Below are 72089 nucleotides of genomic sequence, written 5' to 3' on the forward strand. Positions count from 1 at the left end.
CACCCTGCATATTGATTCGTTTCCCATTTTCCTTGTCACGCACGCCCACACCAGCAGACAGAGCCGTAGCCAAACCTAACCTCATCTGACATTGCCTAACCCAACGTATCCCTGCCTTCCTTCCTTCCTTCCCTCCATTCCTCCTTTCTTCCTTCGTCCTTTACTTCCCTCCCTCCCTCTCTTCCTTTTCTTCCTTCCATCCTTCCATTCCTTCTTCCCTCCTTTCCTCGTACTTTTTCTATCCATCCTTCTTTCCTCCCTTTCGCATACTCTTCCTTCCTTCTTCCCTCCCTCCCTCCCTTCCTTTCCTCCTACTGTACTTACTCGCCCCATCCTTCCATCCCTCCTCCACCTTTCCCTCCCTCCTTCCTTCCTTCCTTCCTTCTAATTTCATACATTTCCCTCCTTCTCGGTCTTCCTCTCCCCCTCCTTACTCCATTATTCCTCCTCTGTATTTAATTTTCTCTCTCCAAAAATATCTCCCCTCCCTCCATTCCTCCCTCCCTAACTCCCCTCCATTCCTCCTCTCTCACTTCCATCTATCTATTACTCCCTCCCTCTCCCTGTTTCGCTTCCTCCTCTCCTCCCTCCCTCTTCATTCTGCCTCCCTTCCCCTCCTCCCTCCCTCCCTTCCTTTCTTTCCTATTTCCTTTTTTCTCTCCTTTCCCTTCCCTCCCCTCCCCTCTTCTCTCCTTCCCTCCTCTCTTCTCCCACCCTCCATTTCTTCCCTCTTCCTTTTCTCCACCTCTCTCTCTCTCTCTCTCTCTCTCTCTCTCTCTCTCTCTCTCTCTCTCTCTCTCTCTCTCACCACACCCCTCCCCCCTCCCACCACCGATAGCGTGCAGAAGACAGGTAAAAAAAGTAAGCTGGCTCACTCAGTCGCTCACCTGCCGTACACCTGGCCAGCCCTGCCTCGCTCACTCTCTCTCTCTCTCACTCACTATTCCTAAGATAAGGTTAGTAGATTGTGCAGTATAATATGGAGATAGATAGATAGATGAATAGATAGATTGGTAGATAGGGCTTTAGCTGAATAGATAGATGGTGTAGATAATAATAATAATGATAATAATAATATTTAATAATAATAATAGCAATAATAATAATAACAATAATAATAATGGTAGTAGTAATTATAGTAGTTGTAGTAGTTCCAGGTTCAACTAAAACGTGAACCCAGTGGACTGCAGGCTGAAGTTCCCCTCTCCAGCAGTCCACCATCGTCCTTTTGAGACAGAGAGATGAGTTGAAATAGGAAGGAAAATATGTATGAAGACAGAGAGAAAGAGGGAGTAAAGATAGATAGATAGGTAGATTGAGTGAGAGAGAGAGGGAGGGAGAGAGAAGGGGGGGATGTTTGTATACTAGGCAGGGAGAGAGTTGAGATAGATAGATTGATAGGTAGATAGAGAGTTTAGGTAGATAGACAGACGGATAGATAGTTAGATAGAGAGACTAACCCGGCAGCTCCTCCGGCCTGTTGTATCAGTGCCACCACGTGAAGGCGCCCCCCCCCCTCCCCACCAACACTACGTCATGCACATACTTTCGACATGAGTGAACTATGCATGTGCGTGACTGTGTGTGTGTGTAACGGTTGTTGAGTATGTGTGTGTGTGTGTGTGTGTGTGTGAGAGAGAGAGAGGCGGCAATTGTAAGGGGCATTCTCTCTCTCTCTCTCTCTCTCTCTCTCTCTCTCTCTCGCAGTAGGTCAAGGTCACGTGAAAAAATTATTCGTCGATAAAGCAGACTCCCAAACACCTCTTCCTTAGCGATTTATTTTTGGATACGGCTAATTAATATCAGTGTGTGTGTGTGTGTGTATATATATGTGTGTGTGTGTGTGTGATTTAAATAACACAGAAAAGGATAGCAAGGAGTAATAAACAAATCGCTTAGGAAGAGAATACTTGCATGAATTTTAGTTCGGTTGGGTTGGCTTTATAATACGTACATATATATACGTACACACACACACACACACACACACCTTGATTTACAACATCAATATTTCTTCCTGTCGCGTGTGTGTGTGTGTGTATGTATGGGTGGTATGTGTGTGTGTGTGTGTGTCGTATGTGTGTGTGTATGAGTGTTGTGTGTGTGTTTTATTCTTTCTCATAGGTAAATACGTAGGTAGGTAAATTGATAGGCAGGTAGGTAAGTAGATTGGCAGGTAGGTAGATAGGCAGGTAGGTAAGTAGATTGGCAGGTAGGTAAGTAGATTGGCAGGTAGGTAGATTGGCAGGTAGGTAAGTAGATTGGCAGGTAGGTATGTAGATAGGCAGGTAGGTAGGTAGATAGGCAGTAGGTAAGTAAATAGGCAGGTAGGTAGATAGATAGACGGGTAGGTAGAAAGATAGGCAGGTAGGTAGGCAGATAGATAGATAGGTAGGCAGGTAGATAGATAGGCAGGCAGTTAGGTAAGTAGGTAGGCAGATAGACAGGTAAGTAGGAAAATGGATAGACAACTCGATAGATAAAGTAGATGGATATTTAGATAGGTAGATAGATAGAAATATAGATGGGCACGATGGATAGGTAGATAGATAGATAGATAGATGGGCACGATGGATAGGTAGATAGAAATAGATAGATAGGTCAGGCAAGAACTAGCACAGACGGATCAATGAGGGTGTCTGTCTGTCTGTCTGTCTGTGTATTGACCTGTACTCTCTCTCTCTCTCTCTCTCTCTCTCTCTCTCTCTCTCTCCAGGGAATGAGGTTATTATTGTTTATCACTTGCTTTATTTCCCTGAAGATGTGTAGTAGAGAGAGAGAGAGAGAGTGGACAATTATGACATTTTAAAATCAATTGGTAAACAGATTAAGAATTATCTCCCCCTCCCCCTCCTCCTCCCTCCCTCCCCTACACCACTTCCCCCTCTCCCTTCCTCCTCTATACCTCCCCCGCCCCCATCCTCCTCTACACCTCCCCCTTCTCCCTTCCTCCTTTACACCTCCCCTTTCCCCTCCCCCTCCCTCCTCAACACTTCCCCTTCCCTCCCTCCCTCCCTCCCCTACACCTCTACTTCCCCCTCCCTCCCCTCCTCTCCTCTCCCTCATTACGATAAAGGTCAAACTACGTAACAAAGGAACAGAAATTCACCCTTAAGGTCAGCAAGCGATTTAAATGACGCAGGTATGACGTCACGTGACCTGGTTTTAAAGGTCTCTCCCGTAACGCCTTCATTTGGCGATTTATTCTGTATATTCGGTATGGACGGTGGGTGTTGACGCCCAAGTAGTGACATGTACAGGGTCTTAAAGCCGTTAAAACCCGTGTCCTGGTTACTTATTATTATTATGATTATTATTATTATTATTATTATTATTATTACTACAACTACTACTACTTCTATTTCTGCTACTACTGCTACTAATTATTATTATTATTGTTATAATTATCATCACCATTATCATCATCATCATCACCACCACCACCGTCATCATCATCACCACCACCACCACCACCACCACCATCATTATCATTATCATCACCACCACCACCATCATCATCATCACGATCATCACCACCACCACCACCATCATCATCATCACGATCATCACCACCACCACCACCACCATCATCATCACGATCATCACCATCATCATCATCACCACTAACAAACTCATCCTCTTCAGCAGGCCCACACTCCTTGGCTCATTTCCTCAAGAGAGTGGATAAGGAGGTGAAGGAAATGTGTTAAGCAAATGACCTCCCCCCCCCCCACGTGAGTCAGATGAGGAGGTGAGTCAGGGAAATGAGTGAGATGAGGCAGACGAAAAGAAATGGAATTATATATGGATGTGGACGAAGAATTATGACATGGAGGTTTGAACGATAAGAACTGACACGAGGCAAGTGAGGTGGAGATGAGGCAGGCGAAATGAACTGAAATGAGGTCCATGTGAACGAAGAATTATGAGAAAGATGAGTAAGAATAAAGAAAGCTGGAGTGGTAATAATAAATAATAAATAAATAGTTAAAATAATAATAATAAAAAATAGTTAATAATATAATAAAAAATACCGGTAATAAAAATAAGTAGAAAAATTAAGTAAAGACTAAGAATAAATAATAATAAATAAAATATAGAAATAATGCATAAATAAAAAATAATAAAAATAAATGAATAAAGTGAGGCCGTCCAGGGGTAGTCACCACCTCCTCACGACCACCACTACGACCCGCCCCCGTGCCTTGGTGTTCCTGCCAGCAAATTCAACGACCCCAGGAAATACGACCTCTAAAATTACTACCTCCAAATATACCTCTGAAATTACCTCCAAAAATACGACCTCTAAAATTACGACCCCTGAAAGTACGACCTCTAAAATTACTACCTCCAAAAATACCTCTGAAAATACGACTTCGAAAATTACGATCCCTGGAAATAAGACCTCTAAAATTACGACCTCTGAAAGTACCACCACCGAAAATACGACTTCGAGAATTACGACCCCTGAAAGTACCACCACCGAAAATACGACTTCGAAAATTACGACCTTGGAAAATACGACCCCTGAAAGTACGACCTCTAAAAATACCATAAATTACTACCCCTGAAAATACGACTTCGAGATTTACGACCCCCTAAAAATACCCCTGAAATCACCACGCCCTAATAATACGACCTCTGGCATTAACACCCCTGAAAATACTCAAAATAATACGACCTCAAAGTACGACCTCTTAAAATACTATTGAAATTACCTCAAGAAATACGACCACAAATATTACTAAAGAACAACAGTACGACCATTGAAGGTAGTGCTCCGGGTACGACCACAGGATATAGATTCTGATAGTACGACTCTCCATTTTCAGTCCGGCCTTCGAAGCATCTCTGAAGTCCCAGTACTACCTCAAGCACGACCTTCAAGTTTTAGTACGACCCTTGAAACTGATCTCTACTCTTACGACCTTCAAGGACGACCTCAGTCTACGATTCGACCTGACGACCTTGTTATTGTACGACCTCTGAAAGTACGACCATGTTTCAACGACCACCACTACCTACCAGCGTGTCTCTACCTACCTTCCTGACGAACACACCTCCCAGGTCGTACCACACTCTCACTCCTACCACACCAGGACGACCATGTATTCTGTCTACCACACCACAACGACCACCACCACCCCCCCTCTTCACGACCATACCACAGCCTCGTCACACCACCACCACCACACCACCACACCTCTCCCCCACCACACCACCACAGTCGTACCACACACTACCACACCTCTCGCCCACTACCCCACCACGACCATATCAGCTCTCACAACCGCCCTACCACAGCACGACCACACTACCACACCCCTCACCTACCTCGCCACAGCCCTACCACACCGCACCACCACCACACTTGTCGCCCACCACGCCACCACCAAACATAATAACAACCTCTCCACCACACCAACACTCCACCACCACCACCACATCACAACTACATCCCTACCACACTTCCCTCTCTCCCTCCTCCCCTCCTTCCTTCCCTACTCCCTCTCCTTCAATCATAGAGGAAGGAAAAATGAAGGATATAAATGAGCTCAGAAGCGAAGAAGGAAGTGAGAAGGAAGGACTGACTGAAGGAAAGGAGGGAGGGAGGGAAAGCGAAGGAAGGAAAGGAGAGAGAATGCGGAGAGACAAGAAGGAGGGAGAGGAAGAGGGAAGGAGAGAGAAGGAAGAGGAAAAATGTGTAAAGAAAGAGAGAGAATGGAAAGACGAAGTGGAGGAGAAGAAGAGGAAGTGGAAGGAACAGGAAGAGGAGATGTGGAGGAGAAAGATGGAGAGAGAGAAAGATGGAGCATGGTTGGAGGAACTGGAGGGAGAGGTAGAGGGAGGAAAGTGGAGAGATGAAGTGGAGGAGAAGAAGAGGAAGTGGAAGGAACAGGAGGAAGAAATGTGGAAGAGGAAGATGGAGAGAGAGAAAGATGGAACTTGGTTGGAGGAACTGGAGGGAGAGATAGAGGGAGGAAAGTGGAGAGATGGAGGGGAGGAGGAGAAAGACAAAGATGGAGGCTGGATAGATAAATTGGAGGAGGAAATAGATGGAGTTTGGAGAGAGGGAGGGAAGGGGAGGGAGAAAAATCCGTCTGACTTTTGGCGCCCTGATCTCTTCCCCCTCCCTCTCCCCCTCTCCCCTCCCCCTTTCCCTCCCTCCCCTCCCCCCTCCCCTGACTCACCACGCAGGGGGAAGGACTCGGGGCCGGACCAATTCGGGCAGGACCGGACCGAACCCGAAGTCACCAAAACGGTCTACACAAACATGCTTTACGAGGACGGTCTGGCCTTGGAAAACTCATCCCGCGAGAACCTGGTGCCGAGAGACCTAAAGGGGAGGAAGAGAGGCCGAGACCACGCCAAGAGAGGCCGAGAGAATGCTAAATACGACTCCACTAAAGCGTCGAGATATCCTAAGCGGTCCCAAAACGGTCCCACAATGACCGTTCAAAGAGGGAAGGAAGGTGACCAAAAAGGGGACCAGAAATACCCTAAAAAGTCCAAAAAACACCGAGATGGAGCCAAGAACGACCTCCTGAAGACCACTGACGACCTTGATACGACCCTGGACGACCTCGGAGCCCCGGCATCACGACCCAGAACCCGGAGGAGAAAACGGAGGAGGAGGAAAGACGACCACGACGATGATCACAAAGGTGGACACAGACGACCCCCTCCCGATCTGCTCTCCGACCCCCTCCACGACCCCCACGACCCCTCCCAGCCTCACTTCCGCCCCCTGGACCTGCCGATGATTGATGACGACCCCAAGCACGACTTCCGCTGCCCTGACTCGCCCTCCACCACCTCGTCCTCCACCTCCACCTCCTCCAGCGACTCAGACTCGTCCCTCTCCATCGACTTGGAATATTTAGGTGAGTTTCCCTCTAAAAATCCCTCCCTTTAAAACTTCATCACTTTAAATTCTTCCCTTTAAAAATCCCTCCCTTTAAATTCTTCCCTTTAAAAATCCCTCCCTTTAAATTCTTCCCTTTAAAAATCCCTCCCTTTAAATTCTTCCCTTTAAAAATCCCTCCCTTTAAATTCTTCCCTTTAAAAATCCCTCCCTTTAAATTCTTCCCTTTAAAAATCCCTCCCTTTAAATTCTTCCCTTTAAAAATCCCTCCCTTTAAAAATTCATCCCTTTAAATTCTTCACTTTAAAAATCCCTCCCTTTAAATTCTCCCGTTTAAAATTCATCCCTTTAAATTCTTCCCTTTGAATGTTCTTCCCTTTATTGACCCTTTAGCCTAAAAGTATGATGTCTGTAATTCTGCTTTAATCTACTTTATTATTAATCTGCGTTTTTTTTTTCTTTATCTATCTATAGCCAGACGCCATAAGCCCATAAGGGGTGGCCGTTTGTTTCTTAGGTGTTTTACGGGGAGGGGCACTAACCCTCCGCCAACCCACTTGTTGACACACAGGGAACACGCTATGGGTTGGTTATATGGCGGGGGATTTCTTGTGCGTGTGTGTGTGTGTGTGTGTGTGTGTGTGTGTGTGTGTGTGTGACAGAAGCACCACAATGCAGGGATATGTTCAGTTTGTTCATTGTAAGGTTTCAGTCACTTATTGAACACGCTAAGTTAATCCCAACCATATCACAACCACTTTAACCACACACCTGTACTCTCTCTCTCTCTCTCTCTCTCTCTCTCTCACACACACACACACACACACACACACACGGTCGGAGGACACTTGTAATCTGGTGTATGTTTTTTCTTCCTCTTCATCTACACACACACACACACACACACACCATCACAATAATTGGCCGTGCGTGTCGCGTGACGGATCAGCTGATGGATGTAAACAAAGGCACGTGGGCGGACGGTAATGACACGTGGCGGGGCTGGCTGTGGTAATCCTGTTATAAAAGGAATGACAGGTGGTGTGGTGGATGTGGTAATTGTGGTGGGTGTGGTAATTGTGGTAGGAAGTAATGACAGGTGTGGCACGTAAGGTAATCATGCTTTATTACCACTGTACATTTATCATTGTGTACGTAATTATCATGTGCACATTTATCATCTGTGTACATAATTATCATATGTACATTCATCATCTGTGTACATTAATCATCTTTGTACATTTATTAACTGTGTACGTTTATCATGTGTACATTATCATCTGTGTACGTTTATCATCTGTGTACATTTATCATGTGTACAATTATCAGCTGTGTGCATTTATCATGTGTACATTAATCATCTTTGTACACACGAAGCACGTTCATCCTCTTCCTAAGCGATTTATTTTTGGATATGGCTTGTTAATATTCTTTTGTACGTTTGTACGTTATTTATGCAGAGTATGGCGATGTTGGAAGGATTTATTTAACAGAGGAAGACAGTAAGGTGTAATAAGGAAGATAAATCGCTAAGGAAAAGGTGTTAGGGAGCTTCCTCACCCAACGAGACTGCCGCCCAAAAGCTCATATTCTGGTCGGTTAAGGAAGCTCCCTAACACCTGTTCGGATATGGCTGGTTCACATCCTCTTGTACGTTATTTATGCAGAGTATGGCGACGTTGGAGGTATTTGAGTAACACAGAAGATGCCAAAGTGTAATGAGCAAAATAAATCACTTGGGGAAAGATGTTAGGGAGCTTTCTCAACCTTCACTACCAGCCAAGGTTCAGTTGATGGCCAGGTGTATTTGATTGGAGGGTTGATTTGACTAGTAACCAAGGAGACTCATAAGGCTCAACCACAACTACCACCACCATCCTAACCATCAACCCCAACCCCAACTCAACCAGTTACCACCACCACTAACAACCACCACTAATAACCACCACTATCCTAATCCTTAACCACAACTGCCACCACCACAACTACCACCACTAACAACCCTAACACAACCACAACTACCATCACTAACAACCCTAACACAACCACAACTACCACCACTAACAACCCTAACATAACCACAACTACCACCACTAACAACCCTAACACAACCACAACTACCACCACTAAACCCTAACAACCACAACTACCACCACTAACAACCCTAACACAACCACAATCACCACCACTAACAACCCTAACACAACTACCACCACCACCTCCTGGAACCACCACAACCCTAACCACAATCACCACCACAACTGCCACCACCTCCACCCCCCTAATCCTTAACCACAATTACCAACACCACCCCTAACCACAATCACAACCACCAGCAACCACCACCACCACCTTAATCACCAAATTGCCCACCACACACGGGAGGGTTCCAGTAATAACCGCTTATGCTCGGCCACGTCACGCAAACTCTCGTAAAAAGTACATTGCTCCCTTCATCATATTTTCCCGCCAATTTTTAAACATGGCTGCCGTGTCAGAGGGTCATATGCCAACCCTAATTATCCCTAGGTTGTCATTTTTACCTGCGGCGATGTTGGTAGGGCTATAAAATGGTTTGAATTTGGAATATCTGGTTTTGGAGGGCTCTGAGCGACGTTTATAAAGAATTCAAAGTTCAGTTTGAAATTTTGAGTTGATTTGACGTTATCTGTTGCATTAGCTGATTTTTTTTAGCCATTTTGAATTTTGACAGGTATTTTGATAAAGTAAAAGGAGTGGGGGATTTTGAAATGGAGAGCAATCAGGTGTGTGGTAGCCCCCCCCCCTTGTCTCTCTCTCTCTCTCTCTCTCTCTCTCTCGCATATTACACATTGCAGTTCTCTTCTGTGTTACGTACGGAAGGATATAACCCCATCATATCCAAAAATAAGTCGCTAAGGAAGAGGTGTTAGGGAGCTGCCGTAAGTGCCTATAATGCTAGAATTCTCACGTCAGGCAGTAGTGCTACGTGTCTAATTATCCTGAAATAAATCGCTAAGGAAGAGGTGTTTGGGAGAATTCTGGCGCCAGGGAATAGTGTTATGTATCTAATTATCATAAATGGGGATAATTAAGGGCAATCTAGCGTTAAGTAACTGAGGAATTATTGTTTTTGGCGGTCGTTAGCAATTTTCAAAAGGTAATCATCCGCCGAGAGATTAGCGACGGTTTTAATTTTGCGATGGTAAAAGATTAGCGTCGGTTTTAATTTTGCGATGGTGAAAGATTAGCGTCGGTTTTAATTTTGCGATGGCGGAAGATTAGCGCCAGCTTTAATTTCGCGATGGAGTATATTATGGCCTTTTGAAGAAATTTGTGAGCTACATTCCAGCGAGGGGATAATGGCTAGGTGTGTGTGTGTGTGTGTGTGTGTGTGTGTGTGTGTGTTCATGGGTATGTGTGTGTGTGTTTTTATGTGCTTTTTCATGTGTCTGTTCTGTATGTGTGTGTTTTTTTATGTGCGTTTTCATGTGTCTTCTGTATGTGTGTATGTTTGTGTTCATGGGTATGTGTATGTGTTTGTGCTAATATTTGCGTTTATGGATCTATGTGTATGTATGTGTGTTTGTGTTCTAATATACATGTGTGTGTATGTATGTGTATTTATGTGCTGATGTGTGTTTATGTATTTATGTGTACTGCAGTGTGTGTGTGTGTGTGTGTGTACGTCAGTTTCGAGATGGAAGATAGGCCAAGTGTGATGTTTGATTGTTATTTTTTTTCTGTATTCAAATTCAGGTCACTTTATCGCGTAAATTAATTGAAAGTAATTATGTCCTTTGTAGTGCCGGGAGAGAGAGAGAGAGAGAGAGAGAGAGAATGTGTGGATGATTGTCATTTTTGAGATGGGTGAAGATTGGCGAAGTGTGTGTGTGCGTGTGTTTAGTGCTTTATATGACCAATTCAGTATTCGTGTGTGTGTGTGTGTGTGTGTGTGTGTGTGTGTTTGTGTGTGTTATGTTTCTGTGCTGCGGAATTACAGTATTTGCGAAAGTAATGACGAAAATGGGAGGCAGTAAAGAAAATGTGTTGGTGGTGCCATTTTGAATATCTGTAAGCGTTGTCTGCTGAGTCATTTTCCCTTTTTTATTCTATGTTATTTTTTTTTTGCTATTATCTTGATTCCCACGTGAGATAGTAATGCAGTGTGTTTGTGTGTATGTGTGTGTGTGTGTTTGTATGTTTGTGCTAATGTGCGTTTTTTTTAATGTGTACTGTGTGTGTTAGTGTTCATGGGTATATGTGTATGTGATAGTATGTGCGTTTATGGATCTGTATGTGTGTGTGTGTGTGTAATATTTAGTGAATTTTTTTGCTGCATTTCGCCGATACAGAAAATAATTGTTTTATGATTGTATATGCATGTGATTATTATTAATATTGTTATTATTATTATTATTTATTAGTATTATTATTATTGTAAGTATTTTTAGGGGTGTATTATTATTATTATTATTATTATTATTATTATTTTAAGTCTTATTAAGGAGTATTATTATTATTATTATTAGTATATTATTATTATTGTTACTAATACTACAGGTATGTTTTTGTGGAACTGATAACGGATAATTGTGGTTTATTATCTTTATCTAAGTGTGTTTGTTTATTGCGTCAGGGAGGTGTGTGTGGAGGATTACCACCCCCACTCATTGTGATGGAGCCAATAGATGTTTGTCAATTTTCCGGTGTAGTGAAAGCAGCCCATTAAATAGATAAATAAATAGATAGATAGATAGATAGTTAAGTTCGCCTCACATACATTCCCTTTCTGGTACACACTTCAATGACAAGGCTGGCGATTTAGGTCATGAAGATGTGGTATTGGATGTCCTGATGTGCCAAATACTGCTATGCTTCTGTCAAAGGTGCGATCAACTCTCTTTTATTACTAGGCAGCTGGAAGTAATGTAGATGAGGGAGAGAGAGAGAGAGGGAGAGAGAAGGTGTTATACTGCTCTGACGCTGCTGGTCACTCCTGTATTTTATGTAATTTATAACTTGTCATTTTTTAACATCTACCCTACCTAATATTTTCTAAAGGGCGTGTGGCTATCTGTCTATCTTTTGCCAGTCGCCGTAATCCCGTAAGGGGTGGCCACAAACAAATCGCCTCCATGTTTCCCAGTCCCCCGCCATTTCACTGCCCTGCTCCCAGCTCACCCCCCCCCCTCATACACCTCCCCACTCCATCCCTCCATCTCATCCTTGGCCTCCCCCTCCACCTCACACTCTCCTCGTCAGTCTTTCGCTGTCCATCCTCTCCACATGACCACCATCCCCTCATTTCATCCTTAGCCTCCCCCTCCCTCACCCACCTCCACCTCACACACTCCTCGTCAGTCTCTCACTCCATCCTCTCCACATGGCCAAACCACCTCAGTGTATTTCTCCTAATGCTTTCTGTCACATCCACATCCACGGATTTATAACCACTAACTGTACTTTGTATATGTAGACATGTGGAGAGGATGGAGAGTGTGAGACTGACGAGGAGAGTATGTGAGTGAGGTGGAAGGGGGGAGAGGAAGGGGGAGGCCAAGGATGAGATGGAGGAATGGAATGGAGAGGTATATGAGAGAGGGAAGTGTGAGCTGGGAGCAGGGCAATGAAATGGTGGGGGACAGGGCGACATGGAGGCGATTTGTTTGTGGCCACCCCTTATGGGATTAAGGCGTCTGGCAATAGATAGATAGATAGATAGTTTTTATACCTTTACAACCATATTTCATTATTAGTCAATCGGATATTTTATTATTATTATTATTATTAATTATTACTGTTGTTATTATTATTATTATTATTATTATTATTTAGGCAACAGCGCGGCAGATTTGGCAGGGCAGCTGTGTGACGTCACGGCGGAGGCGGGAAGACTGATAAAAGAGGAAGTGAAGGAGGTGAGTGGCATTTGTTTTTTTGTTTATACGTTAATTATGCCATTATTTTTATCATTATCAGGTATGTGTGTGTGTAGTATTTATTATAGCAGTGTTTATTTATACGTTAATTATGCCTTTATTTTTATCATTATCAGGTATGTGTGTGTGTAGTATTTATTATAGCAGTGTTTATTTATACGTTAATTATGCCTTTATTTTTATCATTATCAGGAAGGTGTGTGTGTGTGTGAGAGAGAGAATTTTCTAAGCCAAACTTTACTACTACTTATTCTCTCTCTCTCTCTCTCTCTCTCTCTCTCTCTCTCTCTCTAATTACCCGTGGGCCGTAACGAGCTTGTTGCATGTCACCAAACCATACTCACTTTATGGTCACTCAGATTAAGTAGGCAAGATGATGTGGTTGATGGAAAAGAGGAGAGGTAGGAGGAATCTCTCTCTCTCTCTCTCTCTCTCTCTCTCTCTGTGATTTCCTGTTTTGCATATATTCACACATTTCCTTCTCGGCATCACCTACATAACGGAACCACAGGACACGTTGGCTTTTTGAATTTTTGAATATATGTACACCTTAACGATCTGGTACCCATCGTCACTTTCACTTATTTTGTAGATAGATAAATAAATAGATACATAGATACACATTCCGCAGGGCATCACCTACATAACGGAACCTGAGGACACGCTGGCGTTTGAATTTTTGAATATTTGGACACCTTAACGATCTGGTACTCATCGCCACTTTCTACCCATTTTATATAGTTTTATAGATAGATAAATAAATAGATACATAGATACATTCTCTCCGCAGGATATCAGCTACATAACAGAACCTGAGGACACGCTGGCATTTGAATTTTTGAATGTTTTGACACTAACGATCTGGTATCCATCTTTCACTTATTTTGTAGATAGATATAGATAGATAAATAAATAGATACATATAGATACACCTTCTCTCTCTCCCCAGGGCATCATCTACATAACGGAACCTGAGGACACGTTGGCGTTTGAATGGTTTGACGCCGTAACGGTGTTGGTCTCTATAGCAACCTTCTATTTCAACCTGGTGTCGGATTCCCTCGTTCTTTACTACATGTACGACGATCCGGATTCCAGTCGCTTCTTCCTGCCTACCTTGGTGCTGAGGGGTAGGTGCATTCTCTCTCTCTCTCTCTCTCTCTCTCATAACTAAGGCTCTGAAGTTTGTGGATACGTGACGATATTCTAATATTTGAAGTATCCGATTTCGGTTGAAAAGAAAAATATAATTGACTGTGATTAATATATATGTATTTATTTATTTATTTATTCATTTTGCAGTGGTTCGCCTCTTGGTCGCTAATAGATAGATAGGTAGATAGATAAATAGATTGTTAGATAGAAAAAATATCCACTACACTCTAACCAATACTCTTTCTTTTCTTCGTAGTTGCACCGCTGCTGATCGCCAGTGTATAGACAGATAGATAGATAGACAAATATAGATAGATAAATAGACGTATATAGACAGATAGATAAATAGGTAGATAGAAAAAATACCCACTACACTCTAAGCAATACTCTTTTCATGGTAGTTGTACCGCTGGTGATCGCCAATGGGTTCAGCGTGTACTGGTATTGGTTTGATGAGAGAGGCTGTGGCGCTACTGGATGCCGTCCCCACCCCGCCGCCGCCACGAGGGTATGGGCATTACGTGTACTGGCACATGTACTGCTCCAGGCCCCCGTGTTGAGGTACATTTGTGCTGTTTGTGGTAGTACTTGAGAGAGAGAGAGAGACTAGCCCATTCCAGATTAGATCTAGTCATGACACACACACACACACACACACACACACACATTACAGTACAGATCCCTAACCTAGCGTAATCAGGCAAACATATTCCAAAGTAGCACAGAGTACATTGTATTACATTGTACAGGCAGATGGATGTAATGTACTACAGGAGAAAGAGGCAGACAATAATAATAATAATAAGTGGCACATATTACATTACATTTTTACGTTATCTGTAGTAGCACAAAGAGTACATTATATTACATTTTCTAGGCAGGCGGATATAATGTACTACGGGACGAAAAGTACAGCGGAGACAGCATTACAAGAAGCACAAGTGGATGAGGTGATGTCTGCAGCCCTACGCCCCACGCCCACGCCCACTCCCACGCCCACACACCCACCCCACCGACACCGCTCCCTCAAGTCTCTGTCAGGTATAGTCAACATCATTATTACCTTCATCACTACTACTACCACCACCACACCACCACCACTACTGTTATTACTTCTACCACCACCACCACAGCTACCACATTGCAGGGTGTGGTGGGTGGCGCTGCATGCACCGTGGGGGGTACGTGGCGCTGTGGCTGCATGCTGAGAGGGACGCTGCCAATGCTGAGTTAATTCTGGCGCTGCTGCAGGACGCGCCGCTCCTGCTGCTGCACAACTACGCCCTCGAGCTGACCCTGCCCCCACAGGCCGAGCTGGGGGACATTAGTCGCACATGTGAGTAGTATTTGGCGTACATGGGGGTAATTAGGTGTACATGTGGGTATTATTAGGCGCACATGTGAGTATCAGATGTGCTTGTTTGTTGGTGTCGCAATCTTTGTAGATTTTGTCACACCAGACCTAGCCCAACGCAGCCCAGACCTAGCCCAACCCAACCACACCACACCAAACCTAGCCCAACCCAACCACACCACACCACACCAGACCTAGCCCAACGCAGCCCAGACCTAGCCCAACCCAACCACACCACACTAAACCTAGCCCAACCCAACCCAACCACACCACACCAGACCTAGCCCAACCCAACCACACCACACCACACCAGACCTAGCCCAACCCAACCACACCACACCACACCAGACCTAGCCCAACCCAACCACACCACACCACACCAGACCTAGCCCAACCCAACCACACCACACCAGACCTAGCCCAACCCAACCACACCACACCACACCAGACCTAGCCCAACCCAACCACACCACACCAGACCTAGCCCAACCCAACCACACCACACCACACCAGACCTAGCCCAACCCAACCACACCACACCAGACCTAGCCCAACCCAACCACACCACACCAGACCTAGCCCAACCCAACCACACCACACCAGACCTAGCCCAACCCAACCACACCACACCAGACCTAGCCCAACCCAACCACACCACACCAAACCTAGCCCAACCCAACCACACCACACCAAACCTAGCCCAACCCAACCCAGCCACACCAAACCTAGCCCAACCCAACCCAACCACACCAAACCTAGCCCAACCCAACCACACCACACCAAACCTTGCCCAACCCAACCACACCACACCAAACCTTGCCCAACCCAACCACACCACACCAAACCTTGCCCAACCCAACCACACCACACCAAACCTTGCCCAACCCAACCCAACCACACCAAACCTTGCCCAACCCAACCACACCACACCAAACCTAGCCCAACCCAACCCAACCACACCAAACCTTGCCCAACCCAACCCAACCACACCACACCAAACCTAGCCCAACCCAACCACACCACACCAAACCTTGCCCAACCCAACCCAACCACACCAAACCTAGCCCAACCCAACCCAACCACACCAAACCTAGCCCAACCCAACCCAACCACACCAAACCTAGCCCAACCCAACCCAACCACACCAAACCTAGCCCAACCCAACCCAACCACACCACACCAAACCTTGCCCAACCCAACCCAACCACACCAAACCTAGCCCAACCCAACCCAACCACACCAAACCTAGCCCAACCCAACCCAACCACACCAAACCTAGCCCAACCCAACCCAACCACACCAAACCTAGCCCAACCCAACCCAACCACACCAAACCTAGCCCAACCCAACCCAGCCACACCAAACCTAGCCCAACCCAACCCAACCACACCACACCAAACCTTGCCCAACCCAACCACACCACACCAGACCTAGCCCAACCCAACCACACCACACCAAACCTTGCCCAACCCATCCACACCACACCAAACCTAGCCCAACCCAACCACACCACACCAGACCTAGCCCAACCCAACCACACCACACCAAACCTAGCCCAACCCAACCACACCACACCAAACCTTGCCCAACCCAACCCAACCACACCAAACCTTGCCCAACCCAACCCAACCACACCACACCAAACCTAGCCCAACCCAACCCAACCACACCAAACCTAGCCCAACCACACCACACCACACCAAACCTTGCCCAACCCAACCACACCACACCAAACCTAGCCCAACCCAACCCAACCACACCAAACCTAGCCCAACCCAACCACACCACACCAAACCTAGCCCAACCCAACCACACCACACCAAACCTTGCCCAACCCAACCACACCACACCAAACCTAGCCCAACCCAACCACACCACACCAAACCTAGCCCAACCCAACCACACCACACCAAACCTTGCCCAACCCAACCACACCACACCAAACCTTGCCCAACCCAACCACACCACACCAAACCTTGCCCAACCCAACCCAACCACACCAAACCTTGCCCAACCACACCACACCAAACCTTGCCCAACCCAACCCAACCACACCAAACCTTGCCCAACCTAACCACACCACACCAAACCTTGCCCAACCCAACCCAACCACACCAAACCTAGCCCAACCCAACCACACCAAACCTAGCCCAACCCAACCACACCAAACCTTGCCCAACCCAACCCAACCACACCAAACCTAGCCCAACCCAACCACACCAAACCTTGCCCAACCCAACCCAACCACACCAAACCTTGCCCAACCCAACCCAACCACACCAAACCTTGCCCAACCCAACCCAACCACACCAAACCTTGCCCAACCACACCACACCAAACCTAGCTCAACCCAACCACACCACACCAAACCTTGCCCAACCCAACCACACCACACCACACCAAACCTAGCCCAACCCAACCCAACCACACCAAACCTAGCCCAACCCAACCACACTAAACCTTGACCAACCCAACCACACCAAACCTAGCCCAACCCAACCACACCACACCAAACCTAGCCCAACCCAACCACACCAAACCTAGCCCAACCCAACCACACCAAACCTAGCCCAACCCAACCACACCAAACCTTGCCCAACCCAACCACACCAAACCTAGCCCAACCCAACCACACCAAACCTAGCCCAACCCAACCACACCAAACCTAGCCCAACCCAACCCAACCACACCAAACCTAGCCCAACCCAACCCAACCACACCACACCAAACCTAGCCCAACCCAACCACACCACACCAAACCTAGCCCAACCCAACCACACCAAACCTATCCAAACCCAACCCAACCACACCAAACCTATCCCAACCCAACCACACCAAACCTTGCCCAACCCAACCACACCAAACCTAGCCCAACCCAACCACACCAAACCTAGCCCAACCCAACCACACCAAACCTAGCCCAACCCAACCCAACCACACCAAACCTAGCCCAACCCAACCACACCACACCAAACCTAGCCCAACCCAACCACACCACACCAAACCTAGCCCAACCCAACCACACCACACCAAACCTAGCCCAACCCAACCACACCACACCAAACCTAGCCCAACCCAACCACACCACACCAAACCTAGCCCAACCCAACCACACCACACCAAACCTAGCCCAACCCAACCACACCACACCAAACCTAGCCCAACCCAACCCAACCACACCAAACCTAGCCCAACCCAACCCAACCACACCAAACCTAGCCCAACCCAACCACACCAAACCTAGCCCAACCCAACCACACCAAACCTAGCCCAACCCAACCACACCAAACCTAGCCCAACCCAACCCAACCACACCAAACCTAGCCCAACCCAACCACACCAAACCTAGCCCAACCCAACCACACCAAACCTAGCCCAACCCAACCACACCACACCAAACCTAGCCCAACCCAACCACACCACACCAAACCTAGCCCAACCCAACCACACCACACCAAACCTTGCCCAACCCAACCACAAACCACACCAAACCTAGCCCAACCCAACCACACCACACCAAACCTAGCCCAACCCAACCACACCACACCAAACCTTGCCCAACCCAACCACACCACACCAAACCTTGCCCAACCCAACCACACCACACCAAACCTAGCCCAACCCAACCCAACCACACCAAACCTTGCCCAACCCAACCCAACCACACCAAACCTAGCCCAACCCAACCACACCACACCAAACCTTGCCCAACCCAACCCAACCACACCAAACCTAGCCCAACCCAACCCAACCACACCAAACCTAGCCCAACCCAACCACACCACACCAAACCTTGCCCAACCCAACCACACCACACCAAACCTTGCCCAACCTAACCACACCACACCAAACCTTGCCCAACCCAACCCAACCACACCACACCAAACCTAGCCCAACCCAACCACACCACACCAAACCTAGCCCAACCCAACCACACCACACCAAACCTAGCCCAACCCGACCACACCACACCAAACCTTGCCCAACCCAACCACACCACACCAAACCTAGCCCAACCCAACCCAACCACACCAAACCTAGCCCAACCCAACCCAACCACACCAAACCTAGCCCAAGCCAATCTAACCTAACCTAACTTGCCGTCCCTCAGTGCTGCTACAGATTTGGTCGGTAGTTCAGACGTTCACCCAGCCTAGTATAATCTAATTCACCTAATCTCACCTCATCTAATTAATCTCACCCATCCTTCCTCCCGCCCTTCCCTCAGTGATGCTACAGATCTGGTCGGTGGTGCAGTCATTCACCCATCTCACCTAATCTCACCTAACCTAATCTAATCTCACCTCATCTCACCCATCCTTCCTCCCGTCCCTCCCTCAGTGATGCTACAGATCTGGTCGGTGGTGCAGTCGTTCATCACCCTGGCGTGGTCTGTAGCCTCCTTCATCCGCGCCTCCCGCCTCACCGAACCCTCCCTGCCTAACCTCAGCTACCTGGCACTCATCCTGCTCACCCTGGCCCACTTCTGCTCCATCGCTGGCCAGGTGGGTGTGTAGGCAGGTGAATTGGTAAGGTGGGGTGTGAGCTGGGGGGAGGGCAGCGAAATGACAAGGGACAGGGCGACGTAATCCATATATATTTTTCAGGTGAAGTACATAATCCATATATATTTTTAGGTGAAGTACATTATTCATATATATATTTTAGGTGAAGTACATTCATATATATTTTTTCAGGTGAAGTACATTATTAATATTTTTTTTTTCAGGTGAAGTACATTATTCATATATATTTTTTTCAGGTGAAGTACACTATTCATATATATTTTTTCAGGTGAAGTACATTATTCATATATATTTTTTTCAGGTGAAGTACATTATTCATATATTTTTTTTCAGGTGAAGTACAGTATTGGTATATGTTTTTCAGGTGATGTCTTTGTCGCTGTGTGCCTCTCGTGTGGTCAGTGTGTTCTTCATCGTGGCCGCCATACACTGGGTCATCATGGCTGCCTGGATATTCTTTCAGGTCAGTAAAATTCTCTCTCTCTCTCTCTCTCTCTCTCTCTCTCTGTATATGTGTGAATAGCTGTGCATGTATGTGGGTCTGCGTGTTTTATTTTTCTGTGTGTGTGTGTGTGTGTGGGTGTGTGTGTGGATGGGTGGGAGGGTGTGTGTGTGTGTGGGTGGGTGGGTGGGTGGGAGGGTGTGTGTGTGTGTGTGTGGGTAGGTGGGTGTGTTTTCCCTGTTTGAACCCCACCTCATCCCTTACCTTCGTTTGTTTGTTTCTTTCTTTCTTTCCAGCTTCTGTTTGAGCCCCACACCACCTGCACCCGCGCCCTCTTCCCACACAACCACATCCAGGGGCGGTGGCACTGGGTGGACGACGCACTGTACAGCGGGGTGATGGGCCTGGTCTTCCTCTTCACCTATGTGGACGTTGGGGGAGCGCCATCTGGTGCGCGCGCCAGGCTCTATCAAGTCTTTATCCTCCTCGAACAACTTTGTCTTCTGTCTGTATGGTGAGTTTTACATGTAGACAGTAGTAAAGTGAGAGACTAACGAGGAGAGTGTGTGTGAGTGAGGTGGATGGGGGGAGGGGGAGGCCGAGGATGAGATGAAGGGGGGAAGAGGAAGGGGGAGGATGAGATGGAGGGATGGAGAGGTATATGAGAGAGGGTGTGTGAGGTGGGGGGAGGGCAACGAAATGGCGAAGGACAGGAGTGTGTGTGTTAATGAGGTGGAGGGGGAGGCCGAGGTTGAGATGGAGGGCTGGAGTGAAGAGGTATGTGAGAGGGGTGTGTGAGTTGGGGGGATTGTAATTAATATTCTTCCTAATTGTTTATAAAGACAGGAGGTCAACTCAGGGATTGTGATGATGATTCTTAATTGTTTATAAAAGCGAGGGTCAACTCAGGGATTGTGGTAAATATTCTTCCTAATTGTTTATAAATGCATTGGTATAGATTCCTTTTTCTCGTTGTTGATAAAGACTGGAGATCAACTCAGGGATTGATATATATTTTTACTCATTGTTTATAAAGGCAGGAGGTCAACTCAGGGATTGAAACATATTCCTTTTACCCAGGTTGTTGTTGTCGTTGGAGTGGTGGTGGTACAGCTGGCTACCCCTGGCCATCTCACCGCTGCTCTTCTGCCTCAACCTGACCTTCAATGCCCTCTTTGCCTGTCACGTCCGTCCACCCCACTGCCTGCCCCTCGTCTCATCCCCTGCCTCACCCAAGCCTGTTTAGACCATCCCTGCCTCACCCAAGCCTGTTTAAACCCATTCCTGCCTCACTCAAACATGTTTAAACCCATTCCTGCCTCACCCAAGCCTGTTTAAACCCATTCCTGCCTCACCCAAGCCTGTTTAGACAATCCCTGCCTCACCCAAGCCTGCCTTACCCAAGCCTGTTTAACCCATTCCTGCCTCCTCCAAGCCTGTTTAGACCATCCCAGACTCACCCAAGCCTGTCTAGACCATCCCTGCCTCACCCAAACCTATTTAAACCATTCCTGCCTCACCCAAGCTTGTCTAGATCTCCCGACTTAATCTCTGCCTTACCCTGCCACACCTCTGCCTGTTTAAACCATCCCTGCTTCACCTAAGCTTGTCTAGATCCCCCTGCTTAATCTCTGCCTTACCACTGCCTCACCTCTGTCTGTTTAAACCACTCCTGCCTTACCCCTGCCTCACCTCTCCCTGTTTAAACCCTTCCTGCCTTACCCCTCCTCACCCTTGCCCACAATACCCTCTCTGCCTGTTGTGTCGGCCTGCTTTACCTAATCTAACTCTGCCTTTCTCTGCCTTACCCACCACACCAACAAGGCACACTACCATCTTCCTTGCCTCTCTGTCTCACCATAAAACATACCACTGCCCTCCTGCCTCACCACATCCGTCACATCTGCCTTACCTACCCTACCTTTCCTGCCTGAACTTGCCCTGCCTTACCCATACAAGGATACCACTGCCTTCCTGCCTCACCATAGCCTTCACATCTGCCTAAGCCTGCCCTGCCTCACCCAGCCAAGCATACCACTGCCTTCCTGCCTCACCACAACCTTTACACCTGCCTTACCCTGCCTGCCTACCTACCCCACACCCGCTGCCTAACCCAGCTAAGTAAATGTATGTGTATAGTATGACTAAATTCCGTCCAATATTTCAACTAATCCTTCCTTAAATCCTTCTCTGTGGTGGTTTATTTTGTATTTTATTCTTGTTACTATGAGATGGTTTTATTTATCAAGGGTTATTATTATTATTATTATTATTATTATTATTATTATTATTATTCCAACTACTGCTACTACTACTACTGTTACTATTACTATTGCTACTACTACTACTGTTACTATTACTATTGCTACTACTACTACTACTACTGCTGCTGCTACTACTACTACTATTGTATTTTTTTTACATTCATTTATAAAGGCTTCAACATTCCTGCATGCGTCAGTCTTGCTCACCTAATGGCTCCCCACGCTGCTCGATCTCTGGCAGCCTCCCTATTCCGTCCTATATCCCTGAGGTCACACTCTATGACTGAATTTACAGTATATTTGTGTCTGCAACTGGCATAAGCAGATATCTCTCATTATACACACACACACACACACACACACACACGTATAAAGAGAGATGTGTGTATGTGTAGTTGTATATGTATGTGTATTAATAGAACAATTTTTACTATTCTTGTTGTCTAGCTTATAATCTTTGAATAAACATTACTAACCAGATGGATTTTGTAACTGATATCTGATTGTGTGCGTGTTTGTGTGAGAGGGATGTTGGTAACATTTTATAACCAGGCAGAAGAACCACGAAGTTGTATCAGTGCCACCACATGAAGGCGTCCCTTTAGTAGTAATTTTGGGTAGAAGCACGGAAAAAAAAAAAAAAAAAAAAGCTGAAGGGATAGGCATATTACTCAAACTCAAGGCTTTTAACTTTATTTCCATCTCCATACAATTTAATTCAACATGAGATTTTGGGATTGGGGTGTTAAATATACCGTACATTAACTCATTCAGTATTAAAGGACTTTTAACCCAATCACTGCGATTTTTTTATTAAATGACCGACTGGGTGAAATTTGAGTCCAGCGCCATTTTTTCATGTACCCTTTGCAACTCTGGTATTGGGGTTGTTGGTAGTCACAGTTCTATATCCATTTCCCATTTCCCCCATCAGTTTTAGTTGTATTCTGGGTTTTCAGTGTATTTTGTTATTACATTTGTAGTCAGGCCGTGCTTATCGTGGCATTTAAGTACATTTTGATCAAGTTTTGTTACATTTGACGGCAGGTTTAGCGGTATCGGCTAATGTGGCTGCATGGGGAGGCGGTTCGTGAGGCTGAGGTGGTATTATTGCGGGAATTTTACCTATTTCCCTAATTTTTTGTTATTTAACGAATTGAATAGAACCCTCGGGATTTCCTTGTGAGGTCGTGTTTATAGTTATTCTGTACCATATTTTTTAGTTTGAGTTTAGCGCCTTCTGCTAACGTAGATGTAGCCACTCGGGCAGATGCTTGGTGATCGACCATATTGGTGGAATTGTACTTAATTTTCCCAAGTTTTAACAGTAACATATCTATTTCCAAACCTATTTTAGCAGTTTCTTAGTGAGACTGGTTATAATGACGTTGTAGAGTATTTTGTTTTGAGAGCAATTCAGCCATTTTCATTGGCAACTCTGACATGTGACGTCATCGTTGTCATGGCGGTGGTTTGGGACGCGCTTCTCTGCCGGTTTCTTCATTTACTTGCCGTCCTCAAGCAGTGAATATGGCGCCTCAGCTTGACCTCGAACTTGATCCTGCATCAACTCAACCCAGGGAAGAGACTGAGGTAAGTAAATAGCCGTGATCTAATTGAATTACATGTAAATCAGGCAATGTGATGTAACTGGAATTTGGATTTGCAGTCATCGTGCTTGGCGAAATATTTAAGGCATTTGTATCGCCTTTTAACTTTCTTTTTACTCTAGGCCACCCACTGATAAGTTCTGAGGCAAAGAAAGGGATTAAGCATGCAGAAGTTAGAAATTGTGTGGGATGTATGGTAATGTGTTATGTATATAGCCTATTTTTCATGTTGAACGTCTGTGAAAAGATGAAATTTTAGAATAATTGGGAATGGCTTCACTATTTCTTCGTTGTGGAACTTGCCATTAATTTTCAGGTCAATATTTCTTTCCTAGGCAGGTTTGAATGATGGTTTTAAACATAGATGTGCTTATTTTGCAGGTAGTGTTCCGTATTATTTTTGTGGCCTTTGGTATTGATCTGGTATTGGTAGTATGGTAATAAGGAATAAATGATTGCTTTGGACAGTCTATGCTGGTTCTCTCTCTCTCTCGCTCTCTCTCTTTCTCTCTCTCTCTCTTTTTTTTTTTTTTTTTTTTTTTTTTTTTTTTTTTTAAGGTTAGGAGCCAGATTCTGGCACACAAAATTGTTCCTTAAAAATCAATGTTCATTTTGGATTGTATAAATAACCCTCTTCAAACATGTGGATATAGCAGTAGCCTTCATTATTAGCAAATGGATACATTCAAACAGTTGGGTAATCAACAAAGCCATATATTGCCGTTGTTGTAGACCTAACCCATCCGCGTCCATGAAGGCATACCGATTAAGGTGGGATTTTTTTTTTTTTTTTAGGGGGGAGTGGTCATGTTTTTTTTGTTTTTTGTTTTTTTTTTGGGGGGGGCAATTATCTTGGAAAGATTTGCAGACAAGCATGTTGGTCTTGAGCCAGTGACATCAAATAATAAGATTTTAAAAATTAGGAATTGATGTTAACATTCATTTGATCTGCAGGATTAATATTAGGGGAAGAATATTTAGTTTAATAAGCAACAGAATATTATTCTGTAGATGTTATGTAAGTGTTGTACAGTTTTTCCAAATTACCTTTTGAACTTACTGTTGATGTGTTCCTATTAGGTTAGCATATAGGCCTGTAGTGGGCATAAAAGTTGATAAGTAGTTTCCATTACCGGGTATTTTCCTGCTGCGTTTTAGATTTTACGGAATACAAAATGTTTTAATTTAATCACCAGGCATCATATTTTAGTGATGTATTTGAAGATTGCTTATTTCACCTGCCTTGACAATCACATAGTTGACATTGGCCCTACACGCCATGATTAACAAATACTCTTAATGCATGATGCTGTTTTGGTGCAAGTTTTACCTAATGCACATTAATTTTGTTTGCATGCTGTGAGGTAGGTTATAATTTTTGGAGGGTCTGAGGGTCAGGTTCGGTTCCAGTCACTCCAGTTTGGCCTCAACTGTTGTGTGGTTCTTAAATTGTATACATCTGAGTTTATTTTGGTGTGCTGTTGTGTCCAGGCAGCGGGATTGGCAGTAAACATGCTATCAGGGGGCGTTCAGTCTGCTGTCTGTAATGTTTCTTAGTAGTTACAGTAAACCCTTGATATAACAAACTAATAGGGGGCAGGGTGGGTTGCTACATCGGAAAGGTCACTGTATACAAGTGGTTCAGTTTTTCTTAGGAATTACCGAACTCAGTTTGCTATATAAGGGGAGTTGTTCAGTCGTACGTGCTCAAACATAACCTGAACTATATGAAGTTTTACATGGAGAACTCAATGGTTTATGAAATTGTACATGTAAATACAATGCTGTATGAAGTTGTACATATAAATACAATACCCCCCAAAAAAATAGTGTAATGTATTACTGTTACAGTACACTTATTGTGCTAGGAAGGGATGCTGCTGTTACTGTGGGCTGATTCCTGAACTTCTGCATTTAGCAACCTTTGTTTGCAAAATCCAGGGGAAGTTCGGTCACCTGAGATGTCCAGTACTAAATAATCACCTGAGATGTCCAGTTCTAAAATTATTTTCAAGTACAGTACAAGGTGTGAGAAAACAGCTCAGATCTCTGCGTCAGTGTCATATTTACTGCCATTCGTTTAAACAGTGTACATTCAAACCTGCCGCAGTTTAGGATATGTCCAGTGTAAACACACCCGAATGAATCCATATGTTCATGGTTGCAGAGTTATGTTTATGGAAAAGTTGCGTACAATTTGTGCAAATATAGGCTAGCAGGTTTTCGCAGCATGAGTTAAACTTAAAAAGTATGAAGTCTGTTACAGGTGTCATTTCTAATAGGTACTGTATTTCATTAGGACAAAAGTTTGTTATAGTGTATTAAGACGTAACGTAATTCAGCTGCACACTTAAAATTTTGTGTAAGTTCAAGAGATGGGCAGAGTTTGAGCCAGGAAGTGCTGCCTGGAGTTTGTTGGTCTTAAATAATCAGTTCGGTAGCCTCAGATGCCTATGCTTCATGGGGGCAGATGTGGTAGGCAGTTTAACTAATGAGAGCTTGATTATCAGAGTAATGTTTTGAAAAGTTGCATAATTTTGTTGAACCCTTTGAGCCTTGATATTTGGTACCAGAGGAGACATACCAGACTGGAGGTAACTGTCTTTAATCTTATTGATCTCAAATTGGATGATTGTGAATAAAACTAGTCACTTGACATTTTCAAGTTGCATCCAGAATTGGTTTTTCTAAGCTCATTCGGTAGTTTTCTGGGTTATTTTGAAACGATTTGCAGAGGACCATGTCAGTAGTCAAAATACAGTAGCTACTTGCAGTTTCATAACAGTAGACCCTCATAGAAGCCTGGCTCGAAAAATCAGAGGGTATTTAGACATACTGGTACTGTAAAGTTAAGCTATACCCATTTTACACTCTCTTGGCCCATAATGTTGCCCTTTTGCTGTTCATTTCACCTTTTTTGCTGTATGTTTCATCTTTGTCATAACAGTTGACAGTACAATTTTGCTATACAGTAATCTCTTATTACGGCTCAGCAGTCATGATGTGGTTAGGGCATTTTCAGGCCAGGTTGGATTAAAAAGGGTAGAAAACGTAAGTGATCCATTGCAGCAAGTGGCAGTGTTGGGTGGGAGACACGGGTTGCCTTGAATTTTGTCCAATGTTTCAGGCTACACAGAATCCTGAAGATGGGTTTGTGTTGGCCAAAATGTTGGGGAAATTTGAGTTAAAGCTCGAAACTGTCTCTCTCCCACCCAAAATTTCCACTGGTGAGAAACGTATGATGCACCTCATTAATCAATCCCTAGTTCTGTATAGCAGACAAAAATTTGTTGGACTGAGGTGTATGGTAAATCCATATTCAGGTACAGCAAGGTCTGCTGTAGTATAATTACACAACCTGTAATGCTCCTTTTATGATTAATCACAATATAGGTATTCCAGGAAAAATTCTCAAATTTAAAGCTTTGGGGCAACTAGTATACAGTGGATGTTTGACCAGCTTTTGTTTACATACAGGTCTGCTGTTCACTAAAGCCCATGTAACACTAAGGATAGAGAGCTGGCAGTTGTAGGCAAAGTTAGTGAAGCACTTCACAATATTGCCCTTATGAAATTGCCTTAATGTTTGTACCGCAAATTGAATCCTGCCTCTAAAATGCTGTGTTTTCTTTCAGGATCAAGACAGATGGCAGGATTTGGATGCAAAAGATGAAGGTTGAAAGGGATGCAGAGAGCACCTTCACCATCAGAGTGGAAAGAGGAAGACTGTTTCTTTGAGTAGCAGACAAGATGGTGTGAACAAGAATGGAGCAAAGGTGACTTGGAAAAGGAAAACTGAATTGTAGACAAAATGCATCATGGCACCAGCAAGACTTTATGTTGCAGGTCAGAAATAACCTTGGTGTGGTCCATCACCTATGGTTCATCTTCAGATAGTAGTTTTAGCTCGTGTGATGCATGTGACGTCATGAGTTTAGTTTTGCCTCTTGTTTAATCCTGCATCTTTTATTAATGCTACCATATGACTACCATAATCATCTCAGCTTAGGAAAAGTATAGTTCTTCCATCTGAAGTTTGCTGCAATTTTCTTTCATTTGCAGCTATTAGTTGCAGAAAATACTGCAGCTGTACATCCTTGCTGTAACATTGCTGTGTGACTGGCAACATATTTTAATGATATTCTGTTATCAGTCATTCAGCATTCGATGGAGAGCTGGCAGTTTTAGGTCAAGTTATTGGATGAATATTTACCATATCCTACTTGTACAATTGCCTTGGATGTAAGTAACAATAGTGCCTCTTACATGCTGGGTTTTCTTTCAGGATCTACAGACAATTGGCAGTATGTGTACTCAAAATGTTGAAAGTGATGCAGAATGAGGACCTCCACCTTTTGAAGAAGAGGAACTGTGGAACTTTCCCATTGAGTGGAAGCCAGAGCAGAGCCAAGGTGTGGGGAGTGGATAGGAGTGCAGTAAATGTGACTTGAAAAAAGAAGACTGGATTGAGGACAGAATGCATTGTGGCACCAGCGAGACTTCATTGTATTGCAGGTAAGAAATGTACTTGGTATGTTCCTTCACTCCTGGTTCTTGTTTGCAGATTGTTTAGCCTCATCAGAGCACACTACTAGTTTGTTCCTACAGCAGCGTTTAGATTTTAACAGAAAAAGCAGTCTGTCATTCATTCATATTAACTTAGGCCAAGGTTTTCATTCTTTGCTGTTCATTTGATGCTGCTCAGTGATAGAAAGACATTGTTACAGTTCTGCATGCTTTCCATAGCACCAGTTCATGACTATCATATCCAATTGACCTGCTGTTAGCCTATTGTTGCAACTAAGCATTCAAGATGGAGGGATGGCAGTTTTTGGCTAAATTAGTGTGAAATAACTCTTATTGAAGTGGTTTAAGGCAGTGTTCAGAAAATCTTGGTTTGTCTTTATTACATGTGGATGAGTTTGACACTGAGTAGGCTAGTCCTTCTCAGTAGCCTTGGATCCCTGTGCTCCTGATAGGGTAGATTTGAGTGTCCCACACCCTTACCAGTTTGGACACTTGTACCCTACTTACTCTTAGCTCAAAATTGCCAGGTCTCCATCTTGATTGCTGAGCTGTAACAATAGTTGTACTGTACATTAGAATATCATGCTAGTCAGAATTATGGAAAGGATGTAGAGCAGTAATATTCCTTCTCTGGCGCTGAGCTTCGTAACAAGCTACAGAAAGACGAGTTAAGACCAGGTTAAGGTGAAAGAATTTTAATTTCACTCCTGCTTCACATTCATTTCTTGGTAATTGAACTTTGGCTTCAACTTTAACTCCTTCAGTAGCCTTGAATATTGAAACTACAACCACCAAGTTATTCTGTTTTCATAATTATACTGGGGATCCTGGCATAATCTTTTGCACTGTTATAATCGTCAGACCTTTCCTACTTCAAAGTGGTGAGGTAGGGTTCTGAGAGCGAAGGTGGGGGGCGGGATATTCGTACAATTGAACGAGTCTGTCACCTTTCAGGCCTCTCTTTGACCAGCAAATGGTTTAGAAATCATATTGTATAGTTTATAAAGATACCAACATGCATGCGTCTGCATTGGTCACCTAATGGTGGCTCTGTACGATGCTTGATCTCTGGCAGCCTCCCTGTTCGGTCCCTTATCCCTGAGGTCACCCTGACCTCGTCGCAGGTCTTTTTTGGTGTTTCTACATATTAAAAATACTAAACCCTGTTCTTGACACAGATTGTTATATTGGGGCTTGACTCTACCTTTGTACTCATGTCTGTCCCTCACTGTACCAAACTAATTGGGGGAGAGGCCTGGTTTGATCAACTGAACGTTAAATCAGAGGGTCATCTCTGCCAGGTGGAAATTTCAGCATAAAATACTCCAGTATAATGTTTTAGTATTGCAGATGAAAATTACATCCATTCTACACTAACTTGGGCCAGAATTTTGCCCTTTTGCAGTGTTCACTTCTGTCCATCTGCACATTTTGTTCACTTTTAATAAATTATTCTAGTGTGGAAATTTTCTTCTTAAACATGCACACAGATGACACCAGGTTGTCTCCGCCAGACTGCCTCCTAGTTTGTTAGGTAACTTGCATAGCTAATTGCCTGATTTCAGTTCCATTTATATCCATTTAAGCATCTCTAATAATTAACCAAACATTCTTAGTGTCTGAAGCTCCTTTGGAAAATATTAACATGCAGTACGTCCCTGAACTGGGGGTGGGTGGGCAGGTTTTTGATGGAAGAGTTGAGAGGTAGGATGGGACTGGAGTGTATTGGTGTTGTGATGAGGAGAGGTAGATTGAGATGGTTTGGGCATATGGAGAGGATGAAGGATGATAATTGGGTGCAGAAAGTGAGAAGTGTTAATGTGGGGGATAGGGTAATGAGAGGTGAACCAAAAAAGACTTGGGATGAGGTCATTGAGTGTGACCTCAGGGATAAGGGACTAAGTAGAGAAGCTACCAGAGATATGGATAGCTGCCATTTGGTGACCAAGGCCGACGAGTTCAAGCCTGTTGGTGCCTTTAAAAACCAAACGAACGAAACTCATGCACACAGACTCAGTGCCAGGCTGTCTCCTTTGTCATAGCTAGTAGTCTGTGTTACATTCTGTTTGTATTGATCTACAAATCTTGCTTTAAATTTCATAATTTTGGTTGTGTCTGTACCTCAGAACAATACAATTCTTACGTAAACATGTACGCAGATGCCACCAAGCCGTCCCCTTTGTGTTCCGTAACTTAAACAGCTAGTCGCCTGCCTTTGGCTCTGTTCTTATCCATCTACCTTAGCAACTGTCTTGTCGCCCCACATGCTGCCAGCAGTTGGGAAGGGCCACGTAATGCGCTCATTTATCGACCCTAGTTTGGTGTAGCTGAAAAGCTTGTTGGGCTCAGAGGGGTTTGATAAATCCCAAATCAGATATATCGGGACTTGATAAAGTGAGGGTGTACTGTACTATGGTTTTATTCATGCATCCACAGGATCTGTAGATTGGACCTTTGGACTACACATTGTAGATAACAGATGTAATATGTTAAATGGCTAAGGAAGATGTGCTAGGAGTCATAGCTAGTAAGACTATTTATTATTAGTGGTATTGTTTAAGTGTTTGAATAGCCAGTTACTTACTGGTACTGATATTTTCAGGATCTGAGATGACAAGATATGGAAGAGGTGAAACTAAAGGGAATTATCGGAAATTGAATGAGTTGAAGACATTAAGTTTAGAAGTTGAAAGAGGTGGGACATGTAGACGGGAATAACTTGCACCTCCCATCATTAGTGGTGTACCAGTCTCCCTCCAAGGTAAGAACAACTTTCTTGTAATTGTAATTATTACTTAAAGCAGTCTTATTACCTGGAACTTCAAAACTGTAGTTTGTTTTGTGGATAAAAAATACTGTTTGTATAAGAAGTTGGTATAATTTGACATCCCTTCATAGCTTTATGGAACTTTAACTTTTAATTGTAATTAACAAATTACTTAAGTTTTGAAGTAATATGGCTTTTCATTTAGTGAATGAAAAACATTTAGCTAGTTGGTATAATAACGATGTTGCTATAAGTGACACCCTGTTCGTATCTTTATACACAGTTATGGTTACGTCCTGAAAAATGTACTGCATAAAGATCAGACTACTGTACTTCATATAGTATCGTTTTTTTTTTATGGAGGTACACTTGCTTACATCTACCATTCACTTAATGGCAGCTCTCAGAGCTGCTCAATCTCTGGTTGCCTCCCTATACAGTCCCGTGTAAGAAAATTTGTGGGTGAAAAAACCGTAAAGCTGGTTACAATACAAACCTTTGTATCCCCATTGAAGATTCTCTAAAGTACTTGGATGGAAGTGTGATTCAACATACCCAGTGCTGAATTATTTACTGGAGAAAACTGGTAAAAAAAAAAAAAAAAAAAAAATCCTTGTAATAAATCCCCATAGAGATTGTCCAGGGTACAGATGTCTCCCAGTTGGTTCTGGAAACTAAATGGAGGAGGGGAAAAAAAAAATGTTGTGTACTTAACAATGAATCTTGGCATGGACTAGGTATACCTATGTCTGAATATCGTGCCTAAGTGATAAGTGTGGCTAGTACCAAGGTCACAGCTACTTTTCACTTGTGGAAGATGGTTACCCAGCATCTGTAGAGCGGTGTAAGTGTATTGACTGTTAACATTAATACTAATGTAAACTTTTAGTGGTCAGACTGGAGTAGGCTTTGTGAAAGTTGTGCAGCCAGTGGATTAAGTTTTCAACCTCCCTCCTCCCTCCAAATATTAATGATAAAAAATCTGCAACTAGTCAGTTAAATGTTCAGTGGGGTTAGGTATTGCAGTTAAACCATTAACCTGTGGACATTGTTCTTGTGTGACTATGCTGGATATGGTTGAGCAAATCAAGGCTATTGAGCCGTTCTTTTGTACTGTTTGTGATTCCAGTTTTTATTTAGCATAGTGTCACTGGCCTCTTGGGGTTAAATAAATCTTAAGAATTTCATTATTTCTGTACACTCTCCAAAAAGTTCTTGAACTCATGGGCACGGTGGATATGGGAATAAGCCACCTGTTGATCAGCCCTGGTCTGACCAAGCAGACCTATCAACTGCAGACAAGCATTTGCCCCTACAGGGCCATCCTGTGCAGTGAAAGATGCTCCCTTGCTGTTGATGGCACATAACTTGAGAGGTGCAGGAAATGAGGGTTGGTTCCCAGTTGGATGTCACATTTGCTTCACCCAGTTAGCAGGAAATAAATTGCTTCACATGTCATCTAGTTACATGGTTACAGTAAAGCATTGTGAATAATTGCATAGATATGTGGGGTGCCTCCCAGCAGTGAATGGTTAATATACCACCCAGCACTGTGAATGGTTTATAATGGTACTACCCAGCATTGTGAATGGTTTACTTATATGGGTACCACTCTGCATTGTGAATGGTTATCTAGTTATAGGTTTAGTTTGTTGTTACCATCCAGCATTGTGAATGGTTATGTAGTTATATGGTTACCACCCAGTATTGTGAATAGTTTCCTAGGGAAACAGGAAACAAATAGGCTTGTCACTCAGTGTAATCACCTGAATTAGAAGGATAATGATAGGAAGGAATAGGGAGAGAGGAGGGCAGACAGTGATAAAGGTGAGGGTAGGCAGCACAACATAAAATAAGTGGATGTTGGTTGCCATCATGTACCTCCATGCTGTCCTGACAGTTGCATATCACTTCACTTGTACAGTTCAGTGTCCAGTCACTAAGCATAATATGGTTACGATAAACTCATCTTTTAGTCTGCAGTAAGTTTACCAGCTTCTGCAATGTATAGCATTTGAGAAATTTTTGGCAAGAGACATTCAGAGGGGAAAAATTTAACTACCATTTTGCTAAAGTTTTCAAGTGAAAAGTGTCTGGAGTGTAGGAGTTGCAAAATCCCATCATCAGGTATTTTGTAGTATTTCTTAGCATGGTAAATGACCAGTTTACTTCAGTAACATGGGACATGTCATTTTTCCTCATTCAAGCTTCATAAAAGATTATCTATCATTATAAAGACTTCGTCCCTGTATGCATCAGCCTTGGTCACTTAATAGTGGCCCTTTACCCTACTTGATCTTGACAGCCTCACTATTCGGTCCTTTATCCCTGAGGGTGCAGTATGACCTTGTCTGATAATTTTTGATGTGCCTCTTGCAGCCTTACCTCCAGCATTTGTACTTCACATTCTGCATCCAATTGTTATCTTTTGTCCATAGTGGGAGCCTCTCACCCCAATATTAGCCAACAAAGGACAGGGTGAACTTGTATCCTATACAACCTTATTATGACTTGTTAGGGTTACAGTTGGTTGTAAAGTAATTAACAGATCATTACAGTACACTAAGTGCTTCAGTTACCCATCAGTTCCTATGTTGCACCACAAAAGGCTGCAGAATCTTGGCATTTGAGTGATTACAGTAGTGCACCAACTTTCGCTACAGCAGGATTCGCGGAATCCACTTTCGCGGCATGCACCAAATATTCCCTAACTTCCACTTTCGCTTGAAAAAAATCGATTTTCGCGCACAAATTTTGGGTTTGGGACAATATTTTGAACTTTGAATTTCCTGCACCGCCCACCCGCAACCCACCGCCATCTTGAATGACGTCATGTCAACACTCTGTCCACCCATTCCCGCCATTGTGTACAAGCGTGCTAGCTCCATTGTGTTGGATTCTCACGGTTCAATGGCCTCTACTATACCTGGTAGTGTGGGGAAAGGGCCTGGTGGTGTGGGGGGAGGGCCGGGAGGCAGTGGTGGTGATAAAAAGTGGCCAGGACATTCAAAGTCGGGAGGAAAGGCCAAGGCTAAAAGAGAGTATCGTGTTGGAGTGAAGAAACGGCAGTATAATAATGAAATGAAAAGGAAGATAGTTGAGCACATGGACAAGGGCGCAAAAAACAGTGAGAGAGAGTGGTAGCGAGGCAGCAAGAGGTGGCACCAATACGTCTGGCGTGGCTAAATAAGCCCGCCACGCGCCTTGGATACTTACCCCCAACATCCATTAAACACCTCAACCTGGTCTCTGTGGTATGTTTCTCCTCATATAATGTGTACTGTACAGTTTTTATTGTTTGTATCTCACAATGCAATGTACAGTAGTGATTTGATGTACTGTATTGCAAGTGAAAATGAAAATCTGATGTTACTTTAGGATAACCGAGAACCAATTAGCTTTTTTGCCATAAAGACAATGCCCCAACTTTCACTAATTCCACTTTCGCACATTATTTTTGGACCCAATTAGGCGCGAAAATTGGTGCCCCACTGTAGTTGCTTACTCTTCAGTGCACCCTTTTGGCCACATATGGTTAGAGCACCGTAATCCACTGAACCACCAGGCATTCAAGCGGTAACTTGATTACTTCAGTATGTGTTATCCCCCTCACCCCCCACTGTCACAAGTATTGATCAGTGAGACCTATATTCCCACTAAAGTTTGATATATTCTTCAGATCTTTTTGAAAGTTCAGAACACTTAAGGGAGTTATTTTCTTATGTATTTTTTCCTTGCTACTGCCATCTTTATTCACATTTAGGCTTATAGACAAGGGTTTTGAAATGCTTAAACTGAGTATTTTAATGCTATGGCAAGATGCTAATCAGCGTTTTATTCACGGTAAAGAAATCATCCACAAACTGCACTACTGTATTCTACCACTGCCAGATTTTTTCATCGATCCCTTATACCAGGCTTTGATCTTAAAAGAAACTGGTATTGTTTTCACATGATTATAAGCTAACAGAGAGAGAGAGACACACACAACACACACACAACACACACAACACACACACACACACAACACACACACACACACACAACACACACACACACACAACACACACACACACACAACACACACACACACACACAACACACACACACACACACACAACACACACACACACACACACACACACACAACACACACACAACACACAACACACACACAACACACACACACACACAACACACACACAACACACACACACACACAACACACACACACACACAACACACACACACACACACACACACGAGTGCCTCCTGTGTGTGCACAGGCCCTCAGTCTCCTATGCACACACATGCCTTCAGCCTCTTGTGCATGCACACACCACCTGCCTCCTGTGTGCTCACCCTCTGCTTTCTGTGCACACGTGTCTTCTGCCCCATGTACACACATGCATACATGCCTGCTGCCCCTTGTACACACATGGGCATTTGCCTTCTGCCCTGTGTACACACATGCATACATACCTTTTGCCCCATGTACACACATGCTTTCTATTCAATGTACGTACATGCCTTCTGGCCTGTGGACACTCATACACGCAAGCCTTCTGCCCCGTGTATATACATGCCTTCTGCCTTGTGTACACACATGGGCATATACCTTTTGCCCCATGTACACACATGCTTTCTATTCAATGTACGTACATGCCTTCTGGCCTGTGGACACTCATACCCGCAAGCCTTCTGCCCCGTGTATATACATGCCTTCTGCCTTGTGTACACTCATGCACACAAGCCTTCTGCACCTTGTACACATGTGCACACAAGCCTTCTATGCCATGTACACACATGCACATGCCTTCTGCCCCGGGTGACTGGTATCTCTGCATGACCATTCCTACTAATTTCCTAAGGAACAGCGTTAGAAATGCTCTAGACAGACTCCCATTTGACTGAGATTTTGACATAGGGGCCTTGGGGAAAACCCTGCCACAGCTTTAAGCATATGGCCATTAACATTTCTCCTGAAATTACTTTTATCTTATGTAATCAGGAGGAAGAAAATAGCAGTTATGTACACTCATGATTACTAATCTCTGACCATAGAGTTAACCAATGTCGTGGCCAGGTGTAAGCTACACAGACACGTTCAACCATTGTTCCAGTAAGGTTTAGTGCTTGAAAGAAAAATTTTCTATACGTCACTGAAACAGTCTCGCTTCACATTATATTACTATTTAAAGTAACATGACATTATAATACTATTTAAAGTAACACGTTCATTTTAAGAAATAGACATGAAAGTTGGTCATAGCTGTTATTTTCAGTGTGTGATGCTATTTGACATTCATACAGCGTTTTATTAATGTTATTCCACCGACTTATTTATTGAGGTGAGCCTGTAACCGAGCTGTTGGTAGGTGATAGCGGAGAAATAGCCACAACTATCACAGCAGGCGGCATGCACACAACATATTCTAAGTATGCTTTATAATACTTATTGACAAAAATATACCATTAGTTGGTACTTTCACTTTTTTGACAGGCCCCGTTACCATCCAGTGGGAATGGTTGCACTATTCTTACACGGTGTGTTAGCTGCTTGCCCTATCTGGTGAAAATGTGTGCTAGTTAATGCTGCAAATTCATATTTGATTAATATGTATGATGCCAGTATCCACATATAGTGGCACATGCCTATGTACTTGATGAAATTGGAGATTGATTGAAGAAATATCAGTCCTTGTCGATTAATTCTGATTATTATGGAAGAGAAACCATAAACATTGGTAATAACAGACATGAGGAGTAGAACGCTTAATATCACCTGGTTGCAGTTCTTTGCCCCGCCCAATATTGTAGGGGTTGCTTTGCATGTGTCATTGTAACACTGCCCATCACACATGTCTGGTCAGAGATTAGTAATCATGAGTGTACCTTGTATACTTAACTCGGAGGATGGTCACTAGCTGAATGAACATCTCTTAAGTATTAGGTTAACGTCTGTTAAGTATTGGTATATTTCTTGCAGGTGTGGAGTGTTGGCATTGGCACTGAGCTGGAGTGAGAAGGAAAACTCTTCTGGTTGCCATTGCAAGACCCCAAGAGATGTAACAACCATTGTCAAGGCATTCAGAAGATCCACAAGATGCAGCCAATGCCGTGAAGAGGCCCCACTCCTGCAAGGAGATGTAGCCCCAAACCCGAGGCCCCCACAGGGAAGTCCCAGGAGATACAGCCCCAAACCAGACCCCCACAACACTGCCCCAGCCCTTAGGTTCCCATGACAACCTCAACCCCAAGAGACAACCACCATTCCAAGAAGCCCCGTGAGACTTCAGTAGACATCTCTTCAGACTCCATGAGAGAGAGCTGCCATCCTGAAGACCCACGAGACAGCCATTTTTCTGAAGAAGTCCCACAACAGCCATTTTGAAGTGGTCCCACAAGATGCAGCCCACCACCACCACCACCCAAGAGACATCTGCCACTAAGATGCTTCTGTACGATTTCAAGACCCCATGAGACATGGCCACCATCCCTAAGAGGCCCCACAAGATGCATTTACCCTCCAGAAGCCCTTTGAGACTTACCTGCCATCTCAAGACACTATGAGAGACTGCCACCACTATAAAGCCCCACAACACTGCTGCCATCCATAGGGGTGTGCCACCCTGAGATACTGCACTAGTTGCCATTCAAGAGGTAAGGGATTAATCCCCGAGCTAGACCTCATCAGATCATATAGTCCTGCTAGGGTTACAGGAGAGCGCTACCCCTCCCAGCACAGCAGCCACCGGGTGGGGCCTGAACTCTCAAACCTCACGATTACGAGCCCGACACCCTACCACCGAGCTACTGCACTCACCTCCATTCAAGAGAGGTAGCTAAGAAATAGCTGTCCCTAAGATGACACTGCTTATTCCCTAGAGGCCTTGCAAATTGCTGCTGCCATCCCCCCCCTCAAGACTCCAGCTATCCACTGGAGAGGCCTAACAAGACACTGTCTCCATGCCACGTGAGAGGCTTAGGCCCCACGACCCTGCCTCCACCTTACCAGAGAGGCTCAGACCCCACGACCATGTCTCCGTCTTGCCAGAGAGGCCTAGCGCCCACAAGACACTGCCTCCATCCCACCTGAGGCCTCACAAGATGCTGATTCCATCCTACCAGGGAGGCCCTATGAGATGCCTCTGTATCACCGAAGAGGCCCAATGGGATTCTGCCTCCATAACCACCTGAGAGTATGACGAGATGCTGCCTCCATATCACCCAATGAGCCCTACGAGATGTTGCTTCTGTCCCAGCCAAGAAGCCCTATGAGATGCTGCAGTTTGGCCCCAAGACACTGCCTTCAAGAGGCCCCAAGAAGAGGAGACTCGCTGCCCTCAGGAGGCCCCTCTAGAAGACGCCACCCCCAGGAGGCCCTGCAAGAAAATGCCACCTTCAGGAGGCCCCTGAAGAAGATGCCACCCCCAGGAGGCCCCTGAAGAAGACACCCTCAGGAGGTCCGTCAGGAAGACACTCCCCTCAGGAGGCCCCTGAAGAAGACACCCTCAGGAGGTCCGTCGGGAAGACACTCCCCTCAGGAGGCCCCTGAAGAAGATGCCACCCCCAGGAGGCCCCTGAACAAGACACCCTCAGGAGGTCCATCGGGAAGACACTCCCCTCAGGAGGCCCCTGAAAATGATGCCCCCCTCAGGAGGCCCCTCAAGAGGATGCCACTGTCAGCAGGCCCATCAGAAAGATGCTGCCTTCAGGAGGCTAGGGGATGTCACCCTCAGGAGGCCCCCAAGAAGATGCCACCCCCAGGAGGGCCCCACAAGAAGATGCCACCTTCGGAGGCCCCTTGGGAAGACACTTGCCTCAGTAGTCCCCCCCAAGAGGACACTGCCCTCAGTAGGCCCCCCAAGAGGACACTGCCCTCAGTAGGCCCCTCAAGAAGACAATGCCCTCAGGAGGTCCCTGAAGAAGATGCCACCCTCAGGAGGCCCCTCAAGATGACATTGCCCTCAGGAGGCCCTAAGGAGACACAGCACTGAGCAGGCCCCTCAGGAAGACACTGCCTTCAGAGAGGCCCTTCAAGAAGACACTCTCTTCTGGAAGCCCCCAAGGAGATGCTGGTGGCCCCTTGGGAAGATGCTGCCTTCAGGTGGCCCCTCGGGAAGATGCCGCCTTCAGGTGGCCCCTCGGGAAGATGCCGCCTTCAGGTGGCCCCTCGGGAAGATGCCGCCTTCAGGTGGCCCCTCGGGAAGATGCCGCCTTCAGGTGGCCCCTCGGGAAGATGCCGCCTTCAGGTGGCCCCTCGGGAAGATGCCGCCTTCAGGTGGCCCCTCGGGAAGATGCCGCCTTCAGGAGGCCCCTCGGGAAGATGCCACCTTCAGGAGGCCCCTCAAGAAGATGCCACCCTCAGGAGGTCCCTCGAGAAGACCCTGCCCTCAGGAGGCCCCTCAAGAAGACACTCCCATCAGGAGGCCCCTAGGGGATGTCACCCTCAGGAAGATGCCACCTACAGGTGGCCCCTCAGGAAGATGCTGCCTTCAGGAGGCCCCACAAGAAGACTCCCCTCAGGAGGCCCCTCAAAAAGACACGGCCCTCAGGAGGCTCCTCAAGAAGACGTTGCCCTGAGGAAGACACTGCCTTCAGGATGCCCTCAAGAAGACGTTGCCCTCGGCAGGCCTCTCAGGAAGATGCTGCCCTCAGGAGGCCTCAAGAGAAAGCCACCTTCAGGAGGCCCCCCAAGAGGATGCTGCCCTCAGGAGGCCCCTCAAGAAGACATCACCCTCAGGAGGCCCCAAGGAGACACTGCCCTAAGCAGGACCTTCAGGAAGACACTCTTCAGGGAGGCTCTTCAAGAAGACACTCCCCTCTAGAGGCCCCCAAGGAGATGCTGCCTTCAGGAGGCCCCCTGAAGAAGATTCCACCTTCTCAAGAAGACACCATCCTCAGGAGGACGCTGCCCCCCATGAAGACACTTATCAGGAGGCCCCTAGGGGATGTCGCCCTCAGAAAGATGCTGCCTGCAGGTGGCCCCTCAAGAAGACACCACCCTTAGGAGACCCCTCTAAATGCTGCTACCCTCAGGAGGCCCCTCAAGAAGACACCCTGCCTTCAGGAGACAGTCCCATCAAGAGACCCCTTTCAGGAAGATGCTGCTTGCAGGAGGCCACTCAAGAAGACGCCACTTTTAGGAGGCCCTTCAAGACACAGCCCTCAGGAGGTCAATTGCCCCTGAGGAAGAGGCTACTGTCAAGAGACCCCTTAAGAAGATGCCACCTTCAGGAGGTCCCCAAGGAGATGCTGCCTTCAGGTGGCCCCCCCCTGGGAAGACACCACCCTCAGGATGCTCCTCAAGAAGATGGAGGCCTCTCTAGAACATGTTGCCTTCAAGAGGCCCCTCAAAAGACAGAGGCCTCTCAAGAACATGTCACCTTTGGGAGGCCCCTCAGGAAGATGCTGCCTTCAGGAAGCCCCTCATGAAGACAATTCCCTTGGGAGGCCCCTAGGGGACATCACCCTGAGGAGGCCTCCCAAGGGAATGCTGCCTTAAGGAGGCCTCTCAAGGAGATGCTGTCTTCAGGAGGACCCAAGAGATGCCACCCTTGGGAGGCTTTCTTCAGGGACCTCCTGAGGGCGGCGTCTCCTTGGGGCCTCCTCCTGAGGGCAGCGTCTTCCTGAGGGGGCACCTGAAGACAGCATCTCCTTGGGGGCCTCCTGAGGGCACTGTCTTCTTGAGGGACCTCCTGAAGGCAGCATCCTCTTGAGGGACCTCAGGAGATGCTGCCTTCAGACCCCCTCAAGATGTCACCCTCAGAGGAGACCCAAAGAGATGCCACCCTTAGGAAGCCCCCCCAAGGAGATGCTGCCTTCAGGAGGTGGCCCCAAGGAGATGCCGCCCTCAGGAGGAGGTCCATGGATGAAGGCCTCTCTGTTAGCTGCTGTTGCCCCTGAGAGAGGAGACATACTGTTACTGTTTTTTCTGGAGGCTTTTATAGGCATCAGAATTGAATAAATATCATAGAGAAGTTTTTTGTATCTATTATCCATCTTGGAGAAAAGCTCAAAACATACAAAAGTGCTGTATGAATTACAGAATAAACAGCATAAAAAGACTTCTAGCACTAATATACTAAGCATATACAAACAGCAGAAAAGTCAAAGCATTCTCTGCTGTTTGCATATGCTTAGTATATTAGTGCTAGAAGTCTTTTAATGCTATTTATTCTGTAATTCATACACCAACATAATATAATAAAGAGCTTTATTATGAAAAGCATGGACTGGGAGCATTATATAGTATTAGCACTTGACTTATTACAAGCAAGCATTATATTAAACGTACTTACACTGCAAGCAATGGAATCTAAGAAGTATTTTCCAAAATTACAGGCTGACTGTAGCAACAAGGCAAACATTTGAAATGAAACAACTTATAAAATGATGTCATTTTGGTGTTTGTTACTCCAGCCACTGTGAACACTTAACCCCTTCACTACAAAGACATATTTGTTATATTCTTGCTATAGTATTGCCAGATGATGTTATTTAGCATCAGAAAAACCTCTCATGCTGAAGGAGTTCATCTAATCCCTCCAGCATGAGAAGTCTCTACTATACGCTAAACAGTCATCTGGAGATAGCAAGAAGCAACGAAAGATGTCAATGTAGTGAAGGGGTTAAGTGTTCACAGCAGCTCTGGTGACAAACACCAAAATGACACCATTTCACAAATTGTGTCACCTACTGTATTATATCTACATGCTATTAACCTCTTCAATATGGTTACTTTTTTTTTTTTTTCTTGCTACCACCACTTATTCAGTTATGGACACCTTTTAACTCCAGCAGGCTGAAGACTGAATAAAATAGCATGTAAGTAGCAAGAATTAAAAAATGTCACTGGACTGAAGGTGCTGAAATTTAATCATAGAGGGGATGGCAAGCTCTGACTACAATGCTTCAACAATTATTCCTGAAGCACGTGACAATAATCTCGGATGCTACTGCTGAATATATTGTACAATCATTTCTGATGCCCAGTATGAAAACCTCTAACACCAGTAAATGTACGTTAATTAACTAATTATACAACGAAAATTTTAACAATGAAATATACGTTAATTTCAGAAGTACGTAATGAAAATCTCAACTACTGTTAAACGTGTTACTGTAATTTATGACAATCTCGACAACTTAAACATGTTACTGTAATTACAGGTAATGAAAATCTACTACTGTTAAATAAATTATAATTTCTTGGGATCGTAACTATACCCTCAACTGCTGCTGTTAATGTCTGAATCACGTGATGAAAATCTCCATTGGTGCCAAATAATGCCTAATGTGGGACCCAGGCTGATAAACTCTAATACCCACAGGCATTTCAACATTGTCCATGAATTATTTAGAGCTTCCCTTCCTGTTTCTGATTACATTTCAACTTTAGTTCAGTGACAAATATTATACTTGCTATTTCCAGACATTTTTTTCAATTTGGGGGGAGTAACTGCATTGTCCAAAGGTTAATGGAGACATATTAACCCCCCAACACTGTTTCTTTCAAGCTTACACAATCATCTGGGGACAGCAAGAATAAAATACAGTTGCTTTTCCACTTAAGAACCTAACTGCATTCAAGAGTTGGTCTGTAACTCGAAAAATAATGTCTGAAGTGAGCGTAACTGGAATCAAAAGCTGGTCTGAAAAAAAATATGGGCTGAAAGAAACTTATTTGTAACCAAAGTGTTAGTCTGTTGCTAAAAAAATCTGGGATAAAATGGACTTAACTGCAGGGGGGGGTCAGTTTCTCAAAGAACATAAAGCTGTAAATAAACTTGATGTGATCCAGAGCTGGTCTGTTACTTGGGAGGTGAAAGTTGAAACTACTGTAACTAATATTGAACTGTATGTGAGACCAAGTATTTCAAATAATTCTTAAACAGCATGAACACAAGCAGAAACTGGTAAGCCAACAAGCACAAACAAATTAATCATTACTACCACTAACATTACTGGCTTGGAAAGTATTGTACTCTATGCAGTATTTTGTAGCATTACTGCCATTTGAACCATTAAACTTGTATATTTCAGAGAAAAACATCAATAAATGCCTCTTAAAAAGTTCGTATTTCACTAAAAGTTCCCAAGTAGGGTAGCAACTGTAATGAATGTCACCATAATATGAAGAGGTTAAGAATACAGCCCAACATAACCCTATAAAGATTAGGAATACAGCTCTACACAACCCTAGCGTAACTCCCAATCAGTTAGGCTACACAGTACTTCATACTTCAATAATATTCAGAGTTTGATGCAACTCTAGAAGCAAATGTGCTGCCACAGAGCTATTCCTCATAACAAGTCTCGTATGTGTTTCAAAATATCACAACTTTTACTGTAAATGGTGGGAAACTATAAAATCAATTTCATACAGATACTCATGGCACTTTACTCATAATTTTTCCTGAATTTAATGGGGACTGAGCAAGAAAATAATTATTAAATAATAGTATGACTGGAATACAATGTTTAAAAACTGGGAAAACTTGCAAATTAGTTTTAGAGGGGCAATGTTTCTCAAAGTTAATGGGGGATGCATAATAATAATAATAATAACCGGTATAATAATAAAAGCTGCTTATAACTTGAACTTACTTTAAACTGTGGAAGCTGGTAAATCAGCTTTGTAATGATACAAATGGAATTCTGAGGCAATCTTTCTCAAACTTACTGTAAACTTAACAACGGTAAAATGTAAATGAAAAGCAAATAACAAACGGCTACTTATATGATATTTAATATAAACAAGGAAAATGAAAAATCAGCTTCATCAAAAGCAAAGGAACTTAATCAATCTTTCCGATCTTTACCTTAGAAAATGGGCTATAATGATGATGATATTCTCTATTATTTATTGTGGGCTTTATATAGTACAGAAATATGAGACTTATTACAAGGAATGTTTGTATACTGTTCTTTATTTAGTGTAGGCTTTATAATAGCCTAGTAACAAATTAGACAATGTAAGGAATATCTATATAATGTAGTAATTCCACAACTGACTGGGAGCTTTAAGTCAGCCTTTTGCTAAAATAATAATAATAATAATAAATAAATCAAAGTAAGTATCCAATACCATTAACCCTTTCAATCCAGTGATGTTTTTTATATTTTATTCTTGCTACCTTCACATACTTTGATTTGTGGATGTTTTTTTATTGGAAACTTTCAATGTCACAAGTTACAATCATAAAAGCTTCTGTGAGAAAGTAAAAATTTTCTGAACTGACTCCCCCCACCCACTTTAAACTGACATTTTCTAATTACGCTAAATAGGCACAAAAAAAAATTATCCGAGATGTTAAGTAAAAAAAAAATGCTGGTACCTTTTCAATCAAGGAGTTTTCTTTCTGGGAAAGGCCCCAGGAATTGATGGAGTGTGTGGTGAAATGCTTAGGTATGGGGGTGAGATTGTTGTGGAGTGGATATGGAAATTGTGTAGATTGGCTTGGGAAGAGGGAAGGGTTCTAGAGGACTGGAAATCAGGTATAATTGTTCCTCTGTACAAAGGAAAAGGGGAGAGAGAAGTATGTGGTAACCATAGGGGTATTTGCCTTCTTAGTGTGACTGGTAAAATATATGGTAGAATACTCATTGATAGGGTTAGGCATATGACAGAGGAGCTAGTTGGAGAAGAACAAGGGGGATTTAGGAAGGGAAAAGGGTGTGTAGATCAGATATTTATTCTAAGATGTTTAGTGGAGAAGTATCTAGAGAAGGGAAGGAAAGTGTATGCTGCCTTCATGGACTTGGAGAAAGCTTATGACAGAATAGATAGGCAAGGTATGTGGAAGGTATTGAGAATATATGGAGTGGAGGGGAAATTGTTGAGTGCTGTGAAGAGTATGTACGAGGGAGCTAGGGCTACGGTGTGAGTGGATGGTGAGCTGAGTGAGTTCTTTGATCTCAACGTGGGACTGAAACAGGGGTGTGTGATGTCTCCATGGCTGTTTAATATATATATATGGATGGGGTTGTAAAGGAGGTGCAAGGTAGGGCAGTGGATGTGGGGCTGGCCCTAATGAATGAGGGTGAGATTTGGAAGCTTCCGGTGTTGCTGTTTGCTGATGATACAGTATTATTGAGTGAAGAAGAATGGGAGTTGCAAGGTTTGGTGAATGAATTTGGGACAGTGTGTAGGAGGAGGAAGCTGAAAGTTAATGTAAACAAAAGTAAAGTTATGGTGTTTGAGAGGAATGAAGTCACAGAGTGTGCAGTGAGATTGGATGGTGAGGATATGGAGAATGTGAGTGCATTCAAGTACTTGGGTAGTGTGATGAGTAAGGATGGAACTGTGGGGGATGAAGTACGTGAAAAGGTACAGCAGGGAAGAAAGGTTGTTGGTACACTGAAACCAGTGATGAGAAATAGGGAGGTGAGAATGGAAGTTAAGAAGTCACTGCATGATGGTATTGTGATCCCTACCCTGACGTATGGAAGCGAGGCGTGGACCTTGCAAGAGGGGAACAAGTCAAGAGTGAGAGCAGTGGAAATGAGTTACTTAAGAGGAGCATGTGGAGTGACATGGAGGGACAGGTTGATGAATGAAGAAGTGAAGGAACGTTGTGGGGTAGATGTGGATGTGGTTGAAAAGATTAGGAGAAGTACACTGAGGTGGTTTGGACATGTGGAGAGAATGGAGAATGAATGACTGACTAAGAGGGTGTATGTAGGTGAGGTGGAGGGAGGAAGAGGGAGAGGTAGACCGAGGATGAGGTGGAGGGATGGAGTTGAGAGGTATATGAGGGAGGGAGGGGTGAGTTGGGGGGAGGGGAGTCAAATGGTGGGTGACAGAGTGACTTGGAGGCGTTTTGTCTGTGGCCACCCTTTGCGGGACTAGGGCGTCGGGCTATAGATAGATAGATAGATAGTTTTCTAATAGGACAACATACACCCATTATAATTTGGTAAGAATTCAAAGTCTCATAGTACTTTATGAAAAAAACGTACATAATATATACTGTAGTCATAAAATTTTTTTACAAATCAACGCAGCCTTCATCAGTGCCATTCATTTCAATCTGTTCATCTATAAAGGCTCCACCGTTCTTGCATCCATCAGCCTCAATCTCCTAATGGCAGCTCTCCAGGCTGTTCGAGTTTTAGCAACCTCTATCTCCATGCTGCTTGGTCTTTAGAAGCCTCTCTATCTCCATGCTGCTCAATCACTAGCAGTCTCTCTATCTCCTTGCTGCTCAATCACTAGCAGTCTCTCTATCTCCATGCTGCTCAATCACTAGCAGTCTCTCTATCTCCATGCTGCTCAATCACTAGCAGTCTCTCTATCTCCATGCTGCTCAATCACTAGCAGTCTCTCTATCTCCATGCTGCTCAATCACTAGCAGTCTCTCTATCTCCAGCTGCTCAATCACTAGCAGTCTCTCTATCTCCATGCTGCTCAATCACTAGCAGTCTCTCTATCTCCATGCTGCTCAATCACTAGCAGTCTCTCTATCTCCATGCTGCTCAATCACTAGCAGTCTCTCTATCTCCATGCTGCTCAATCACTAGCAGTCTCTCTATCTCCATGCTGCTCAATCACTAGCAGTCTCTCTATCTCCATGCTGCTCAATCACTAGCAGTCTCTCTATCTCCATGCTGCTCAATCACTAGCAGTCTCTCTATCTCCATGCTGCTCAATCACTAGCAGTCTCTCTATCTCCATGCTGCTCAATCACTAGCAGTCTCTCTATCTCCATGCTGCTCAATCACTAGCAGTCTCTCTATCTCCATGCTGCTCAATCACTAGCAGTCTCTCTATCTCCATGCTGCTCAATCACTAGCAGTCTCTCTATCTCCATGCTGCTCAATCACTAGCAGTCTCTCTATCTCCATGCTGCTCAATCACTAGCAGTCTCTCTATCTCCATGCTGCTCAATCACTAGCAGTCTCTCTATCTCCATGCTGCTCAATCACTAGCAGTCTCTCTATCTCCATGCTGCTCAATCACTAGCAGTCTCTCTATCTCCATGCTGCTCAATCACTAGCAGTCTCTCTATCTCCATGCTGCTCAATCACTAGCAGTCTCTCTATCTCCATGCTGCTCAATCACTAGCAGTCTCTCTATCTCCATGCTGCTCAATCACTAGCAGTCTCTCTATCTCCATGCTGCTCAATCTCTAGTACTCTATCGTCATGCTGCTCAATCTCTAGTACTCTATCGTCATGCTGCTCAATCTCTAGTACTCTATCGTCATGCTGCTCAATCTCTAGTACTCTATCGTCATGCTGCTCAATCTCTAGTACTCTATCGTCATGCTGCTCAATCTCTAGTACTCTATCGTCATGCTGCTCAATCTCTAGTACTCTATCGTCATGCTGCTCAATCTCTAGTACTCTATCGTCATGCTGCTCAATCTCTAGTACTCTATCGTCATGCTGCTCAATCTCTAGTACTCTATCGTCATGCTGCTCAATCTCTAGTACTCTATCGTCATGCTGCTCAATCTCTAGTACTCTATCGTCATGCTGCTCAATCTCTAGTACTCTATCGTCATGCTGCTCAATCTCTAGTACTCTATCGTCATGCTGCTCAATCTCTAGTACTCTATCGTCATGCTGCTCAATCTCTAGTACTCTATCGTCATGCTGCTCAATCTCTAGTACTCTATCGTCATGCTGCTCAATCTCTAGTACTCTATCGTCATGCTGCTCAATCTCTAGTACTCTATCGTCATGCTGCTCAATCTCTAGTACTCTATCGTCATGCTGCTCAATCTCTAGTACTCTATCGTCATGCTGCTCAATCTCTAGTACTCTATCGTCATGCTGCTCAATCTCTAGTACTCTATCGTCATGCTGCTCAATCTCTAGTACTCTATCGTCATGCTGCTCAATCTCTAGTACTCTATCGTCATGCTGCTCAATCTCTAGTACTCTATCGTCATGCTGCTCAATCTCTAGTACTCTATCGTCATGCTGCTCAATCTCTAGTACTCTATCGTCATGCTGCTCAATCTCTAGTACTCTATCGTCATGCTGCTCAATCTCTAGTACTCTATCGTCATGCTGCTCAATCTCTAGTACTCTATCGTCATGCTGCTCAATCTCTAGTACTCTATCGTCATGCTGCTCAATCTCTAGTACTCTATCGTCATGCTGCTCAATCTCTAGTACTCTATCGTCATGCTGCTCAATCTCTAGTACTCTATCGTCATGCTGCTCAATCTCTAGTACTCTATCGTCATGCTGCTCAATCTCTAGTACTCTATCGTCATGCTGCTCAATCTCTAGTACTCTATCGTCATGCTGCTCAATCTCTAGTACTCTATCGTCATGCTGCTCAATCTCTAGTACTCTATCGTCATGCTGCTCAATCTCTAGTACTCTATCGTCATGCTGCTCAATCTCTAGTACTCTATCGTCATGCTGCTCAATCTCTAGTACTCTATCGTCATGCTGCTCAATCTCTAGTACTCTATCGTCATGCTGCTCAATCTCTAGTACTCTATCGTCATGCTGCTCAATCTCTAGTACTCTATCGTCATGCTGCTCAATCACCTGCAGCCTCTCTATCGTCATGCTGCTCAATCACTAGCAGCCTCTCTATCGTCCATGCTGCTCAATCACCTGCTAGCCTACTCTATCGTCATGCTGCTCAATCTCTAGTACTCTATCTCCACGCTGCTCAATCACTAGCAGCCTCTCTATCTCCACGCTGCTCAATCACTAGCAGCCTCTCTATCTCCACGCTGCTCAATCACTAGCAGCCTCTCTATCTCCACGCTGCTCAATCACTAGTACTCTATCGTCATGCTGCTCAATCTCTAGTACTCTATCGTCATGCTGATCAATCTCTAGTACTCTATCGTCATGCTGCTCAATCTCTAGTACTCTAACGGCTGCTGAATCTTTAGCACTCTATCATCATGCTGCTCAATTTCCAGCAGCCTCTCCATGCTGCTCAATCTCCAGCAGTCTCTATAATCAGTCCCTTAAACCTGGGGTTACACATTATGACCTTGTCCTGTTATTTTTATTTTCAGTCTATCTCTAACAACTCTACCCTCTCCAACCTCATCCCATGCTGAGTAAATTTGTTTCAATGTAGCATGGATAAAAAATAAAAATATCATCAGAACTGAGAGGTTAATACAGAGATGAACACAAGTCACTTCACTATTTACGATTAATCTAGCAACTTCAAATCACTGGCATTAACCTAGCAACTTCAAATCACTGGCATTAATCTAGCAACTTCAAATCACTGGCATTAATCTAGCAACTTCAAATCACTGGCATTAATCTAGCAACTTCAAATCACTGGCATTAACCTAGCAACTTCAAATCACTGGCATTAATCTATCAACTTCAAATCACTGGCATTAATCTAGCAACTTAAAATCACTGGCATTAATCTAGCAACTTAAAATCACTGGCTTTAATCTAGCCACTTAAATTTACTGGAATTAATCTAGCAACTTAAAATCACTAGAATTAATCTAGAAGCTTAAAATCAGCCATTATGCAGGCAACTTAATTCACTAGGACCTTATTGATGAAGCAGTGAGTGTACAATACAGCACATGCACAATAAACAGTGAAATGTCTTAATATTCAGCCAGCCATGCACTGGATACTTAATTTTCCTGATTATGGGGAAGTAATCATTTATTTACTAAAACCGAGGACCTGGTAGAGAGGTGCTATTACTGTACCATGTTATCACTTCACTCAGCTTACTTTTGAATGTCTAAAGTGTTGTAAATTTTGTAAAACACAATATGTGGAAGGTAAAAGTAGACAAACTTTAGTCATGTTTTACTTATTAACTTTTGTTTTCCAAAGGGCAATGAAAGTTTACGAAAGAAATGCCTTTAATGCAAAAAAGAAAGAGCCAAAAGAGTGAAAGCTTGCAAGAACAAACTGTCCTTTCCTTGGAATACTGAATAAGGCATATTCAAAATTTATTAATTCTGAGATACTTGGACGCATGAAATTTAAAAGATTGTACGTCATAAGCAAATGGAAATACAGCCTGAGGAAGACAGTTTCAAAGGCGACCCACTGCATATATGATGGACTGAGTATTGGCTAAGTCTTGCATTACAGTACTTGATAGAAAAGGTGAGACTGTGATGCAAAGTGGGTGAGGGGATTTTTATGTACTTCACTGTTTACTCTGTGTGTTATGGTACAACATTGCATGTCCCACTAGATCAATTGTTATATCCACTTACAGTACATCAATTGTGTTTAATATGAGGATACCAAGTTTACACCAGACTTTGACCCACTTCAGGTATAAACTAACTGTATATTAAGTGTATGGTATACAGTGTCTGGTAATACAAATGTACCTAAACTCCCTCCCTACCTGTATGTTGACTGCAGTGTCCCTCGATGGTAGGTGAACGCAACCATCTTGCACTCACAATGTAGTGCTCTCTACTTCTTCCTTTGCCTTCATCATTCTTTTTGTCTGCCCTTTCCTCCTATCTATCCCATTCTTACTGAAACCTTTTATTACTTTTCATCCCACTTCAGGTGGCTCTACACCGTGTGACAATCTTAGAGGTTTCCTGTAACTAAGGAAACCATTTACAACCCTGGGTGGTAACCAAATAACCAAGTTACACAGTGACGTGGGGCCTACTATGGTGCCCCTGTTACCTGGGTGGACGATTGTGAAGTTCATCCAGGAACCAAACCTCCACATTAATTCCTGCACCTCATTACGGTGAGGCGCTGTCAGCCACATGGGAACATTAGTTCACTGTACAGGATGGCCCTGCAGGGGCAGTTGCTTGCCTGTGGTTAATGTGTATGCTCAATCAGACAGACTAGGTCAGCACAATATATGTCCCTGAACTCCCAATCTATGTTAAATGTATCAGAAGTAACGCAAAGGAAGGCAGTAATGGTAATGTAAATGGCTCTAAACTCCCCCTCATCCCAACCCCAGCCTGCGAGTTCAGTGTCCAATGAGCCTCATGCACAAAATAACAATACCTGAAGAGGGTTCTGGTTCTGGTAAGGTCAAAACTGTCACGGTGTCATAATAAACACAGGTTCAGTACTGTAAGTTTGTATAACTCTTCTACCCACTATTGCTGCTGTGTGTAAATGACTTGTGCCCACTCCTGAGTTGGCTTAAGAGGGATAGCCTATAACACTACCTGCTGCCAATTATAATGGGTATAAGAAGCACATTTAATTGACCCCAGACATGGGTTACGGCCTACCCCCTTCACTAACCTATCAAATCATAACTTTAAAGAACCATGTAAAATTAGCTTACTCTAAGATCCTAGGGAAGATGAGGTGTCTTGGAGGAAGAATGGAGGAAAGTTGGAGGCAGAAGAGAGTCTTGGAGGAGATGGAGAAGACTTGGAGGTAAACCGAGTCTTGGAGGAGGTGGATCAGCTTTGCAGACATCTAGAAGATCCCGAAGAGGCAAATATGGAGGGAGCTTGGATCCTGTGGGAGTCTTCATGGAGTCATAAATTGTCCTGGCAGTTTCTGAGGCAGACAGCTACACAACCCTGAAAATATATCGAGCGTGAGAAAAATACTATAAATAATGCTAATAATAATCTAACCTTTCACTTCTCTAATAATAATAATAATAATAATATTAGCTGATTCTGTAAGTAAAAGTGCTAGGAGTTACACTTCCATTATCATTTACGTTGCTTGTCTATCCAAAATTATTCCAGTTCAACTATAAGAAAAATTGTCATCTCTCTATGCTGAATGTTAAGTTATATAGAGATTACGGTACCATTTAACTATGATGCTAGTCACAAAGAAGTGCTTAAGAAAGGACGCAGAGCTATAGCATTTTCTTACTCTGACAAAAGTACAAATTTCAGCCAAATCGGACTAAACAAACTATATTATATAACTACTGTATTAAATGATCATTACTTATACCCAGACAAAAATGAATATCTATCTTTCTATTCACTATCTACTACTGGTGTTGTGATGAGGAGGGGTAGACTGGGATGGTTTGGACATGTGGAGAGGATGGGGGATGACAAATGGGTGTGGAAGGTGAAGTGTGAACACTGGGGGTAGGGGTGCAAGATGAAGACTGAGAAATGACCTGGAATGAGGCCCTAGTGTGACCTCAGGGATAAGGGACTGAATAGGGAGGCTGCCAAAGATCCAAGCTGTGTGGAGAGCTGCCATTAGGTGACCAAAGCCAACACATGCATACACAATGATGCCTTTATAAATTATACAAACTTGGACAATCATTACTATCAACCTAAATGACAGATAATCCTTGCTGTTCCTCCAAAGTCACTACATCTATCACTGCTAACTATCCAAACCCCCATATATCTATCATCCAATCCCTTACTGCACACTGACAAGACAGATGATCCCTCCTATCTATCCAAGGTCTATATATATCTATCATCACTATCCAAAAATACATCTATCAAACAATCCCCTATGCCTCATCAAGAGTGTAGGGTCCCTGGGCTAAGCTATTCAACCCATACATTTAAAGGCAAGTGACCAACCATTTGCCCCCGAGTGGTAAAGTAAAACCTCCAACCAACCCTTGCACTCACACCCCTATAGGCAAAATCTGGCTGAAGCAACTTAACCTGCTAAACCACCAGGCACCCACTACAGCCTAAAATAATGAAAAAAATCAATCACCTCTTTTTCTATCTACATATCAGTCCTGGTGGAGAAGGGGGGTACCTTCATGTGGTGGCACTGATATAACCAGGTGGTGGGGCTGCCTTGTACAATGTCCCTCATCCACTCCCTATCCCCATTAAGAGGGTGGTAGACTACAGCTCTGACCTTGCTGTCCACTGGGTTCATATTAAGATAACCCTGGAGATGTAAATACTACTTCTACTACATTATCCACCTACCCAACACCTGAACATCTATTCATCAATTGAAAGATTATTATACACCCTAAAACAATGGAAGAGAAAGAAGAAGAGGGGGGAGGAGGTGGGGGAAGAGGAAGAAGTGGGGGAAGGGGGAAGGAGGAAGAAGAGGGAGGAGGAGGTGGAGGAAGAGAACCCCCTGCCAGAAGTTGTGTGGACTGGAGCAGCCTGGAGTGGTCTTGAGAGAGGTAGAGAAATCACCAGGAAAAATATTTTGAGTCTTGGGGGTAGTCTGAAGGCAGCATGAAGGAATCTTGAAGAGTCTGATGAGGCTCTGACTAATTTCAATGCCTTTATACAAAAACCTGAAAAAGAAAATAGCCTATTAGTAAGAATAATAATGCTGATCACAGTAGTACATATAACAATAATAATAATAATAATAATAACAACAATAATAATAATAATAGCAATAACAATAATACTGGCATAATATTTTAATGCAGCAGACCCGTTGCTATAGTGGATTACCTGGAGGGAAGCCCGATCCAATTAAGCCGTTAATCTCGAAGTGTGATTTCAAGCACATACAGGTCGTCCCCACTATAACATTAAGATGCATTTGGAAAACCCAATATTTGAGCCAAGGTATCATTAAACGGGGACATTATAACAAAAGTATGTGTTTGGGAGCCTTGGGACCCCCCACCACCACCAAGTCCAAAACTACTCAAATGAGCCCAAAAACAAGTTTCTAGCTAGCCTAAACCCCCAAATACCTTTAAAACAAGCTAAACTATGCTTAAAATCAGTAAATAACTCACTTAAACCCAAAAATAAAATCTGGAAATAATCAAAATGTCTGAAATATATCAAACTTGGTAAAATGTACCCAAAAATGATATGTTCAACCCACCTAAAACACATTAAGTCTAAAAAAAGTTTTTAATTCAACCTATAGGGTAAACAAAAAATTCAAGTCTAAAATATCATTAAAACTGGTTTAAAAAACAAAACCTATTGGATAACCGGGGACGGCCATCGATAGGCAGGGAAGGGTGTTAATTTTTTTTCACATCGCTAAGGCGGGGTATCATATACAGGGGAATGCCTGTATTTGAAAAAAATAAATGAGCATAAGTGTATTAAGTACTAAAAATGAGAACTTTACCTATTACATACAAACTTGACCCATAATTTTGTCTTTTTTGCTGCTTATTCCATATCCTTGTCATGACACTTCACCATGACTAATACAGTACTACCTATAATGTTATTACAACTCAGCAATCTTGATCACACTAAGGAGAGGGTAATTTTAGCCCAGGTCAGAGTACAAAGGGCTGGAAACATATGTATTGTTACCCATTTAATGGACAGTGTTTTCCAACAGAAGTTCGGTGGCCTTTGTTGTGTCCACGAAATCCGACATCCACTATACCAGGGTCTAGTATAGCAAGGGCCTACTGTCATGATGATGTAGAATGATGAGAATGACAATTGTTGTAGTAGTAGCAGAGAATTATCATCATCCAGACCTCTTTTCCACTCTACAATATGAACAGAGAAATAAAGTCTACTTTAAAGCCTACATGGGGTGGTTGTGTGTGCCCTGGGTAAAGCACCTGTGGCATCCACCCAGGGAGCCAAATCTCCTTATCCTTCCCTTGAACTTGCTATAGGGAAGGACCCTGGTCCGATCCTGGGAGGCACTGTCTAAAACATTGGACATCAGATCCATACATGGTGAATGTACCATGTAGACAGCACTAACAAAGCAGTTGCAGTTCATATTTTTGTCTCAGTGCACAAAGATTATATCAAAATTAGCAAAACGTATATCTACTCTAGGTATTTTTCAATGGATGTTACACAGCAATGTAAGGACAATATTTAAAAATTTTAAACAGGGTTCGATGCCTACCAGCATCGCCATATCCCGCTGACGCCGTATAGTGAGGACGTATCTGTGCCCTGTGCATGTGTGACCCACACGGTGGCTACCTTCCAGTGCTGAGATTAGCCTGTGGCCCTTCGTGCCTCGCTTGTTGCTGTAGTGCTGTGGCTAACCATGTGGCCCCATAGTGCTCTGAATATACCCTCTAGTGAGGATGTATCTGTGCATATCTACCACTACTGACGTCACCACTAGATGAGTAGTGTCTGATCATTATATTATGTACAGGAGGCCCTCCACATTCGCAGAATCAACTTTCATGGGTCTCGCAGTTTCGCAGATTGCCCCTCTGTGGAGCCAAGACTGAATTTAATGGGTACGGTTGTAAGATTTTGGGGTATATAATTATGTAGCTGGTGACTTGCCCACACTAATGTGTGGCTTATATATGATATTTTATGCTGCTTTCAGGTCCCAGATATGCAGATATGGTTTACTCAGTACAGTATATGCACACCTGATTTTTGGCTGTAGAGGCATTTACAGCAGGGCGCACCAAACATTCGTGGGGGTCTGTGTCCCCTAACCCCCGCAAATGCGGAGCGCCACCTGTACCGTATCAATATTGTATTGCATTTTACACGACTAATCTTATACTCATGGGTAATACTATTGGAAAGAGTTTAGGATAGATGGATGAGCGATAGCTTAGGGTAGTGACACATTATCCACCTCAATGCTGAATGGACTGCCACCCTGTGACTGCCACTGACGCACAATCCGGCAATTTAAATAAAGCTGCACTTTTACCAAGTGCTAAAGAATGCAATTTCAATGAATGTGCATGAAAATTACTGAAAACTGCATAAACTAATGGTAAATACATTAATCTTTTGTCAGAAGATTCCAAACTAATACTGGCCAATCACACCCAATAGTTCTGGGTGGAAAAAGATGGCAGGGGCCTTTGTCCTACACGGGAGTGGCTTAAGCTGATGATGATTATAACTGATGATGGGCCAGTTTCTTTCTTGGGGGAGGCGGTGGCTGAATCGGTAGAGAGGCGGCTTGCAGTCCTGATGGACCCAGGTTCGAATCCTGGCTGGGGCAGGGGACAGTTTAAGGATTTGAATTTCATTAAAAGCAGACTTTCCTGATCTACCAGATGACCCGCCGACATGTAAAAATACCCCCGCTAATACCAATACACCAGTCCTGTATGAGACAGCCCTAGCATGTATTCAATATGGACGGTGGGCGTTAGCGCCGAAGTGGTGACATGTGGAGGTGTAGGAGGACTACTGGGCCTTAGGATAGGCTACTGCCCCCAAGATATAGGCCCTGAAGCCTTTGCCCAGAGTCGGACACATTAAAAAGAAAAAAAAAAAAAAAATCTTTTCATCTGACTACACTAGGCCCCACCCCCTCCCCGCAAATTGAAAAACGAAGTTGTGGTTCCCTAAAATATGATAAGCCTGTTATGAGGTTGGAATGAATCTTCTTGGTTACTAGTCATATATCATGCAACCTAACTACAGTCAGCCACCAACTAAGCTAAGAAGGTGGTTGGGGATCACTGTCCAACGGAACCGAATTGACTGGCGTAACCTCATCGAAACAATAACCGTTCTCCAGCCTTGATATTGTCTAAAAATCTGCTCTAACCTACTTATTTCAGAACCCTGATGAAATGTTTCTTACAATTCTGGTGGGAAATAATTGACACTGTGACGATTAAGGGAGATATTAACGAAACTAAAAACACACACCTCGAACACCGATGACGCCATGAAGTGGTCGTTGGGAGTAGGTTGCCAATCACAATAAAAGTTCAAAAAAACCTTAGACTACCTATGAAAAAATCTCCCACAAAATGTCAAAAGTAACGCAGAAATCTTTAAAATAACCACAATTCGGTGTAAAGCCGTCCTTGTTATCACTGAATTACATGCAACCAGACCTTAAAACTGTTAAATGGAAGAGTAAACACACCTAAATGCCATACGGCGAAAATAGCGAAATTGGCAACCCTTCGTAGGCCTGAGATGACGCTTTTAAATGCTCGTGACAAGAAATGGACATACACAAATGAAATACAATAAAAATGACGCCAGATATAATGAAAATTAAACGTAAACTACAAAATATGGTGAGAAAAGCGGGGGGGAAAACGGCTGAAATAAAATTATATATATAACAGACCTTCTCGGTTTGTTTAGAGCTTATGCGCGGGACTTTCAAATTATGATCATGCTAAACATAGCTGTGAAGCACCTCTTCCTCAGCTATTATTCCGCATGTTACTTCTTAATACTCTCTTGTACGCTGTTTATTTAATTTTAATATTGACATGCTTTTCTTATTTATATACAAGAGGATATGGAGCTGTAATGACATGCAGAATAAAGGTGGTAATCAAGAAGGCCTTGCAACTATAGGTAACACCTCTCAGCACTTTGGAAAATAACCACCGAGGGGGGGGGGGAGCAATCCTGGTGAGGGGTGTAATCCTGGCAGAATGACCCCTCCATGCATTTAGAAAAAAATATAAATACTTTGTTTATTTTCCTGCTGTTAATCATTATCATAGGATGGCAATAACACAGTCAAGTGCAATAAGAATGGGCACAAAAGTTGGTAACTAACGTTGTTGTTTTTGTAATCACTGGTGTGCAGAAAATGGGGGTGTATGCCTCCCCCCCCCCTCCTCAAATACGTGTCTACCTCTTCCTTTGCAATTTATTCTGCATATTACACCTTAATATTCTCTTATATAGTACTTAGTGTTTTAATATCGACATAACTTATATAAGTGATATATAAGAGCATACCGAGCTGTAATAATGTATAGTATGGTGCGGTATGGTGCGTGTAATGATATCGAGTGGTGGCATGGTATGGTGCATGTATTGTGACGTGGTGTGGTGTGGCATGTAGCGTGGTATGGTGTGTGCAGTGCGGTATGAAGTGGTGGCGTGGTGTGACATGGTGCGTAGTGTGGTATGGCTGTATAGTACGGTAATGGTATTGTGGCATGGTACAGTATGGAATGGTTAATGTGTGTGTGTGTTCTTACCTAATTGTATCTTTACAGGAATGAGTCAAGCTCGTACTGTCCCGTGTCTTAAACCATATTTATCGTACATATCCTTAAATTTGTGAATTGTTTTGGCACACACTATCTCATTCGGTAGTGCATTCCATTGGTCAAATGCTCTGTTTGGGAAACTAAATTTCCTTACGTCTTTATCACCTCTCTTCTTATGCAGTTTTTTGCAGTGTCCTCTTGCCGATGCTTCTCCATGTGTTAAGTAATCATTTATGTCTATTTTCTCCTTCCCTGATATGCACTTATATAGCATTATCATGTCACCTCTTTTCCTTTGCTCCTGTAGTGTTGGTAGATTCAGTTTATTTAGTCTTTCTTCGCAGCTTAGGTCCCTTAAGCTTGGTATCCATCTTGTAGCGGCCCTTTGAACTTTTTCAATCTTGTCTATGTGCTTTTTGAGATGAGGACTCCAGACTACTGATGCATATTCCAGGGCTGGTCTAATGAATGATGTTATTATCCTTCTTAGCATGTCTTCATTTATGTATGTGAATGCTATTCTCATATTTGCAAGCAGTGTATACATGTTCCGTACCTTCTCGCTGATGTGGTCAGCTGGAGATAGTCTGTTATTGATGATCACACCTAGGTCTTTCTCTCTTTCTGATGTGTATAGGGTTTTATTCCCTAACTTATAATCCCAATCAGGTCTTTTTCCACTTTTACCAAACTTGATTACATGACACTTGTCCACATTGAATTCCATTTGCCATGTACTACTCCATTCATGAAGTTTATTTAATTCTTCTTGTAGCTCTTTACAAGAGTCTGTGTTAGTAATTCTCCTTTGTATTTTTGCATCATCTGCAAACATATTCAGATAGCTCTCATTTCCAGTGTTACTGTTTATATCATTTATATACACTAAAAACATGATTGGTGCCAGCACTGAACCCTGTGGTACTCCACTAGTCACTTCTTTCCATGATGAGTAGTTTTCTCTTAGTACTGTTCTCATTTCTCTTTTTATGAGAAAGTCTTGCATCCAACAAAACAGTTTGCCTCGAATTCCTCCTTGATGGTACAGTTTCCATAAAAGTCTTTGGTGTGGTACTGTGTCAAAAGCTTTCTTGAAATCTAAATAGATACTGTCCACCCATCCTTCCCTTTCCTGTATTGTGTTTGTTACTGTCATAGTAGCTCAACAGATTGGTAACACATGATTTTCCTTTTCTGAAATCAAACTTTCTGTTATCATACTGTGTTCTTCTAGATGGTTTACCCATGCTTTTCTTATAAGCTTTTCTAATACCTTGCTTACAACACTGGTCAGTGATACTGGTCGGTAGTTGAGTGGATTTTGTCTATTTCCTTTCTTGAATAAGGGGACAATATTTGCTTTTTTCCAAATATCAGGTAGTTTACCTTGACTCAAGGATTTCTTGAAAATTAAAAATAATAGTTTACTTAACTCCTTTGCACATTCTCGTAGTACCCAACATGAAATTTCATCAGGACCACTTGCTTTTCCTCTGTCTAATCTACTTAACTCCTCCTGTATTACTTTTTCTGCTATTTGTAGATCTGGTAGTATGTGTGGACATGCGTGTTCCACACAGTCCCTCTCAAAAATTTTTTTCTTCTGTAAAAACTAATTGGAAATTCTTATTTAGTGCTTCACAAATATCCTTCTCTTGTGTATAAGTGATTCCCTCGTCCGTAATGGATTGTATTATATCTTTTACTTTGGTTTTGCTTCTGATATAGTTGTAAAACAGCTTTGGTTGATCACTACTTTAATTTATTATATCCTCCTCAAACTGTTTTTGGGCTTCCCTCCTTATTCTTGTATAATCGTTTCTTGCCTGTTTGTAATTATTATACGCCCTTTCACTATTGTGTCTTCTGTATCTATTCCACAACAAATCTCTTCTTTATTTTGATTTTTTACATTCTGTATTGAACCATTTCTGTATTTTCTTATCTGCTTCTTTGTGCTGTGGGATGTACTTCTGGACTCCTATTTCATAAAATTCACAAAATTTTTTATATACAGCATTTAAATCTTGTCCTCTAAGCTCATTTTCCCAATCAAATTCTAAGAAATGCTTCTTTAGGTCTTGATAATTTCCCTTTTTATAGTTTAGGCTCTTTTTGTAACTGTCATTGCTGTTTACTATGTCATATGCTATCCTGAAGTTATAATTTAGTACTGCATGATCGTTTTTGCCGAGTGGAGGGTGATATATTAAACTGTTAATATCATTTTCTTGCCTAGTAAATATTAGATCTAGCAGTGAAGGTACATCAAGTCCTCTTTTTCTGATGGTTTCTCTCACATGTTGCGTTAGGAAGAACCCTTGTACGAGATCCAGGAGCTTTTGGTCCCAACAGCTTTCTTGGCTAATTATATCTAGAGTATTCCAATTTATATTTGTATTGAAATCCCCAGTTAGTATAATTCTTTCTGATTTCTCTTCCATTTTATGTAGTAATGATCTTAAACTCTGAATTGTACTCTCTGCCAGGTCCTCATATTCATCTCTTTCCCATGTGTTTGATCTGGGTGGCATGTACAAATTGGCTACAATTACTTTACCTTCATATGTGTTGATCTCTACTACAATCAGTTCTACTTGTGATGGTATATCTAGTTTTATTTCATTGACTTTTAGATTTTTCTTAGTTAATATTATAATTTCTCCTCCTTTTTTTAAATTTCTGTCTCTTCTCCATATATTGTATTCCTCTAAGTTTAGTATGTCATTGGATATCCTTGGTGTTAATTTTGTTTCTGTAATGCTGAGTAGAATTTGGCTCGACCTCTCGTTCCAAATCAACTCAACACTGAGCGGGGTCCTCTTTCGAGACCGGAGCTAGTGCAATGAAGACAGGCAGGACATAAAAACTTTCGGCAACACCATACACGTAGGCCTATATTATTTCAGTTAGACACAAGACATTTCAGCAGACATTACATCACAATATAGAGCAATACAAAACCTTATTTAAAATATTGTGTATCTCGCAGGATACTAGCTTCCTAGATATTAATGACAATACAACAAATCTTAGTACAGTAAATACCCGTGCGCGCGGAGCGCGGGAGGAGAGAGAGGGGGGGGGGGTTTCTGATCTACCAGGAAGGGGGGGGTAGTGAGACACAGAGAGTGACTTAGAACGGCGAGGGAGAAGTTATGGTAATACTTAATGAGGCCCGATATTAACAAGGGAGTTTTTAGGTGTTTTCTATTGGCAAGAATTCTTTGATAATTAACTCTGGTTCTTATTTGGACTTCAAGAGCGTGGGTGAGGAGTGGGGAGGGTTTTCAGGGATAGCGTGCGGAACAAGAGAGTACAGTTATCACTCACGGTCCTCGTAGTTTGATAACACTAGATTTCCGTCAGCACAACTTATATACTACACATCTCTCTGGTAGGTTATGTAGGTTCGCACTTCCCAACCCGTAACAAAGTCGGAACACTCGTAAATTCTATTCCACTGTATTACTCAGAGTTTAACCAATAGCACTCTAATGATGTATTATCCTTTCCTCGGGCTCTAGAGAGAAGTCCATAGTAAACTCGGGATGATACTCGCACGTATTTTCACTTGGGGTCTCTACCCCTATTCTCACCCGTTAATGTAGTATTATGTCCTGGGTTACCCCAATGGAAAGTACATGAAATCACTGCACTAGTCTTATTCTAAGAAAAAGGAGTCACACTTAACCTACTTCACAATTGTGGATCCTCGTATCTCTGGTAGAGAGAGACACAGTTACCTCGGCGATGATCCGGTCGGCTGAGGGTGTCGCCAGGGTAGAGCGAGCCGGGAGGGCACGGGGCAACTCACTAGGGCGTCCTCTCGCGTCCGGGGGCTTCCGGACTGGGCTCCGGACTGGGGCCGAAGAGGGCTAGGAACCTCTGGGTCAGGTCCCGGCGTCGTGGGGGCGTGGTGAGGTCTCGCCCGGGTGTCCTGGGGCGGGCCGGAAGAGGCGACGGACTGCGGTCTCCTATGGACAGGGGCGCCGGCAGGGAAGGACTGCGGCAGCGGCTGTCACAGGGGCCCGACAGGTGGATCTTCTCAAGGGCCTCGCGCAGGGAACAGAGGCCGGGGGAGACAGGGAGGTCTTTCCTCCTCACTATACCCTGGGAGCGACCGTCGATCGTCTCCACCGGGGTGCTGAGGGAGCGACCGTTGATCGTCTCTACCTTAGCTTGCAGGGAGCGACCACTGATCGTCTCTACCTGATTTTGTTGTGAGCGACCATAGATCGTCTCTGTCTTTTTTATAGGGGAGCGACTGTTGATCGTCTCTACCCGGGTGCTGAGGGAGCGACCGCTGATCGTCTCTACCTTAGCTGTCAAGGAGCGACCGCCGATCGTCTCTACCTGATTTTGTTGTGAGCGACCATAGATCGTCTCTGTCTTTTTTATAGGGGAGCGACCATTGATCGTCTCTACCAGTGTGCTGAGGGAGCGACCGCCAATCGTCTCTACCTTAGCTTTCAGGGAGCGACCACTGATCGTCTCTACCTGATTTTGTTGTGAGCGACCATAGATCGCCTCTGTCTTTTCTTTATGGGAGCGACCACTGATCGTCTCTACCTTGCTGTGGGGGGAGCGACCGCCGATCGTCTCTACCTTACCACTGCTAGAGCGACCATAGATCGTCTCTACCTTAGGGGTGCTGTCTGGAGTACAGTTTCTGACTCCACCCCTAGCTAACTCGGTAATTTCGCCACGCGAAGGTAGTGTCTTTTTCCTACGGTGGCGGCGGCACGGTGGTTGCGTTTCACAAGGGCGCACGGCCCGGGCTGAGGTATGCCGCTGTTGCCCGGAGTGATGGTGGCTGGCGGCGGCTACCCCAGGGAGTCCGAGTGGGGGTGTCGGCGTTTCTGAGGGCAGACTCCACTGCTCCTGGTCCGCCTTGATGTCGGGGAGACTGCGGTATTCTCCGGAATGCTCCAGAGAACCGATGCATTCAAACCCACGCATTTCATTTTCAATTAGGCATATTATTTGTGGTTCATTTTCTCTGACATAATCATTCATTTCTAGTAATTTAGATACCATTCCATCCACATATGAGTACATCAACTTTATCTTCTTGTTTATATACTTGTCATGACATGGTTCTACTGCCTTCCTCCTTTTTATTCCATCCTGTTTGTGTACCACTTTCGTACCTGCAATCCTATTACTTTGTAAAAAAAAAAAACTTCTTCTCTTCCGATCTTCCCTCATTTTTTGTTTTTGCTTCCTCCCTTTTCTCTTTCAGTAATTCCAGTTCCTCTTGTGTTAGGCATCATTTTATCCATACATTTTTGAACTCCTCTTTTTCCATAAGATTCTTTGCATTTTTTTAGTATCTCTTCCACAGTGTTTACCCTCTGGAAAGTCACCTTTAGAGGTCTTGTCTTGCTTTTCTCATATTTCCCTAACTTTTTGTGTTCCTCTATGTCTTTACTACAGATTTCCTCTGATACTTCCTTCAGTAAGCTCATTACATTTGCCATCTCCTTTTTGTCTCTTGTGATCTTGTTTTTTAGATCTTCCTCTTCTATATCAGTGATTACTATAGATTTGTTTATATCTACTGAATCTCTGACTAACTTTGGATTGTTTTGGATTATTCTTTTCACTTCCTTTTTAATGCTTTTTTCCTCCACTCTTGTTTCTAAGTCTTTCTTTACTTTCACCATTTCAGCATACGTGGTTTCCACATCATTTTTGTAGCTTTGCACAGCTTCATTCACCTGTGTTATCTTCTCTATATCACTGCCCTGGTCAATAAGACTGCTTACTGGCCCAATTGTCTCTGTGTCATTTTTTAACTCTTCAATAACACTCTTGTGATTGACTACTGTACTTGCCATTTCACTCACTTTCTTCCTAAGTGTACTCAATTCCACTGTTAGTTCACTGATGGTTGTGTCTTTCTTATTGGCCTCCCTTCCTAGTTTTTCTATTTCTTCCTTTTGCAAGTGCATCTGCTTCTTTATTTCATCAATTTCATTTTTGAAAGCCATTTCTAGTTTGTTTACACGTTCAACCAGTCTATTGTGAGTCTCCACTTCAACCAGTTCTTGGTAGAAATCATCATTTTGCTTTTTACTTTTATCCCTTTTCTTTTCCAAATTTGCTTTACTAAAGTATGTATCCATTTTGCAATACTAAAAGTGCAAAGTATATACTTACAATCCCCGTGTTGTTGTAGTCTAAACAATTCTTTCGTCTTTAAACTTTTTTTTTTTTTTCCTTTTAATAATGAAAAATCATTTAGTCTAACCTAGTACAGAGCTTGACTCATGCAAAGATACTAATTTAGGTAATGCCACTGGCCGTGTTGGTTCGGTACGGAGCGCCGATGTCGGACGTCCTACTCGGTTGAATCCCTCTACGTGTGTAATTCACCGGGTCGGTCAGGATCACTTGATGGTCGTGATCGTCAGCTTTTACCCTCCTGGAAGGGAGCTGAGAGTTCATATAGTCCGATCTAAGGGCAAGGCTGTGACCTTCACACAAGCACACACCCGTCCCCTTGCTCAAGGGGGACAGTAACCACCCACTTCGTCAGTGAAACTTTTCGCAACCTGAGCGAGGCGCGAACTCCCGTCCACCAGTTGGCAAGCGAGAACGTTACCACTGCACCAGCGAGCGGTGTGTGTGTGTGTGTGTGTGTGTGTGTGTGTGTGTGTGTGTGTGTGTGCAGAAAATAAATGTTTACACTCTATATCACGTCCTTACCTTTCCACAAAATACTCCATCTAATGTTCTTGGCCAAAACCCCGCTGTTAAAAAAAAATCTCGAAAATGGGGCATCGTAGGGGCAGAGAGAGAGAGAGAGAGAGAGAGAGAGAGACCCTGTACTGAATTATGCTATCCATTCTATTCTTGACAAAATTTCTAAAGATAGTTCATTACAATCACATTTCAACCCCCTTCACGCCAATGACGCCTTTGTCTACTACTCTTGCTGACACCAGACGATTTCATTAATACATCAAAGAAGCTTAATGTACGCCATATCTAACCCTTCCACTAAATATATATACCACTAAATATATATATATATATATATATATATATATATATATATATATACAGTATATATATCTATATACCTAGGCTGCTTCCCCCAAGGAAAGGGAGGTAGCCGAGACAGGACGACACACTCCCCATTTACTCATCCATTCAAACACATTCATTTGCATCTTAGCCCCAAAGGGGAGAACGGACAGATCTTCACCGCACCACACCGCACAAGGGTCAACTGCGCAATGCAATCAGTGACATCCACAGCAGGGCCCGACAGCAGAACTGGTTTACCCCTGCCACATCATAACAGACCCATCCCCTTACCCGCACCTGACCTGACTAGCTGATCAGACCAAATGCGGGAGAATATCCCCTCAGGGCTGCGTCATCACTTATTCACAATTTCTCTCCATTTATTTCTGTCACGCACAGCCACTCTTCCTTGCTCAACAGACATCCCTCTCGCATCCCGCGCTCTCTTCACACTGTCCATCCATCCTATTCGTGGTCTTCCTCTCAGCCTTACACCTCTCACATCAGATCTAGTTATCTTTTTCACCAATCGCCCATTATCCATTCTCTCCATATGCCCAAACCATCGCAACACCCTCTGCTCAACTCTACCAGCCATCTCCCGAACAACTCCAGTTCTCCTTCGCACTTCATCATTTCGCACCCGATCCATACGCGTCACTCCACACATACTCCTCAGACACCTCATCTCCATTACATTCAAACTTTTCCTCTCTGCTACACCCATATTCCATGTTTCAGCCCCATATAATGCAGTCGGTACCACAACACCCTCATACAGCCTTCTCTTTACATCCATTCTAAGCGAACGACATTTAAACACTTTTTTCATTCCTCCCAGCACCTTTCCTACTTCATTTATTCTAAACTTCACTTCTGCATCTATTCTTCCATCCACAGCGACATGTGACCCTAGATATTTAAAACAATCTACCTCCTCAAGCAATTCACCATTCAAAACTATATTCATCCCCTTACCATCTATCAACCTCGTACACTTCATCACTTTACTCTTATTCTCATTTTACTTTCAATTTCCTCCTTTCACACACCCTTCCAAACTCCTCTACCAACTGTCTCAATCTCTCCTCTGAATCAGTCACCAGTGCAGTATCATCTGCAAACAGCAGCTGCTTCAGATTCCACTCTCCACCATCAACATTCACCAGACTCAGACCTCCACCTAAAACTCTTGCATTCACCTCCCTTACAACACCATCCATGTAAATATTAAACAACCAAGGTGACATCACACATCCCTGTCGCAGCCCCACTCTCACGGGAAACCAATCACTCACAGCATTTCCCACTCTTACACACGCTCTACTATTTACATAAAAACTTTTCACCCCTTTTAGTAACCTACCATCAAGTCCATACAATCTTAAAACAGTCCACAAAGCCTCCCTATCAATTCTATCATACGCTTTCTCTAAATCCATAAATGCCCAAAACACATCCCTGCCTTTCGCTAAATACTTTTCACACACTTGTCTCACAGCAAACACCTGATCAACGCATCCCCTCCCTCTCCTAAAGCCACACTGCTCATCACCAATCACTCCCTCTGTACCCTCTCTAACTCTCATAATTAACACTCTACCATACACCTTACCTACAACACTCAACAGACTTATACCCCTAAAGCTAGTACATTCATACTTATCACCCTTGCCTTTATACAACGGGACCACACAAACACTTGCCCAGTCAATTGGCACCATACCTTTCTCAAAGCACACATTCAACAATCTTACTAACCAGTCAACAATAGTCACTCCACCACCCTTCAGGCATTCCACAGCACACCCATCCATACCTGCAGCTTTCCCTGTTTTCATCTCCTTTACTGCCTTCTCCACTTCCTCCTTCGTGATCAAAGAATCATTCAACTCTCCCAACACATTCCTTGCACCCTTCCATCCGCCCCAATCTCAGCCACTCTTTCCTCCTCTACATTTAACAATCTTTCAAAATACTCTGCCCATCTCTTCCTTACTGCATCCATCTCAATTAACATCCTTCCATCCTCTGCTTTTACTCGTTCTTCCTTCCCAGACTCTCCCGTTCGCACCCTTTTCACCTCCTTCCAAAACATTTTCTTATTCTGTTGAAAATTCTCTGTCAGCCGCCTACCCCACCTCTCATCTGCTGCCACTTTAGCATCACGCACAGCCCTTCTCGCTCTATTCCTCTTCTCCTTATACCTTTCATATGACATCTCATCCTTCCTCTGCAGCCACACTTCATATGCACGTCTCTTCTCAGCCACAGCCATACTTACTTCCTCGCACCACCATTCACTTCCTTTTCTTACACCACCACCCACACGTCTCACACCACACACCTCTTCTGCATGCCCCACCACAGCACTCTTAAACAACTGCCATTCCTCCTCCACGCTGCCATTTTCCCGATCTTTCACTGCGTTCCACTCATCTTTCAATTTCTCCTGATACTCTATCTTTTTCTCTCTTTTATCCAACTCACTTTCAAAACCTCCCTGCCACACCTAACCCTCCTAGCTCTCACCCATCTCTTACCTACTCTTAACTTTCCCTCCACCAGGTAGTGGTCAGACATACCTCCACCCTCCCCTCTCAGAACTCTCACATCCAACAATCTTCCTATTACATTCCTAGACACAACCACATAGTCCATCAAAGCTCTATCAACAACCCTTCCACCCTCCTGTGTCACCCATGTATACTTATAAATATCTTTCTTCTCAAACAGCGTATTCCCAATCACCATCTCTCGCTCAACACACATCGCTATCATTCGTTCCCCATTTTCATTTCTTCCAGGCACACCATGCATACCAACTACGCCTTCAACTGCTACATTTCCCACAATAGCATTCAAATTTCCCATCATTACCACATTCACATTCGCTCCAAAACTCTGCAGACACTCATCAACATCATTCCAGAAAGACTCCCTCTCTTCTTCATCCTTTTCACTACCAGGCCCATATGCACTCACAAACACCCACAACTCACGTTCAAATTTCGCTTTCACCCACATCAGTCTCGATGACACCTCCTTCCATTCAATCACACATTGCTGTACTATATATATATATATATATATATATATATATATATATATATATCAGTCCTACATTGAATGAAATCGTCTGAGGTTGGCAAGAGTAAATACACACATAGGGCATGGTAGTGTTTAATACAGGAATGTTTTTCGTCATTGGATGATTATTTTGAAGTCATTTCATTATCGTTCCTCAATTAAAGCTTTATGAGACAACTTCTACTTTTTTTTTTTTTTTTTTTATCAAGGCGAAGATGCTGTAAAGTGGCAAGACAGAGTTACAAATGAAAGAGTAAGGGATATTACGAGAGTGGAACCACTTAATGAATGTGAGACTGTCTCGCTGGAAGTGGCTGGGGCACATATACAGAGATGGCAGTTTAATACAGGATGTGCCAGAGTGGACTGCTAGAGGTAGAGGTAGGCCGAGGGAAATCTGGTTGAGGACAATGAAAAGAGAAGCAGGACAGGAGTGTTGGTGGGACCTGAAGGAAACGGCACGAGACAAATACCGGTGGAGCGAGTTCATCGAGACTACAGGAAATGATTGACTGATTGAACCCAAATTTCCCCCTTAAATATTTGTTGTCAATTAATATTGCTAACGAGTAAAGAGAGTATGAAGTGATGTTGCATTCAGCCAATCATCACCAACCTGTCAGGTGCATTTTCGCCTATTTAAAAAAAAAAAAAAAAAAAAAAAAAAAAAAGCCTACCAGTGTCTACTGTATTCTGCTACTACTACTTTTACGACTACTACTAATACCACCACCACCACCACCACCAGTAGTAGGAGTAGTAGTAGCAGTAGCAGTGGTAGTTGTAGTAATATAATAATAATAATAATAATAATAATAATAGCATTGGTGGTGGCTTAATGAAATGACCTAATGATAACAAGAATAACTTTACAAATATGTTAGTTTAATGTATGACTTTTCTCGTATATGGGTGATTATTTTGAACCAGGTCATATATCATCCTCGTTCCTATTTAAAGTTTTATGAGAACTCCATACACTACTAGTGTCTACTGTATACCATTACAATAGTCCTACTACTTAATACTACGACTACTACCATACTACTACTACCACCACCATCACCAATACTATTACTACTACTAATAGTAGTAGTAGCAGCAGCAGCTGTTGTACTACGGTAGTAGTGGTGGTGGTAGTAACAGGGTAGTAGTAGTAGTAAACAATAATGATACTGACAAGAAAAACTCACATATCCTTGGTGCCTTCGTTCTGGATGCCACCCAGGGATTCAGGCCCACCGCCATAACGTATCCTACACCCATCACCGCCTCAGTCTGCAACAAAACTGTATGGTAGAGTGTGCGTGTGTGTGGGTGAGGGTTAATGGGTGTGCGTGTGCGTGGGTGAGGGTTAATATGTTTGCGTGTGTGTATTTACCTATTTGTATTTACCTATTTGTAGAGGAATGGCAGTTGTTTAAGAGTGTTGTGGTGGGGCATGCAGAAGAGGTGTGTGGTGTGAGACGTGTGGGTGGTGGTGTAAAAGGAAGTGAATGGTGGTGCGAGGACGTAAGTATGGCTGTGGCTGAGAAGAGACGTGCATATGAAGTGTGGCTGCAGAGGAAGGATGAGATGTCATATGAAAGGTATAAGGAGAAGAGGAATAGAGCGAGAAGGGCTGTGCGTGATGCTAAAGTGGCAGCAGATGAGAGGTGGGGTAGCCGGCTGACAGTGAATTTTCAACAGAATAAGAAAATGTTTTGGAAGGAGGTGAAAAGGGTGCGAACGGGAGAGTCTGGGAAGGAAGAACGAGTAAAAGCAGAGGATGGAAGGATGTTAACTGAGATGGATGCAGTAAGGAAGAGATGGGCAGAGTATTTTGAAAGATTGTTAAATGTAGAGGAGGAAAGGGTGGCTGAGATTGTGGCAGATAGAAGGGTGCAAGGAATAAATGTGTTGGGAGGGTTGAATGATTCTTTGATCACGAAGGAGGAAGTGGAGAAGGCAGTAAAGGAGATGAAAACAGGGAAAGCTGCAGGTATGGATGGGTGTGCTGTGGAATGCCTGAAGGGTGGTGGAGTGACTATTGTTGACTGGTTAGTAAGATTATTGAATGTGTGCTTTGAGAAAGGTATGGTGCCAATTGACTGGGCAAGTGCTTGTGTGGTCCCGTTGTATAAAGGCAAGGGTGATAAGTATGAATGTACTAGCTTTAGGGGTATAAGTCTGTTGAGTGTTGTAGGTAAAGTGTATGGTAGAGTGTTAATTATGAGAGTTAGAGAGGGTACAGAGGGAGTGATTAGTGATGAGCAGTGTGGCTTTAGGAGAGGGAGGGGATGCGTTGATCAGGTGTTTGCTGTGAGACAAGTGTGTGAAAAGTATTTAGCGAAAGGCAGGGATGTGTTTTGGGCATTTATGGATTTAGAGAAAGCGTTTGATAGAATTGATAGGGAGGCTTTGTGGACTGTTTTAAGATTGTATGGACTTGATGGTAGGTTACTAAAAGGGGTGAAAAGTTTTTATGTAAATAGTAGAGCGTGTGTAAGAGTGGGAAATGCTGTGAGTGATTGGTTTCCCGTGAGAGTGGGGCTGCGACAGGGATGTGTGATGTCACCTTGGTTGTTTAATATTTACATGGATGGTGTTGTAAGGGAGGTGAATGCAAGAGTTTTAGGTGGTCTGAGTCTGGTAAATGTTGATGGAGGAGAGTGGAATCTGAAGCAGCTGCTGTTTGCAGATGATACTGCACTGGTGACTGATTCAGAGGAGAGATTGAGACAGTTGGTAGAGGAGTTTGGAAGGGTGTGTGAAGGGAGGAAATTGAAAGTAAATGAGAATAAGAGTAAAGTGATGAAGTGTACGAGGTTGATAGATGGTAGGGGGATGAATATAGTTTTGAATGGTGAGTTGCTTGAGGAGGTAGATTGTTTTAAATATCTAGGGTCACATGTTGCTGTGGATGGAAGAATAGATGCAAAAGTGAAGTTTAAAATAAATGAAGTAGGAAAGGTGCTGGGAGGAATGAAAAAAGTGTTTAAATGTCGTTCGCTTAGAATGGATGTAAAGAGAAGGCTGTATGAGGGTGTTGTGGTACCGACTGCATTATATGGGGCTGAAACATGGAATATGGGTGTAGCAGAGAGGAAAAGTTTGAATGTAATGGAGATGAGATGTCTGAGGAGTATGTGTGGAGTGACGCGTATGGATCGAGTGCGAAATGATGAAGTGCGAAGGAGAACTGGAGTTGTTCAGGAGATGGCTGGTAGAGTTGAGCAGAGGGTGTTGCAATGGTTTGGGCATATGGAGAGAATGGATAATGAGCGATTGGTGAAAAAGACAACTAGATCTGATGTGAGAGGTGTAGGACTGAGAGGAAGACCACGAATAGGATGGATGGACAGTGTGAAGAGAGCCCTGGATGCGAGAGGGATGTCTGTTGAGCAAGGAAGAGTGGCTGTGCGTGACAGAAATGGAGAGAAATTGTGAATGAATAAGTGATGACGCAGCCCAGAGGGGATATTCTCCCGCATTTGGTCTGATCAGCTAGTCAGGTCAGGTGCGGGTAAGGGGATGGGTCTGTTATGATGTGGCAGGGGTAAACCAGTTCTGCTGTCGGGCCCTGCTGTGGATGTCACTGATTGCATTGCGCAGTTGACCCTTGTGCGGTGTGATGCGGTGAGGATCTGTCCGTTCTCCCCTTTGGGGCTAAGACGCGAATGAATGTGTTTGAATGGATGAGTAAATGGAGAGTGAGTCGTCCTGTCTCGGCTACCTCCCTTTC

The 72089-nt window shown here is 43.7% G+C and overlaps 1 protein-coding gene and 1 long non-coding RNA gene across 2 annotated transcripts; both read left to right on the plus strand.

Moving 5' to 3' along the window:
* Nucleotides 1–6274: 6274 nt before the first annotated feature.
* On the plus strand, nt 6275–21509 carry LOC145396557 (uncharacterized). The gene is made up of 10 exons (XM_080269934.1): nt 6275–6884; nt 12683–12765; nt 13736–13916; nt 14343–14502; nt 14819–14982; nt 15089–15277; nt 19637–19800; nt 20186–20284; nt 20560–20777; nt 21344–21509. Exons 1-10 carry the CDS (start codon nt 6275–6277, stop codon nt 21507–21509), a joined length of 2034 nt encoding a protein of 677 aa, XP_080126060.1.
* A 6380-nt stretch (nt 21510–27889) lies between these two features.
* Nucleotides 27890–31386, plus strand: LOC145395512 (uncharacterized). The gene is made up of 3 exons (XR_013896620.1): nt 27890–27983; nt 28423–28652; nt 31267–31386. It is a non-coding gene; the product is annotated as an uncharacterized LOC145395512 (long non-coding RNA).
* Nucleotides 31387–72089: the final 40703 nt, after the last annotated feature.

Source organism: Coenobita brevimanus, chromosome 4, assembly GCF_032717465.1.
Source record: "Coenobita brevimanus isolate Jiangsu-jjx chromosome 4, ASM3271746v2, whole genome shotgun sequence".
NCBI classification, from domain to species: Eukaryota; Metazoa; Arthropoda; class Malacostraca; order Decapoda; family Coenobitidae; genus Coenobita; species Coenobita brevimanus.

Excerpts from the sequence above, each read along its gene's own strand:
- LOC145396557 (XM_080269934.1), top strand. The coding sequence starts at position 6,275 with ATGCTTTACGAGGACGGTCTGGCCTTGGAAAACTCATCCCGCGAGAAC. Across the intron at positions 6,885-12,682 it reads CATCGACTTGGAATATTTAG|GCAACAGCGCGGCAGATTTG; the intron begins GTGAGTTTCCCT and ends ATTATTATTTAG. Across the intron at positions 13,917-14,342 it reads GCCTACCTTGGTGCTGAGGG|TTGTACCGCTGGTGATCGCC; the intron begins GTAGGTGCATTC and ends TTTTCATGGTAG.